The following is a 72089-nucleotide window of genomic DNA, read 5'->3' as shown; positions in this document are numbered from 1 at the left end:
TTGGGAGCAGATGTTCTCAGGGAAATATACAGCAAATGTTCAGGGGATATTTGTTGGCGTTCTGCATAGGTACGTTCTAATGAGACGTGGAAAGGATGGTAGGGTACAGGAACCATAGTGTACAAAGGCTGCTGTAAATCTAGTCAAGAAGAAAAGAAAAGCTTATGGAAGGTTCAAAAAACTGGGTAATGATAGAGATCTGGAAGATTATAAGGCTAGCAGGAAGGAACATAAGAATGAAATTAGGAGAGACAAAAGGAGCCATGAGAAGGCCTTGGCTGGCAAGGTTAAGAAAAGCCCCAAGGCATTCTACAAGTATGTGCAGAGCAAGAGGATAAGATGTGAGAGAATAGGACCAATCAAATGTGACAGTGGAAAAGTGTGTATGGAACCGGAGGGAATAGCAGAGGCACTTAATGAGTACTTTGCTTCAGTATTCACTATGGAAAAGGATCTTGGCGATTGTAAGGATGATTTGCAGTGGACTGAAAAGCTTTAGAATGTAGATATTAAGAAAGAGGATGTGCTGGAGCTTTCCGAAAGCATCAAGTTGGATAAGTCACCGGGGCTGGATGAGATGTACCCCAGGCTACTGTGGGAGGTGAGGGAGGAGATTGCTGAGCCTCTGGCGATGATCTTTGCATCATCAATGGGGAAAGGAGAGGTTCTGGAGGATTAGAGGGTTGAAGGTGTTATTCCCTTATTCAAGAGAGGGAGTAAAGATAGCCCAGGGAATTATAGACCAATGAGTCTTACTTCAGTGGTTGGTAAGATTGATGGAAAAGATCCTGAGAGGCAGGATTTATGAACATTTGGAGAGGCATAATATGACTATGAATAGTCAGCATGGCTTTGTGAAAGGCAAGTCATGCCTTATGATTGAACTTTTTGAGGATATGACTAAACACATTGATAAAAGTAGAGCAGTAGATCTATGGATTTCAGCAAGGCATTTGATAAGGGACCCCATGCAAGGCTCATTGAGAAAGTAAGGAGGCATGGGATCCAAGGGGACATCGCTTTGTGAATCCAGAATTGGTTTACCCGCAGAAGGCAAAGTGTGGTTGTAGACAGGTCATTTTGTGCATGGAGGTTGGTGACCAGTGGTGTGCTTTAGGGATCTGTTCTGGGACCCTTACTCTTCGTGATTTTTATAAATGACCTGGATGAGGAAGTGGAGAGATGGGTTAGTAAGTTTGCTGATGACACAAAGGTTGAAGGTGTTGTGGATAGTGTGGAGGGCTGTCAGAGGTTACAGTGGGACATTGATAGGATGCAAAACTGGGCTGAGAAGTGGCAGATGGAGTTCAACACAGATAAGTGAGAGGGGGTTCATTTTGGTAGGTCAAATATGATGGCAGAAGGTAGTATTAATGGTAGGACTCCTGGCAGTGTGGAGGATCAGAGAGATCTTGGGGTCCGAGTCCATAGTACGTTCAAAGCAGCTGTGCAGGTTGACGCTGTGACTAAGAAGGCATACAGTGTATTGGCCTTCATTAACCGTGGGATTGAATTTAGGAGCCGAGAGGTAATGTTGCAGCTATATAAAATCCTGGTCAGACCCCATTTGGAGTACTGTGCTCAGTTCTGGTCGCCTCACTACAGGAAGGATGTGGAAACCATAGAAAGGGTGCAGAGGAGATTTACAAGGATGTTGCCTGGATTGGGGAGCATGCCTTATGAAAACAGGTTGAGTGAACTTGGCCTTTTCTCCTTGGAGCGATGGAGAATGAGAGGTGACCTGATAGAGGTGTATAAGATAATGAGAGGCATTGATCGTGTGGATAGTCAGAGGATTTTTCCCAAGGCTGAAATGGCTAGCACAAGAGGGCACAGTTTTAAGGTGCTTGGAAGTAGGTACAGAGGAGACGTCAGGGGTAAGTTTTTTACGCAGAGAGTGGTGAGTGTGTGGAATAGGCTGCCAGCAACGGTGGTGGAGGCAGATACGATAGGGTCTTTTATGAGACTCCTGGACAGGTACATGGAGCTTAGAAAAATAGAGGGCTATGGGTAACCCTAGGTAATTTCTAAGGCAAGGATGTGTTAGGCACAGCTCTGTGGGCCAAAGAGCCTGTATTGCGCTGTAGGTTTTCTGTGTTTCCATGTTTCTAAAACTGGATTAAGTTTGTATTCACGGTAAATTATAGTTTATTTTATAAGTTTGCATTTTAAAGCAAGATTTTGGTGAATGATGTTTGCCACTTGATTCGGCCTAATCAGTGGCTATTTTTCATTAGGATTTTGAGATTTTGCTTTGTCACAGCAAATTTCTACAGATGTACCATGGAAGGCATTCTCATTGGTTGCATCAATATCTGGTATGGAGAATCCTCTGCACAGGATTGGGAAAATCTGCAGAGAATTGTGAACTCAGCCAAGTCTCTCATGGGCATAGTCTCTCCAGCGTGGAGGACACCTTCGAAATGGCAAAGCCTCCAAAAGGACCCCTGTCACCCAGGACATGCCCTCTTCTCAACAGGGAGAGGTACAGGAGCCTGACGCCACACACTCAACATTTCAGGAATGGCTTTTCCCCTCCACCATCAGATTTCTGAATGGACAGTGAACCCTTGAACACTACCTCACTATAATTTTTCTCTCTCTTTTTGCACTAATTATTTAATTTCATTTACATGTACAAATGTTTGTATATCCGACTGTAAATTATACATTTTTATTATGCACTGTACTGCTGTCACAGATCATCCCATCTCATGACACATGCCAGTGATTCGGAGTCAGGGTGGGGGGAAGACAACTTTGCTTGTGAATGTTGTTGGATTATCACTTCACAAGGTGGATACCATGAGAATGTCATAGAGTCATAGAACACGAGAGCACAGAAACATGATCTTTGGCCCATCTAGTTTGTGCTCACTTGTTATTCTCCCTAGTGTCATCGACCTGAACCCGGACCATAGCCCTCCATACCCTTCCCATCCATATACCTCTTAAGTGTTGAAATCAAACCACAACTACTGCTTGTGCTGGCAGCTCATTTGACACTCTCATCACCCTCTGAATGACGAAGTTCCTCGTCATGTAACCCTTAGAGGAATAAACAGTCGATGTTTCAGGGTGAAACCCTTCATCAGGACTGGCATCTGCAGATTTTCTCATGATTGTGATTCCACTTCAAAGTTTGATGAGTTGTGTGTTCAGAGATGCTCTCCAACCTACCACTGTTGCAGCACGTGGTTATCTGAGTTACTGTCACCTTCCTGTCAGCTTGAACAAGTCCGGCCATTTTCCCCTGACGTCTCTCATTAATGAGGTGTTTTGTCCAAAGAATTGCTGCTCACTGGATTTTTTTTTTGTTTTTTTTTGCATTATTCTCTGTAATGTCTAGAGACTGTTGTGTGTGAAAATTCCAGGAGATCAGCAGTTTTTCAGATACTCAAACCACCTCATCTGGCACCACCAATCATTCCACAGTCAGTCACTTAGACCACAGTCTGATGTTTGGCCTGAACAACAACTGAACCTCGTGACCATGTCTACATGCTTGTATGCATTGAGTTACTGCCACGTGATTGGCAGATTAGATATTTGCACTAACGAGCCGGTGGACAGGTGTAACACTGAGTGCAGAATAATTTGGGAAAAAAAGCATTAAACCTGACCTTTTACCACATGGGGGCAGCCTTTTAAATTATTGTCATGTAGTTTTCCTGTTACAAATATGAAAAAGAAGATTATTAAATATAACTAAGATGCACTTCAAATGCACCAGTGATAATTCAATCAATTATGCAAATTGTGCTACATTCCAAATTATAATTTATGTTTCTAAAGATAATAATAGTTATTAATGCTCTTCTCAGGTAAGATCCCACCTACCCTGCTCATGGATTGTTTGTCCCACTCCCATCAGGGAGGAGGCTACGTAGCATCCACACCAGGACCATCAGACTCAAAAACAGATACTTTCCCCAAGCAGTGAGACTGATCAACACCTCCACCCACTAACTCACCCCTCCACACCCCCAACCACCACTACTTTATCATTCCCTGTCCGAGTCACCTTCTGTACAGACATGCCTAGCATCATTTTATGGACATAGAATCAATATATTTAAGCTTTCTTATGTATTTATATGTTTTGTATTTTTTAAATGATTATTGTGTTCTTTATTTTATTGTGTTTTTTTGTGCTGCATTAGATCTGGAGTAACAATTATTTTTTTCTTTACACTGGTAAACCGGAAATGACATTAAACAATATTGATTACTTTCCTGTTGATAGTAATGAGAAGGAAAGCCTGAAGACCCTTATTCAACATTTTAAGAAGTTTTTTTCCCTTCTGAAAGAAGCTGCAGAGGGTTCTAAATTTTGCCAGCTCCATCTTGGGTACCAGCCAACAAAGTACCCAGGACATCTTCAGGGAGCGGTGTCTCAGAAAGGCAGCGTCAAATATTAATGACCTCCAGTACCCAGGGCATGTCCTTTTCTCACTGTTACCATCAGGTAGGAGATACAGAAGCCTGAAGGCACACATTCAGTGATTCAGGAACAGCTTCTTCCCCTCTGCCATCAGATTCCTAAATGGATATTGAACCCTTGAACAATCCCTCACTTTTTAAAATATATTTTTGCTATTTTTTGCACAATTTTAAATCTATTCAATATACATATAAATTAACTTATTTATTTATTATTATTATTTTATTTTGTGTATTTTCTCTTCTATATTATGTATTGCATTGAACTGCCGCTGCTAAGTTAACAAATTTCATGTCACATGTCGGTGATAATAAACGGGATTCTGATTCTGACTCTGATGTCAGTACATCCTTTCTTAGATAAGTGGCCCAAAAATGCTTACAATACTCCAAGTGAGGTCTTAGCTGTGCCTTACAAAGTCTCAGCATTATGTCTTTGCTTTTATATTCTAATCCTCTGGAAATAAATGCTGACGTTGCATTTACCCTGCCTTACCTCTTGCTTGACCTGCAAGTTAAGCTTAAGGGAATGCTGCATTAATTCTCCCAAGTCCCTTTGTAACTCAGATTTTTGAATTTTTCACCTGTTAGAAAGTAGTCAACCTTTCATTTCTTCTTCTAAAATGCATGACCATACCCTTCCCAACAGTATCATGCATTGATAGTACAGGGTTTTCACTCACCGGAGTTTATAAGAATGAGGGGGGATTTTCAACGAAACATCACATCTTGAAAGACTTAGATAAAGTGGATGTGGAGAGGATGTTTCCAATAGTGGGGCTGTCTAGGACTAGAGGGATTTTGCTTTATATTATGGGTCCAATATCCTGGCAGGCAGATTGGCTAGAGTTGTTCGAGTGGGTTTAGTTCAGCAGGGGGATGGGAACCGAAGTGATAGTGTAGTTGGTTTAGTGATGAGGTAGCTGGTTTATGAGCAGAGACAATGTGTAGTGAGACTCCTCGCATGATGGGCGAAATTGCAGTCGACAGGAAGTGTTGTGATGTAAAAGGTGGACAAAATTCGAAAGGGCAAATACAGGGCTGAAGGTGTTATATTTGAATGTGCGCAGTATATGGAATAAGGTAGATGAACTTGTAGTACAGTTGCAGATTAGCGGGTGTGATGTTGTGGGCATCACTGAATCATGGCTGAAAGAAGATTATAGCTGGGAGCTTTACGTCCAGGTATACACATTGTATGAAAAGGACGGGCTGGAAGCCAGAGGGGCAGCATTGCTCTGTTGGTAAGAAATGAAATCAGATCATTAGAAGGAGGTGACGTATGGGCAGAAGGTGTTGAATCATTTTGGATAGAGCTAAGGAACTGCAAGGGTAAAAAGACTCTGACGGGAGTTGTATACAGACCCCCCAAACAGTAGTAAGGATGTGGCCTACAAATTACAAAGGGAGATAGAAAATACATGCCAAAAGGGCAATGTTACAATAGTCATAGGGGATTTCAATATGCAGATTGGGATAATCAGGTTGGTGCTGCATTCCAAAAGGGGACATTTCTAGAATGTCTATGAGATGGTTTTTTAGAGCAACTCGAGATTGAGCCCACTAGGAAATCAGTTATTCTGGACTGGGTGTTGTATAATGACCTGGAATTGATTAGAGAGCTTAAGGTAAAAGACCATTAGAGGAGAACGATCATACTATGATAGAATTCACTCTGAAATTTGAGAAGGAGAAGCTAAAATTGGATGTATCAGTATTACAGTACAGTAAAAGGAATTACAGAAGCATGAGAGAGGAGATGGCCAAAATTAATTGGAAGAGAACACTGGCAGGGATGACGGCAGAGCTGAAATGGCTGGAATTTCTGGATACAATTTGGAAGGCATAGGGTATATGCATCCCAAAGAAGAAGAAGTATTCTAAAGGGAAGATGACACAACCGTGGCTAACAAAGATGAAGGCATATAAGAGAGAAAATATTAATGGGAACTTAGAGGATTGGGAAGCTTTTAAAAATCAACAGAATGTAACTAAAAAAGTCACTAAAAAGGTAAAGATGGAATACAAAAGTAAGCTTGCCAATAGTATTAAGTATTAAAGAGGATACCAAAAGTTTCTTCAGGTACATAAAGTGCAAAAAAGAAGTGAGAGTGGATATCGGACTAATAAGAGAAATCGAAGCCAACATAAAAGCCAAAGAGAGGGCATATAATAGAGCAAAAATTAGTGGGAAGTTCAAGGATTGGGAAGCTTTTAAAAGCCAACTGTTGGCAATTGGAAATGTCGTTAAGAAGGTAAAGATAGAATATAAAACTAAGCTAACCAGTAATAGTAAAGAAAATACCAAAAGTTTCTTCAGATACAGTACATAAAGTGTAAAAGAGAGGTGAGAGCGGATATCAGATCGTAGGAAAATGATGCTGGAGAGGTAGTAATGGAAGACAAGGAAATGGCAGACGAACTGAATAAGTATTTTGCATCAGTCTTCAGGATGGGAGACAGCAGAAGTATGGTGGAAGTTCTGGGTGACACGGGGTCATGAAGTGTGTGAAGTTACCATAACTAGAGAGAAGGTTCTTGGGAAACTGAAAGGTCTGAAGGTAGATAAGTCACCTGGACCTGAGGGTGTACACCCCAGAGTTCTGAAAGAGGTGGCTGAAGAGATCATGGAGGTATTAGTAATGATCTTTCAAGAATCATTAGATTCTGGAATGTTTCGGGAAGAATGGACAATTACAAATGTTACTTCACTCTTCAAGAGAAGTGGAAGAAAGGAAACTATAGGCCAGTTAGTCTGACCTCAGTGGTTGGGAAGGCATTGGAGTCGATTGTTAAGGATGAGGTTTCAGGGTACTTGGAGGCACATGATAAAATAAGCTATAGTCAGAATGGTTTCCTCAAGGGAAAATCTTGCCTGACAAATCTGTTGTAATTCTTTGAAGAAATAGTAAGCACCATAGACAAAGAAGAATCGTTTGATGTTGCACTTGGATTTTCAGAAGGACTTTGACAAAGAGCCACACATGAGGCTGCTTAACAAGCATTTGCAGGTTGAGTCTGTGGTGAAGAAGGCAAATGGAATGTTAGCATTCATTTGAAGAGGACTAGAAGCAAGGAGGTTGAGACTTTATAAAGCACTGGTAAGGCCTCACTTGGAGCGTTGTGAGCAGTTTTGAGCCCCTTAGCTTAGAAAGGATGTGTTGAAACTGTAGAGGGCTCTGAGGAGGTTCACGAAAAGGATTCCTGGATCCAACGGCTTGTCAAATGAAGAGTGTTTGATGGCTCTGGGATCTGGAATTCAGAAGAATGAGGAATGACCTAATTGAAACCTATTGAATGGTGAAAAGCTTTATTAAAGTGGATGTGGAGAGGTTGTTTCTTATTAGAACATAGAACATAGAATAGTACAACACAGTACAGGCCCTTCGGCCCACAATGTTGTGCCAACCCTCAAACCCTGCCTCCCATATAAGCCCCCACCTTAAATTCCTCCATATACCCATCTAGTAGTCTCTTAAACTTCACTAGTGTATCTGCCTCCACCACTGACTCAGGCAGTGTACTCCACGCACCAACCACTCTCTGAGTAAAAAACCTTCCTCTAATATCCCCCTTGAACTTCCCACCCCTTACCTTAAAGCTATGTCCTCTTGTATTGAGCAGTGGTGCCCTGGGGAAGAGACGCTGACTATCCACTCTATCTATTCCTCTTATTATCTTGTATACCTCTATCATGTCTCCTCTCATCCTCCTTCTCTCCAAAGAGTAAAGTCCTAGCTCCCTTAATCTCTGATCATAATGCGTACTCTCTAAACCAGGCAGCATCCTGGTAAATCTCCTCTGTACCCTTTCCAATGCTTCCACATCCTTCTTATAGTGAGGCGACCAGAACTGGACACAGTACTCCAAGTGTGGCCTAACCAGAGTTTTATAGAGCCACATCATTACATCGCAACTCTTAAACTCTATCCCTCGACTTATGAAAGCTAACGCCCCATAAGTTTTCCTAACTACCCTATCTACCTGTGATTAGATTAGATTCAACTTTATTGTCATTGTGCTGAGTACAGATACAAAGCCAATGAAATGCAATTAGCATCTGACCAGAAGTGAAAAATAATACTATTATTTACAAAATAACTGCGAATAAAAAGTAAGTGCTACAGCACACAAATATAAAAGTACTGAGACAGTACAATATGGGTGCAATACTGCTTAGCGCTGTGGTGTGAGGTTCAGCAGGGTCACAGCCTCAGGGAAGAAGCTCTTCCTGTGTCTGCTGGTGCGGGAGCGGAGGCTCCTGTAGCGCCTACCGGATGGGAGGAGAGTAAAAAGTCCATGGTTAGGGTGAGATGCATCCTTGATAATGCTTTTCACCCTGCCCAGGCAGCGTTTATGGTAGATGTTCTCAATGGTGGGCAATTGGGTGCCGATAATCCGCTGGGCAGTTTTCACCACACGCTGGAGTGCTTTGTGGTCCGATACGGGACAATTGCCATACCACACTGAGATGCAGTTGGTGAGTTTGCTGTCAATGGTACAGCGGTAAAAGTCCATCAGTCTCCTGGGACAGAGGAGAGCTTTCTTGATGTTCCGCAGGAAATAAAGGCACTGTTGTGCCTTTTTGATCAGGATGGAGGAGTTCAGGGACCAGGTGAGATTCTCAGAAATGTGGACACCAAGGAATTTGAAGCTTGATACACGCTCCACTACGGCTCTGTTGATGTAGATGGGTACGTGAGTGTGGCTCCTAGCATGCCTGAAGTCCACAATAATCTCCTTGGTCTTCTGGTGTTAAGGGCCAGGTTGTTGTCGGCACACCACGTGGCCAGGTGCTGGGCCTCATCCCTGTAGGCCGTCTCATCATCCCCTCTGATCAGGCCAACCACCGTGGTGTCGTCTGCGAACTTGATTATGGAGTTAGAACCATGTACAGGAACACAGTCATAGGTGAAAAGAGAGTACAGAAGAGGGCTCAGCACACAGCCTTGAGGCACATCGGTGTTCAGGGTGAGAGTGGAGGAGAAGAGGTTGTCTAATTTAACTGATTGGGGTCTGTTAGTCAGAAAGTCCAAGGTCCAATTGCAGAGGGATACGCTGATACCAAGCTGGCGAAGTTTGGCGATCAGCTTGGAGGGGATCACAGTATTGAATGCCGAACTAAAGTCATTGAACAGCATTCTGACGTAAGAGTTGGGGCTGTCCAGGTGGGTCAGGGCAGAGTGAAGTGCCGTGGAGATGGCGTCCTCTGTTGAGCTGTTGGTGTGATCGGCAAATTGTTGGGGGTCCAGGGTAGTGGGCAGACAGGATTTCAGATGCAATGGAACCAGTCTCTCAAAGCATTTTGCAATAATGGGGGTGAGTGCAACTGGGCGGAAGTCATTCAGGCCCGTGGCAGTGGAATGCTTCGTTACTGGCACGATGGTGGCAATCTTGAAGCTTGTGGGGACAACTGCCTGGGCCAGGGACAGATTAAAAATGTCCGTGAAGACCCCGGCCAACTGCCCTGCACAGACTCTGAGCACACGGCCAGGTATTCCATCCAAACCAGCTGTCTTCCGTACATTCACCCTCCTCAGGGTGGCGCAAACATCAGAGGTGGAAAGTGAGCGAGACAGTTCAGCAGGTGGGAGATCCGCTTTGAGGGTGACCTCCTTGTTCTCTCGGTCAAAGCGAGTGTAGAAGTAATTGAGCTCATCAGGGAGGGAAGCAGAGCTGGAAGGGGGCATAGTACTAGGTGGTTTGAAGTCTGTAAATATCTGTATGCCATGCCACACGCGTCGGGGGTCCGAGGAGTTGAAATGCTCCTCGATTCTCTGTTTGTATGTGTGTTTAGCCTGAGAGATTCCCCTCCTCAGGTTGGCCCTGGCTGAGCTGTAAGCCTCCTGAAGTCTGAATCTCTGGCTTTGAGCAGGAGGCGAACTTCTCTGTTCATCCATGGTTTCTGATTGGAGAAAACTTTTATGTGTTTTTGTGATGTCACTCTATCTACACACTTGTTGATGTGCTCAAGGACAGAGTTGGCATATATTCTTATGGTGGGAGAGTCTAAGACCAGAGGACGCAGACTCAGAATAAACAGGCACCCATTTAGAATGGAGATGAGGAGGGATTCCTTTAGCCAGAGAGTGGTGAATGGGTGTAATTCATTGCTAAAGGCCATTGTGGAGGACAAACCTGTATGTATATTTTAGGCAGAAGTTGATAGATTTTTGATTGGTCAGATCATGAAGGGATATGGAGGGAAGGCAGGAGATTGGGGCTGAGAGGAAAACTGGATGAGCCATGATGAAATGGCGGAGCAGATGGCCTAATTCTGCTCCTATGTCTTATATTTACCTTAAAAATAAGATGTACAAGATTTACAATCAAAGATTACAAGATCACTTCCCTGGCTATAGGTTGACTGATGAGCCTACTAGCTGAAGGTAAGAATGTCCTTAAACAGCACTCTTTAGAGCAGGGCAGTTGTCTTTGTCTATTACTAAAAGTGTTCCTCTGTTCAGCCCAGGTGGCATGCAGAGTGTGAGAAACATTGTCTAGAATTACATATATTTTCTGTATGATTCTTTGTTCTACCACAGCCTCCAGTGTGTCCAGTTTGTCTCCTATAACAGAGCCAGCCTTTCTAATCAGTTTATTGAGCCTGTTGGCATCACCCGTGTTGATGCCATTGCCCCAGCACACCACCGCATAGAAGATTGTACTGGCGACAACAGACTGGCAGAACATGTGAAGGAGAGTATTCTAGTCCTCTTGCATATGTACCAATGTAAGTAAGTTAAGTTAGGAGTTTATGGATCAATGCCAGGTTAGTAATCATAAACACAAGAAATTCTGCAGATGCTGGAAATTCAAAATAACACACACAAAATGCTGGAGGAACTCAGCATGTCAGGCAGCATCTGTGAAAATGAATAAACAGTCGACAATTTGGGCCAGGACTGGAGAGGAAAGTGGGAGGACACCAGAATGAGACGGCAGGGGAGGGGTAGGGAAAGGAGTACACACTGACAGGTGATAGCTGAATCCAGGTGAGGAGGAAATGGGGGGATGTATGTAGATAATGTCAGAATCAGTAACGTCTGTTGGATATCAGATGCAATGGAAATATTAGAAGCATCACTGAATAAGAAGTTGGAAAAGGAAGGAAGTTTACCACAGTCGTGTACTACTTTGAAGCCGTCCAGAAGAGAATCGGTGCTGAGGGGGATGTCGCACAGCATCCATGCTGGAATTGTTGCTGCCCTCCAGTGTTTGCTCAGTGAAAAACTAGGCTTTAAACTGCAGTGTTATCTGTTTGCCGCCACCCAGAAGAGAGGCGTTAGAGTCAGCATGGCATGGCATCCATGCTGGAGTCAGTGCTGCCCTCCAGTGCTTGCTCAGCAGAAGACAAGCTGTATTGTGTTCAGCTGCAGACTGCTGCAACTTTCATGCACTCAGGGGCTTGGACTACCCATTTCTGTGTTGCTGTAAGTTTACTTGCTATCTTGTATGTGATATATGTGCCCTGCACTGTGTATGACTATTGATTATGTGTTTTGTACCTTAGTCCCAAAGAAACACTGTTTCATTTGACTGTATTCATGGGCATTCATGTTTGATTAAATTACAATTAAATTTTAACTTGAAATGTGTAACCAACAAGGCAATGATCCAATGAGATATTAAACTGGGCAGTTCCAGCTCCTTCACACAGCCACAACCTAGGAAGATCAGAAATGCACACCACATGTCCTGAGCAAATTTTACGTTATTCAGGCATTTTACAGTCCAGCATTAGTTGGTATATTTCCAATAACAGTGACTACACGTCGAACATTTGTGAAGACTTTCCTAATCCCTTCCTCAACATGTGAGGTGGAGGAATTTCTTTAGCCAGATGGCGCTGAATCTGTGAGATTCATTGTCACAAACAGCTGTCGAGGTCAAGTCAATGCCTGTACAGTCATTAAAGTGGAGGTTGATAGGTTCTTGATTAGTCAGGGTGTCAAATATTATGGGGAGAAGGATGGAAAATTGGGTTGGGAGGGATAATAGATCATCCATGATGGAGTGGTAGGGTAGAATTGATGGGCTGAATGGCTTAAAATCTGCTCCTGTGTCATATGGTGTTATGCCCTTCCACTTTCACGGATTAATGCTAATATTTACCCCATTCTCTCTATCTCTGCACACCATTCTGGAGTTTGTAATTTAGTTGAAATTGCCTCCTGTTGCCTCTGGCAATGTGCATTTTTTCACCCTCCTCTGTGCTGTCTCAGTGCCATCCGTCTGCATATTCAGCCCATCTCTGTCCTCCTGCAGTCCATTGCTCGCTTACTAAGCTCTAAAAATGGAATGTTGAACAAATAGGCTACCAATCCAAGTAAGTAAGCTCATGCCAAAAATGTGACTCGGACTTGGTTTTGAAAACAAAAATTAATCTTGTATAGAGCCATCACATCCCCCTGGTGCCCCTCCTCCTCCCCTTTCTCCAATGGCAAGTTCTGTGCCCTCCCTCTTCTCTCTTTTTCCATTTCCCATTCTGGCTCTCCCTTACTCCTTCTCTTCTCCTCACCGGCACATTTCCTCCCTCTGCTGCCCCCTCACCTTTCCTTTCTCCCTTGAACCTCTGTCCTCTTCTATCCATTTCCTACTTCAGCCCTTTGTCTTTTCTACCCATTACCTCCCAGATTCTCACTGCATCCCTTCCCTCTCACCTGGTCTCACCTATCACCTGCCAACTTGCATGCCTTCCCCTCCCCCCACCTTCTGTCCCCTCCCTTTCCAGTTCCAATGAAGGGTCTTGGCCCAAAATGTCAACTGTTCATTCACTTCCATAGATGCTGCCTGCTGGCTGGTGGTATTTTAACATCCGCACCAGACTTCAAGGTAAATGGACCCAGGTTCAAATACAGCCGGCTCCTTGTACTCATCTGGGTTGAACGTGGAGCTAGCAATTCTGTTTTGTAAAAAACAGACAACAATGCTAAGGAAGTGGCAAGGTTGCTACGCCAAGCACCACAAGCCAGAGAAGGAACGGTAACGATGGATGCTGCCTGACCTGCTGAGAGAAGTAGAAACCTGGTTAATTTATTATCAAACTACATAAATTTCACCATATGCCACCCTGACATCCATTTTCTTGTGGGCATTCACAGGAGACATAGAGTCATGGAAAAGTACATCACCAAAACAGGCCCTTTGGCCCATCTAGTCTGTGCTGAACTATTTAAACTGCCTACTCCCATCAACCTGCACTGGGACCATACCCCTCCATACCCCTCCCATCCAGGTACCCTCTCCAACTTCACTTAAATGTTGAAACCAAGTTTGCATGAACCACTTGTGCTGGCAGCTCATTCCACACTCTCATAATCCTCTGAATGGAGAGTTTAGTGCTCATGATGGAGCTGACTAAGTTTACAACTCTCTGCAGCTTACTTCAACCCTGTACAGTAGTCACCAACCCCCCCCCCCCCCCCCAGAACAGATGGAGAATGCCAGTTCGAATGCTCTCCACACTACATTTGTAGAAGCTTTCAAGTGTTTTGGATGAAAAACCAGATCGCCTCAGACTCCTAATGAAATGTAGCTGCTAAGGAAAAATATCATCTGATTAATCTAATCCCAAAACTGACAGCAAGTAGGGGCATTCATTTGTACCAACTTCACCTGACTGACTGCATGTCAAAGTCAAAGTCAAGGTAATTATTAACAAAGTATGTATATGTCACCGTATACTATCTTCAGATTCATTTTCTTGCCAGCTTTTCAAAGTTCAAAGCTCCAAGTACATTTATTATTAAAAGTATGTATGCAATATACAACCTTGAGACTTGTCTCCTTACAGGCAGACAGAAATCAATGAAACAGAACAGGAAAATAAAGGAATACAGTAGAAATAAAGAAAAACAATAGAATTCATGAAAAACTATAAATAAACAGACACCGACAAACAACCAATGAGCAAAAGAAGTCAAATCAGGCAAATAAATAAATAATACTGAGAACATGGGTTGCAGACTCTGTGAAAGTGAGTCTGTATGTTGTGGAATCAGATCAGAGTAGAGGTGAGTGAATTATCCACACTGCTTCAAGAAGCTGATGGTTGAGGGGTAATAACTGTTCCTGAACCTGGTGGTGTGGGACCTGCTGGTTGAGGGGTAATAACTGTTCCTGAACCTGGTGGTGTGGGACCTGATGGTTGAGGGGTAATAACTGTTCCTGAACCTGGTGGTGTGGGACCTGATGGTTGAGGGGTAATAACTGTTCCTGAACCTGGTGATGTGGGTCCTGAGACTTCTGTACCTTCCTCCTGATGGTAGAATAATAAATAATACTGAGAACAGGAGTTTTTTCAAAAGTACAAAGTAAATTTGTTATCAACATATGTACACATCACCATATACAATCTTGAGATTAATTTTCTTGCAGGCATTCACGGTAGAACAAAGAAATACAAAAGAATCAATGAAAAATCTGCACACAATGAGAGACAAACAATCAATGTGCAAAACAGACAAACTGTATATACGGCCTGTTCCACACTGGATCTCATTAAATAAATAAACAGATAAAATATGTTAGTGATAATAAACCTGATTCTCATTCTGAAAATCATCATCTCACGAGCCAAAAATTGTTTAAAAAGGTACATTTATTATCAAAGTGTGTATGCAGTATACAACCCTGAGATTTGTCTCCCCACCAGAAACCAACATCATGGAACCCTTTCAAAGAAAACATCAAACACCCAGTGAGGGAAACAACAAGTCACACAAATGACAAAAAACATGTGAGAAGCAGTAATCGAACCTTAACTTAGATTTCACTCAAGCCATTGATAACATCTTTGCACAAAAAAAAAATTGATTACATTCAAAACATAGTTTCTGGGCTTAAATAGTGGATCATGACCAGCCAAATAAAAACTGTAGCTACAGGGGAGTGTGCTGAATTGGGAGCTGTATTTGGAGATGTAGTTAGTGGGACTATGGTCACTGTTTTCTTTGCCAATCCTCGGTAATGACTGCCACCACCTGAGTAGATGATCTACAGGGCAGTTCCAACGGAGATAAAACCATTTACATCAATGTCAATTAGCTCCAAGGAGGTCAAAGGGCATCCAAGCAGCAGGGCCTAATAGTAGCAAAAACTAACTGTCAATCAATTACAAACGCCCTTTGGTGGCACTTGCTCCCAAATTCTCGAAGAATTTAAAGAATCCAAGACACAGAAAGAAAAAGAATTGTATCCTTTGCATGATTTATGTTTTGCACTCAAGAGATTATGGAGGGGAGACCTCACATGACAATCATTAAATTGCTTGAGAAAGTCTTTTTCAGCAATTAATAGCAACATTCTAATATTAAGAAGACTTTAAAAATGATTATAGTACCAAGGAGACAAGATCACACGCACACTTCCCACTGAGTTGCATACTGATTCAATTTAACTCTTTATTGAGACCATAAGACCATACGACATGGGAGCAGAATGAGGCCATTCAGCCCATCAAGTCCGCTCTGCTAATCATTCATAGCTGATTTATTATCCCTCTCAACCCCATTCTCCTGCCTCTCCCCATAACTTTTAATGCCCTGATTAATAAAAAACCTACTTCAAGGTTTATTAATCAAAAAGACTTTACTTATTTATTTTTTTAGCGATACTACCTGGAACAGGCCCTTACAGCCATTCGAGCTGCGCTACTCAGCACCGGGTGTATGGGGTGTCAGGGAGGGGTAGCACCTCTGCTGGGGGGACATGTCGCATCCTTTTCGAGGTGGTTAGTCCACCTTTGGTCCCCACCTCGCACTCAGCTCTCACCTGTGGCTCCCCGTAACTGTTTGCATGCGACAGCGGCCACACCCCGGGCAACGGCTTCGACAAGCTGGCTAAACCAGGTGAGGGTAGCCGACGGGTCTCAAACCCTCAGTGAGATAGGGAGTTGTCTATCCCAGCATGTGAAGACAGACTCCGGCGGATTGAGCGGACGAGACCAGTGGAAGGTCCAACGGTCAAGAAGGCGGTCTCTGCAAGAGTCGTGGAACGTGTAGAGCGGGACAAGATACAGAAGACGTCCTGGTCATCCACTGCGCCTAGTCCCATCTCCAGCCGTCTAGACTCTGTCTTGCCACTGGATCCAGATGGGAATTGGGAAGAGAGAGTGAGGCTGACGCTGCGCAACTCTCCCTCACTTAAATCCAAATCACGCGCTAGTCTCGACACCATCATAATGGTGTCGAGGTCCTCATCGACGTCGATGGTGGAGGAACACACTCAGCACCCCATGGATTTAAAGCTAGCCTAATCACAGGACAATTTATAATGACCTGTGAACAAGTAGGCCTTTGGAATGTGGGAGGACACCAGAGCACTCAGAGGAAACCCACACAGTTCATGGGAAGAATGCATAAACTTTCTTACAGAGGACGCCTGGATTGAACTCTGAATTCCAGCTCTCTGAGCTGTAATAGTGTCGCGCTAACCACTACATTACCATGGCGCCCAGAAGAGTATTTCAAACAGTCATGAAAAACACAAATGACTTACAGTGATTCTAGCAACGATGGTGGCAACAACAACTAAAATACTGTACACACGACAGGCTTTGATCAGTATTATTACAAATCTACATTCAGTGGTTACTTTATTAGTTACCGCCTGTGTGTGATAAAATGGCCACTGAAAGTACATTTGTGGTCTTCTGTTGCTGTAGCCCATCCACTCTAAGGTTCAACGACATGTTGTGCGTTCAGAGATGCTCTACTGCACACCACGGTTGTGACACATGGTTACTTGAGTTACTGTCACCTTCCTCTCACCTTGAGCCATTTGGCCATTCTCCTCTGAGCTCTCTCATTAGCAAGGCATTTTTGCCCACAGAACTGTCAGTCACTTGAATTTTTTTTGTTTTTCACACCAACTCTAGAGACTGCTGTGCATGAAAACCCCAGATCAGCAGTTTCTGAGATACTCAAACCACCCCATCTGGCACCAACAATCATTACACAGACAAAGTCACTTAGATAACATTCTGATGTTTGGCCTGAACCTGTTGACCCTGATGGAGTGAAGGTGCTGGAGAAAGCGGTCCCCCAGCCTATGCCGGGTCTCACCAGTATAGAGGAGGCCGCTCCTGGAGCACCAGACACAATAGCTGACCCCAAAAGATTTGCAGGTGAAATTTACCTCAACGAGAAGGACTGGAGGTGAGGGAGGAGGTGAATGGGCAGGTGGAGTGCCTCTGCTGCTTGCAGGGACAGGACAAAGACTAGACAGAAGGGAGGAATAGTCAAGGGAATCACAGACAGGGTGATCCCCACGGAAAGTAGTGCATGCGGGGGGGGGAGGGAAGAGTGGAGATAGAGCTATGTTTGGTGATAGGATCCCTTTGAAGATGGTGGAGGTTGCTGAGATAGAGGGCCCACTTTATTGATCATATTCGCAGAGGTCATCCATTTCAATTCTGATCACCCGTTTCCATTCCAACATGTTGGTCCATGGCCTCATCTACAGCCATGATGAATGAGGTCACTCTTAGGTTAGAAGAGCAACCTTTCATATTCCACCTTGGTATTCCACCTTCAGAATGGCAGACAGTGACTAGTGGGGTACCGCAAGGCTCAGTGCTGGGACCCCAGTTGTTTACAATATATATTAATGACTTGGATGAGGGAATTAAATGCAGCATCTCAAAGTTTGCGGATGACACGAAGCTGGGCGGCAGTGTTAGCTGTGAGGAGGGTGCTAAGAGGATGCAGAGTGACTTGGATAGGTTGGGTGAGTGGGCAAATTCATGGCAGATGCAATTTAATGTGGATAAATGTGAAGTTATCCACTTTGGTGGCAAAAATAGGAAACCAGATTATTATCTGAATGGTGGCCGATTAGGAAAAGGGGAAGTGCAATGAGACCTGGGTGTCATTATACACCAGTCATTGAAAGTGGGCATGCAGGTACAGCAGGTGGTGAAAAAGGCAAATGGTATGCTGGCATTTATAGCGAGAGGATTCGAGTACAGGAGCAGGGAGGTAGTACTGCAGTTGTACAAGGCCTTGGTGAGACAACACCTGGAGTATTGTGTGCAGGTTTGGTCCCCTAATCTGAGGAAAGACATCCTTGCCATAGAGGGAGTACAAAGAAGGTTCACCAGATTGATTCCTGGGATGGCAGGACTTTCATATGAAGAAAGACTGGATGAACTGGGCTTGTACTCGTTGGAATTTAGAAGATTGAGGGGGGATCTGATTGAAACATATAAAATCCTAAAGGGATTGGACAGGCTAGATGCAGGAAGATTGTTCCCGATGTTGGGGAAGTCCAGAACAAGGGGTCACAGTTTGTGGATAAAGGGGAAGCCTTTTAGGACCGAGATGAGGAAAAACTTCTTCACACAGAGAGTGGTGAATCTGTGGAATTCTCTGCCACAGGAAACAGTTGAGGCCAGTTCATTGGCTATATTTAAGAGGGAGTTAGATATGGCCCTTGTGGCTAAAGGGATCAGGGGGTATGGAGGGAAGGCTGGTACAGGGTTCTGAGTTGGATGATCAGCCATGATCATACTGAATGGCGGTGCAGGCTCGAAGGGCCGAATGGCCTACTCCTGCATCTATTTTCTATGTTTCTATGTTTCTATGTTTGGTAACCTCTAACCTAATGGCATAAAATCGATTTCTCCCAGTTCTCATACATTTTTCCTCTCCCCACTCTGGCTCCACTCTCCTCACCTGCTCAGCACCTCCCCCGATGCTTCTTCTCCTTCCCTTTCTCTCATGGTCCACCTATCATATTCCTTCTTTTTCAGCCCTTTACCTTTTCCACCTATCACCTTCCAGCATGTATTCCCCATCTCCCTATCTTCTTATTTGTGACCTCTTCTCTGTTCCTGTTTGGTCCTGATGAAAACCATCCACTGTTCATCCCTCCCCATGGATGCTGCCTGACCTGCTGAATTCCTCCAGCATTTCGTGTGTGTTGCTCTGGATTTCCAGCACCTGTAGAATTTCCTGTGTTTATGAAGGTAACAGTATTGCAGATTTGCCTTAAGTGGTGCGAAGCAGCGGATTTTCATTGAGGATCAGTGGAATATGTGCTCTGTCTTTGAAACGGAGAAGTACTGAACTCATTTTGAGTGCTGAGGTCCTTGGGAAGTAAATTGCCAACTTCAGTGATCGATTAAGTTGCTTGCTTGTCCGTCATTTCGACGATGACAGGAAACCTGCGCGGGAGAGTTTTTAAAGTGGAGAAGCCACTGCACTGGGACAGTTCCATTGTCTCGACCTCGGAGGTCTGGGTCCAGTGGTACGAGTAGTCATCACAAACTGGGGTCTCCCTTGGTTGTAATGGATGACCATGACTCCCTCTGAGCCTCATCATGTACTTCACTCTCCATAAAGCTTTGCAGAACCATCTTCCTGGCCATTGGATCTCACCGTAGATCTCATCTGCCCAGTCCACTGGATGTGGCGTTGCATGCAAGGACAGACATGTCCCTGCCTCTCTGGGGTATGAGGCCCACCAGCTGCCCTCACCTGGTTTAGCCCACCTGTCAAAGTGGTGTACCAGGGTGTGGTCGCTGTCACATGCAGACAGCTGCTTGGAGCCACAGGTGAGAGCTGAGGGCCCGGTGGGGATCAAAGGTGAGTGAGCGGCCCCGGAATTGACACAACCCCCCTTCACCAGAGGGGCTGCTCCTTCCCGGACACCCCTTACACCCTTTTCCACTGATGTAGTTACTTATCATATAAGTGCACTCAAATAAAAGTCAACTAGCTGAGAATGTGTGGGCACGTGGCCAAGTGGTTAAGGCATTGGACTAGCTACCTGAAGGTCGTGAGTTCGGGCCCCAGCCGAGGGAATGTGTTGTTTCCTTGAGCAAGGCACTTAATCACACATTGCTCTGCGACGACACTGGTGCCAAGCTGTATGGGTCCTAATGTCCTTCCCTTGGACAACATCGGTGTCGTGGAGAGGGGAGACTTGCAGCATGGGCAACTGCTGGGCTTCCATACAACCTTGCCCAGGCCTGCGCCCTGGAGAGTGAAGACTTTCCAGGCACAGATCCATGGTCTTGCAAGACTAACGGATGCCTAAAAAAAAAGCTGAGAGTGGTTTATGGGCAAAGATTTCATCATCGTTTAAGCAGGTCCCAGTATAAAACAGCAATCCCCAGATTAAAACATGGAGACGAAGGCAGAGGGTGAGTGTGGGTTCAGCGCTGACTACCTGCCTTTTGATTGCTGATGAGATCCCTCTGCTGCCAGAGGAGAAGTATTGCTGCGTATGCAGGCTGACCTCTGCGTTTCAATGGTATCTCTCTCTTTTGATGATGGATTTTACCGAAGATCTGTATCTGTAGACTATGGACTTTTTCAGTCTTATGGTTTTTATATTCTACGTTGTCGCCCATTCTTTCTCGTTGCTGTTTTTGTGTAGGGGAGGGGAATTTTGGGGTCGATGTTCTTGTTGCAGTTTTGTGCAGGGAGATGGGGTTCGGTGGGGGTTGATGATTGTGTTACCATTCCTTTTTGCAGGGGCTGGGTTTGCTGTTTTGTTCTGAAGTGCCTTTCATGGTTTTCTTTGCTTCGTGGCTATCGGGAGAAGATGAATCTCAGAGTTGTACACTGCATACACACTTTAATAGTAAATGAGCCTTTGAGACTGAACAGTTTTCAAGATTCAAGATAGTTTATTGTCATTCTTCAGTGCACAAGCGTAAAGGAGAATGAAATGACTATTACTCCAGCTTCAAAGCAGTATAAAAAACACACTATTAGCACAAAGACAATAAAAAACACAAAAAATATAAAAGCAATCCTATAAAAATGATCCCAAGCCCGGCTGTGAAAGGAGGAGGGTTGGTCATGGGGCTAGCAACCCCATCCCGTAAAAACCCAGAGCTACAGAAACACCACCGGAAGCTCTATAGGAGGCCAAATCATCATCTCTGCACAACTCCACCATGGATGGTCCCCGAGGTCTGCAAAAGGAGGAGGGTCTGGCATGGGACTCACAACCTCATCCCGTAAAGACCCAGAGCTACAGAAACACCGACAGAAACTCCAAAGAGCTCATCCTTGGGAGAAGAAAGACACACCAGGATGGGCTACAGTTGGGGGTGGGATAGTTCAACACGGACTAGAGGGACCAAAAGGCCTGCTCCTGTGCTGTAGTGCTGTACAATTCTGTGTCGTGAAAGACTGGCCTGGGACAGAGGACTCTGGCCAGTTACTGTTGCTAGCCAATGCCCCAGTAAGCGTGATGGGTTGGAGAAGAATATAATAGAATATAATCCAGCAAGCCGCAGACACTGAGCCATCTTCGGGATTCAAGATTGTTTATTGTCGTTCTTCAGTACAGAAGTGCAAAGGAGATTGTTACTCTGGATTCAATTTGCATAAAAATAACAGAATAAGTACAAAGAACATAATAAAAAACACAATAAATATATATATGAAAGCAATCCAATGAAACACAATCCCCGTTGCATCTTATTATAAATCCCAAAATGTTGGCTAATTTCTCTGAATTCTATTTAATATAATGACACATCTGGACCCATTCTCACGTGAGGCTTTCTTTAGGAATCGTGTTAACTTACTAATTACAAAATCAGTTGAAAATTTGTATTAAAAATTAAGTAATCTTATTCCCCTGATCATAATAAAAATAAATGAGGCGCAGTTCATGGTTTTGTGGTAGGCAGTCCAGAGTATAACAGTCTAACTTTTCACCGAATGGAAGATGGTCTTGATTAGTCAGCAGTGGGTGAACTGCAAGCAGAGATTGGGCCGGACCGAGGAGCAGGCAGCAGGCTAAGGGCAGCTGGAGCGGATAGAAAGCACACCAGTCCTTAAAGGCAGTCTTTAAAATAGTGAAGTCAGAATCAGGTTTAATATCTGGCATATGTTGTGAAATTTGTTGTTTTGCAGCAACAGTACATTGCAATACATAGGAATAAAAAAGCTGTAAATTACAACTTGTAATATATATATTCATTTATACAGTATCCACTTATATATATATGATGACGTCACTCTTGTAGGCCAAATCAAAAAGTAGTGATGAATTAGCATACGAAAGGGAGATGGAAAATCTGGCTGGGTGGAGTCGTACAACAACCTCTCACTCAATATCAGTAAGACCAAGGAACTAATTATAGACTTCAGGAGAGAGAAACGAGAACCAGTCCTCATCAGAGGATCAGAGGTGGAGAGAGTTACCAACTTTAAATTCCTGTGCGTTACTATTTGATGTCCTGGACCCAGCACACAAGTGCAATTGCGAAGAAAGCACAGGAGCACCTCTGCAGAGATTTGGCATGATATCTAAAACTCTGACAAACTTCTATAGATGTGTAGTGGAGAGTATATTGACTGGCTGCATCACAGCTTGGTATAGAAACACTAATGCCCTTGAACAAAAAGTCCTACAAAAGGTAGTGGATTTGACATAGTACATCTGCAGAATTCCTGCTGTAAAGCCATCCCAACCACTGAGCACATCTACATGAGGGGGGAACGTCGACTCAGACCATGAGAGGCCTGCGTCGGGCATTTTCATGCCTTACAAGGTGCAGATTGGAAGTCTGTGTGGGGCGCCACTCCTCGCACAGACCAGAGCAATGTGTGGTTAAGTGCAAACAGCAGGAATTCTGCAGATGCTGGAAATTCAAGCAACACACATCAAAGTTGCTGGTGAACGCAGCAGGCCAGGCAGCATCTGTAGGAAGAGGTACAGTCGACGTTTCAGGCCGAGACCTGAAACGTCGACTGTACCTCTTCCTAGAGATGCTGCCTGGCCTGCTGCGTTCACCAGCAACTTTGATGTGTGTGATTAAGTGCCTTGCTCAAGGACACAAACACGCTGCCACAGCTGAGGCTCGAACTAGTGACCTTCAAATCGCTAGACGCACGCCTTACACTGGCTATATGCCCAACACCTACATGAAGTGCAGTCTTAGGAAAGCAGCATCCATCATCAGGGATCCCCACAATCCAGGCCATGCTGTCTTCACCAGCAGCTTTGATGTGTGTTGAGTGAATTTCCAGCATCTGCAGAATTCCTCGTGTTTACATGCTGTCTTCTCACTGCTGTCATCAGGTAGAAGGTGAAAAAGTCTTAGGACTCGCACCATCAGCTTCAAGAACAGTTACCACCCCTCAACCATCAGGCTCTTGAACTAGAGAGGATAACGGTAGTCACTTGCCCATCCATTGAGATGTTCTCACAATCAATGATCTCACTTTCAGGACTCTGGTTATTTATTGCTATTTACTTATATTTATATTTACTGTTTATTGTTTTCTGCACTCTGGGTGATCTTTTGTTGATCCTGTAATAGTGACTATTTTATAGATTTGCTGAGTATACCCACAGGAAAATTAATCTCACGGTTGTGTATGATGATATATATGTATTTTGATAATAAAATTTACTTTATGCTTTGAACTTTGAACAAAATCAGTGCAGACACCGAGGTGCAGATTGTGGACTGCCTTTAAACAATGCTTTTGACGATTGTTCCATTCAAGATGATTGTTGATACCTTCAAATTTTTCATAGTTCCAAACTTGCAGAAGTTGTGGAATTGTTTCATTTTCACTCCTGTCCATTTCTGGAATCTCCAAGCCTGAATGCTTGAAACCACAGTGAGAAAAACAGTTTCAAATTGTCTTATGGCTTATTTCCCGACAACGATCAGTGACAAAAATCACTGTTTTTTGAATCACATGCAAGTGTTACTAGTTGCAAAGTTGATCTTTAACACATCTTCCCCTCCTGCCACTTTCCACTTTCTGCAGGGATCGTTCCCTATGTGACTCCCTTGTCCCCTCACCCCTCCCCACTGATCTCCCTGCTGGCACTTATCCTTGCAAGTAGAATAAATGCCACAACTGCCCTTACAACTCCTCCCTCACTACCATTCAAGCCCCAGAGAGTCCTTCCAGGTGAGGCATAAATTGGGAACAGACATTCTCAGGGAAATGTACGGCAGAAATGTGGCAAATGTTCAGGGGATACTTGTGTGGCATTCTGCATAAGTACGTTCCAATGAGACAGGGAAAGGATGGTAGGGTACAGGAACAATGGTGTAAAAAATCCAGTCAAGAAGAAAAGGAAAGCTTATGAAAGGTTCAAAAAACTAGGTACTGATAAAGATCTAGAAAATTATAAGGCTAGCAGGAAGGCACTTAAGAATGAAATTAGGACAGCCAGAAGGGGTCGTGAGAAGGCCTTGGTGGACAGGATTAAGGAAAACTCCAGGGCATTCTGCAAGTATGTGAAGAGCAAGGGGATAAGACGTGAGAGAACAGGACCAATCAAATGTGACAGTGGAAAAGTGTGTATGGAATAGGAGGAGATAGCAGAGGTACTTAAAGAATACTTTGCTTCAGTATTCACTACGGAAAAGGATCTTGGCGATTGTAGGGATGACTTACAGCAGATTGAAAAGCATGAGCATATGGACATTACACAAGAGGATGTGCTGGAGCTTTTGGAAAGCATCAGGTTGGATAAGCCGTCGGGACTGGATGGGATGTACCCCAGGCTACTGTGGGAGGGGAGGGAGGAGATTGCTGAGCCTCTGGCGATGATTTTTGCGTCATCAATGGGGATGAGAGAGGTTCCAGAGGATTGGAGGGTTACAGATGTTTTTCCCTTGTTCAAGAAAGGGAGTAGAGATAGCCCAGGAAATTACAGACCAGTGAGTTTTACGTCAGTGGTTGGAAAGCTGATAGAAAAGATCTTGAGAGGCAGGATTTATGAACATTTGGAGAAGCATAATATGATTAGGAATAGTCAGCATGACTTTGTCAAAGGCAGGTCATGCCTTACGAACCTGATTGAATTTTTTGAGGATATAACTAAACACATTCATGAAGGTAGAGCTGTAGATGTAGTGTATATGGATTTCAGCAAGGCATTTGATAAGGTACCCCATACAAGGCTTATTGAGAAAGTAAGGAGGCATGGGATCCAAGGGGACCTTGCTTTGTGGATCCAGAATTGGCTTGCCCACAGAAGGTAAAGCGTGGTTGTAGACGGGTCATATTCTGCATGGAGGTCGGTGACCAGTGGTGTGCCTCAGGGATCTGTTCTGGGACCCCTGCTCTTTGTGGTTTTTATAAATGACTTGGATGAGGAAGTGGAGGGATGGGTTAGTAAATTTTCTGATGACACAAAGGTTGGGGGTGTTGTGGATAGTGTGGAGGGCTGTCAGAAGTTACAGCAGGATATCAATAGGATGCAAAACTGGGCTGAGAAGTGGCAGATGGAGTTCAACACAGATAAGTGTGAGGTGGTTTATTTTGGTAGGTCAAGGTTAAGAAGGCATAGGTGCATTAGCCTTCATCAACTGTGTGATTGAGTTTAAGAGCCAAGAGGTAATGTTACAGCTGTATAGGACCCTGGTCAGAACCCACTTGGAGCACTGTGCTCAGTTCTGGTCATCTCACTATAGGAAGGATGTGGAAACCATAGAAAGGGTGCAGAGGAGATTTACAAGGATGTTGCCTGGATTGGGGAGCATGTCGTATGAGAAAAGGTTGAGTGAACTCGGCCTTTTCTCCTTGGGGCTGGAGGATGAGAGGTGACCTGATAGAGGTGTATAAGATGATGAGAGGCATTGATCATGTGGATAGTCAGAGGCTTTTTCCCAGGGCTGATATGGCTAACATGAGAGGACACAGTTTTAAGGTGCTTGGAAGTAGGTACAGAGGAGATGTCGGGTAAGGTTTTTACACAGAGAGTGGTGAGTGCATGGAATGGGCTGCCGGCGGCAGTGGTGGAGGCGGATACGATAGGGGCTTTTAAGAGACTACTGGATAGGTACATGGAGCTTAGAAAAATAGAGGGCTATGGGTAACCCTTGGTAATTTCTAAAGTAAGTACATGTTCGACACAGTATTGTGGGCCAAAGGGCCTGTATCGTGCTGTAGGTTTTCTATGTTCTATGTCTCTATGACACTTCACCTGTGAGTCTGTCGGGGTCATATATTGTGTCTGGTGCTCCCGGTGTGGCCTCCTGTATATCAGTGAGACCTGACGTAGATTGGGAGACCACTTTGCCGAGCACCTACACTCCATCAACCAGAAAAAGTGGGATCTTCCAATGGTCACGTATTTTAATTCCACTTCCCATTCCCATTCTGACATATCAGTCCATGGTCTCCTCTGCTGCCACGATCAGACCACACTCAGGTTGGAGGAGCAACAACTTGTCTCCCCCTTTGGGTGGCCTCCAACCTGATGGCATGAACATTGATTTCACAAACCTCTGGCAATTGACCCCCCCACCCCCTGCTTCACCATTCCCCATTCCTGTTACCCTTTTGATTCTATCTTCTTACCTTCCCATCACCGCGCTCTGGTTCTCCTCGCCCTTCCCTTTCTTCCACGACCTACTGCCCTCTCCGATCAGATTCCCCCTTCTCCTTCACCAATCAACTTCCCAGTTCTTTACTTCACCCGTCCCCCTTGCCCGGTTTTACCCGCCAACTTGTACTCCTTCCTCCCCTCCCCCCACCTTCTTAGACTGACTCTGCCCTTCCTTTCCAGTCCTGATGAAGGGTCTCGGCCTGAAACATCAGCAGGTTACTCTTTTCCATAGGTGCTGCCTGGTCTGCTGAGATCCTCCAGAATTTTGTGTGTGTTGCTTTTGATATTCGATGTGTTGTTCGCTCCCATTTTGCCGTTTGGCCAATTTATTCTTTTTCTTCGCACGCTGGTTGTTTGATGTTTTCTTGAACAGGTCCCATGGTGCTTTGTTTCGGGGATGCCTGTGGGAGGCTGAATCTCAGAGTTACATTCTGTATACATACCTTGGTAATAAATGTACTTTCAATGTTTGAATCTTTGTATTTTGATAGTAAATTTACTTTGACTTGACTTCGACTTTGAACGGATTAGTCATAGTCATAGTCATACTTTATTGATCCCAGGGGAAATTGGTTTTCGTTACAGTTGCACCATAAATAATTAAATAGTAATAAAGCCATAAATAGTTAAATAGTAATATGTAAATTATGCTTGGAAATAAGTCCAGGATCAGCCTATTGGCTCAGGGTGTCAGACCCTCCAAGGGAGGAGTTGTAAAGTTTGATGGCCACAGACAGGAATGACTTCCTATGACGCTCTGTGTTGCATCTCGGTGGAATGAGTCTCTGGCTGAATGTACTCCTGTGCCCAACCAGTACATTATGTAGTGGATGGGAGACATTGTCCAAGATGGCATGCAACTTAGACAGCATCCTCTTTTCAGACACCACCGTCAGAGAGTCCAGTTCCATCCCCACAACATCACTGGCCTTACAAATGAGTTTGTTGATTCTGTTGGTGTCTGCTACCCTCAGCCTGCTGCCCCAGCACACAACAGCAACTTTATTTAAAATGTCAAAAGTTGACATCAAAAACATAAATCTGATGGTATTATGCTGTTAATGTGAGGGGAAAACTTTTACAATTTAATATGAAGTTACTTTATGTCAGAGAGACAGCAACAATGGCCCCTCCCGTTGGGCCATGACACCCGAGGACTTAGGTTTGATTTGTTTTTTGTAAGTGTATCTCTTCCTGCTATCGTGTGCTGTGTGAGGAGGTTGGTTCTGTGCTTTGCACCGTGGTCCCAGAGGAACACTGTTTTGTTTGTCTGTATTCCTGTGTATGGTTGAATGACAATTAAACTTCAACTTGATACTGAGGTGGCTTTACACTGAATCACTGCAGCACCAACATTGAGAGACAAAAGCACTTGTTTTTGCCCAGGGTACAGGGAGTGTGTGGTGAGGTGGAGAATCATATCTACCAAAGAGGTGTACGGCACTCCTTCCTTTCGCTAACCTGCAGGTCATCCCCTCGGGCGAGGTGTAGCACCTGCTTTGTCCCCCAATCAGGGTCTCGTAAAGCCTTGGGAGCCGGTGGTGGGTGGTCGTATGAGCAGCTGGTGCAGATCACAAGTTCTGGTTATGCGACCACTGACGCCAGGCAGACAATGTCAGAAGAGTATTGATAAGGGCTGGGGTCACCCGTCTTGTAGAGACACTGCCCAGAAGAAGACAATAGCAAACCACTTCTGTAGAAAAATCTGCCAAGAACAATCATGGTCATGGAAAAACCATGATTGCCAATGTCATATGACATGGCACAAAATGATGATGATGAAAAGGGCGAAAGTGTTAAAGATAAGAACATTCGGTGGCTCTTGACTTGTACTTGCTGGAGTTTAGAAGAATGAGGGGGAACCTCATTGAAACCTATCGAATGTTAAAAAGTCTAGAGTGTGGAGAAGATGTTTTCTATGCAACACACACTAAACGGTGCAGGATCTCGGCAGGCCAGGCAGCATCTATGTAATAGAGTAAACGGTCGACGTTTCAGGCCAAGACCCTTCATCCAGACCTTTTGCTTTGGATTTCCAGCATCTGAAGATTTTCTCATTTTTAAGACGATTGCTATAGTGGGGAGTCTAGGACCAGAGGGCATAGCCTCAGAATAGAGGGGCATTCTTTTAGGACACAGATGAGCAGGAATTTCTGTAGCCAGTGTGTAGTGAATCTGTGGAATTTATTGCCGCAGTCAGCTGTGGAGGCTAACTGATTGGATATATTTAAAGCAGAGGTTTTTGATTAGTAAGTGCATGAGTCCATAAAGCCATAAGACATAGGAGCAGAATTAGGCCATTTGGCCCATCAAATCCGATCCACCATTTCATCAGGTCTGATTTAATATCCTTCTCAATCTCATTCACCTGCCTTCTCCCCATTAATCAAAAACCTATTAACCTCCATCTTCCCAATCACTGAAGTCAAATCAGCTGGCCTAGAAGTTCCTTTCTTCTGTCTCAAAGGTCTGGAGGAATGTGGTTTTGTTTGATTGTATAGATGTACAGTCAGGTGACAATAAACTTGAACTTCTTGTTGTCAAGATTCAGATTCGGATTTATTTCAGCCTCCAACCTCCAGCAGACTTGTGGAGCCACAGACATAGGATCTTCAACTTCCAAGTTCAAAGTAAATTTATTGTCAAAGTGCATATAAGTCAATATGCAACCCTGAGACTTGTTTTTTTTGCAGGCATACTCAGTAAATCCAAGAAGCATGATGGAATCATTGAAAGACAACATCCAACAGGGCGGATGGTAGCATGATAGAAGCATGATGGAATCATTGAAAGATAGAATCAGGGCAGATGAACAACCATTGTGCAAAAGGCACCAGACTGTGCAAATACAAAATTTAAAAAAACTCCAAGAACATGAGATGAAGTGTCATTGAAAGTGAATCCATAGGTTCTGGAATCAATTCAGTGATAATGATGAGTGAACTTATCCCTCTTGTACAAGAGCCTGATGTTTGAGAGGTAATAATTGTTCCTAAACCTGCTGGTGTGAGTCCTGAGGCTCCTTCCTGATGACAGCAGCGAGAGGGAGAGCAGTTCCTGGATGGTGGATGCTGCTTTCCTGAGACAGCGCTCCATGTAGATGTGCTCAATGGTGGGGGAGGCTTTACCTGTGATGGACTGGTAGCATTTTCCATTCAATGGCATCGGTATTTCCATAGCAGACTGTGATTAATATACTCTCCACCACTCATCCATAGAAGATTGTAAAGGTTTGGATGTTGTGCCAAATCTTCTGAAACCATTGAGCATCCCCAGTGGATTCATGGAACTCGGGGCTCCTGCTATTGGACCAACTTCTGACCGATGGTCGAGCTCTGATCTAGACCTCTGAACGACGATAGAGAATAAGAAGGTAGCTGTATTTCTCCGATTGAACACTTGAGATTATTGTCTGTATTTGTAATTCATCCTCAGTGTTAGATCTGTTTGAGTTTTGGTTCCAGCACTGACAAAATTTCATACATTTGGCTGCACAAGCGATAAATTATCCTCTAGTGTCTTAGAGAGCGTCCTTGTGGTTGGCTGAAGTTATTAGATATTTGGCATACATTTTATAGACAGTTTCTCATTAGTGTGAAGGGAGTGTGTTATTATCCTCTACTATGTCACATTGCACCATCTGGCACATGTGGAAGTGAGAGGCTTTGAGTCTAGAGGAAGGTGAAATGATCTATCTGAGAAAAATGTAAAAACTGCAATCACTGGGAGCCCAGATGTTTCAGAAAAGTACAGAACTATGTCAGAGAGGCACTGAGTATAGAGTGTAAGGTGCTTTGGAGTAGGTGAATGATACTGACATGTTGTCAAGTTATTTAACCACCTACCTGGTTTCTGGAGCTTGAGAAGATTTGGTACATCACCAGAAACACTTGCAAATTTCTACAGATGCACGTGGACAGCAATCTAACAGACATTGTTACCACTTGGCACGGAGAGGCCACTGCACAGGACTGGAAAAAGCTGCACAGAGTTGTAAACTCAGTCAGCTCCATCATGGGCACCAGTCTCCCTGCTATTGAACATATCTTCAAAAGGTGATGCCTCAAAAAGGCAGCATCACCCAGGACCTGCCCTCTTCTCATTGCTGCCATCAGGGAGGAGGTACAGGAGCCTGAAGACACACACTCAACGTTTCAGGAACAGCTTTTTCTCCTCTGCTATCACATTTCTGAATGGACAACAAACCCGTAAACACTACCTCACAATTTTTTGCTCTTCTTTTTGGACTACTTATTTAATTTAATTTTGTTATATATATTTCTTTTTGTAATTTATAATTTTTATTATTATATATTGCAATGTGCTGCGTCAACTATACAACAAATTTCACAGCATGCACCACTGATATTAAACCTCATTCTGATTCTGGTTTGAGTTCTACCCCAAGAAGGTTTGGATTATAATTCCGAAAGAGTTTCTCCCTACAGACCCAATTAAATGTCAGCGGTTTATCATCATGTTGACAACAACTGTCCAGATGTTCGTCATGCTGAGGACAGCTGCCCAGATGTTTATCGTTAGGTGGGTGACAACTGGCCAGATGTTTGTCATCATGTTGGGGACAACTGTGTGGATGTTTGTCATTATGTTGAGGACAGCTGCCCAGATGTTTATCATTATAGAAACATAAAAACATAGAAAATAGGTGCAGGAGTAGGCCATTCTGCTCTTCGAGCCTGCACCGCCATTTATTATGATCATGGCTGATCATCCAACTCAGAACCCCGCCCCAGCCTTCCCTCCATAACCCCTGATCCCTGTAGCCACAAGGGCCATATCTAACTCCCTCTTAAATATAGCCAATGAACTTTCTCTGCCAACTGTTTCCTGTGGCAGAGAATTCCACAGATTCACCACTCTCTGTGTGAAGAAGTTTTTCCTAATCTCGGTCCTAAAAGGCTTCCCCTTTATCCTCAAACTGTGACCCCTCGTTCTGGACTTCCCCAACATCGGGAACAATCTTCCTGCATCTAGCCTGTCCAATCCCTTTAGGATTTTATACGTTTCAATCAGATCCCCCCTCAATCTTCTAAATTCCAACGAGTACAAGCCCAGTTCATCCAGTCTTTCTTCATATGAAAGTCCTGCCATCCCAGGAATCCATCTGGTGAATCTTCTTTGTACTCCCTCTATGGCAAGGATGTCTTTCCTCAGATTATGGGACCAAAACTGCACACAATACTCCAGGTGTGGTCTCACCAAGGCCTTGTACAACTGCAGTAGTACCTCCCTGCTCCTGTACGCGAATCCTCTCGCTATAAATGCCAGCATACCATTCGCCTTTTTCACTGCCTGCTGTACCTGCATGCCCACTTTCAATGACTGGTGTATAATGACACCCAGGTCTCGTTGCACCTCCCCTTTTCCTAATCGGCCACCATTCAGATAATAATCTGTTTTCCTATTTTTGCCACCAAAGTGGATAACTTCACATTTATCCACATTAAATTGCATCTGCCATGAATTTGCCCACTCACCCAACCTATCCAAGTCACTCTGCATCCTCTTAGCATCCTCCTCACAGCTAACACTGCCACCCAGCTTCGTGTCATCCGCAAACTTTGAGATGCTGCATTTAATTCCCTCATCCAAATCATTAATATATATTGTAAACAACTGGGGTCCCAGCACTGAGCCTTGCGGTACCCCACTAGTCACCGCCTGCCATTCTGAAAAGGTCCCGTTTATTCCCACTCTTTGCTTCCTGTCTGCTAACCAATTCTCCATCCACATCAATACCTTACTCCCAATACCGTGTGCTTTAAGTTTGCACACTAATCTCCTGTGTGGGACTTTGTCAAAAGCCTTTTGAAAATCCAAATATACCACATCCACTGGTTCTCCCCTATCCACTCTACTAGTTACATCCTCAAAAAACTCTATGAGATTCGTCAGACATGATTTTCTTTTCACAAATCCATGCTGACTTTGTCCGATGATTTCACCGCTTTCCAAAGGTGCTGTTATCACATCTTTGATAACTGACTCCAGCAGTTTCCCCACCACCAACGTTAGGCTAACCGGTCTATAATTCCCCGGTTTCTCTGTCCCTCCTTTTTTTAAAAAGTTGGGTTACATTAGTCACCCTCCAATCCTCAGGAACTAGTCCAGAATCTAACGAGTTTTGAAAAATTATCACTAATGCATCCATTATTTCTTGGGCTACTTCCTTAAGCACTCTAGGATGCAGACCATCTGGCCCTGGGGATTTATCTGCCTTCAATCCCTTCAATTTACCTAACACCACTTCCCTACTAACAAGTATTTCGCTCAGTTCCTCCATCTCACTGGACCCTCTGTCCCCTACTATTTCTGGAAGATTATTTATGTCCTCCTTAGTGAAGACAGAACTAAAGTAATTATTCAATTGGTCTGCCATGTCCTTGCTCCCCATAATCAATTCACCTGTTTCTGTCTGTAGGGGACCTACATTTGTCTTTACCAGTCTTTTCCTTTTTACATATCTATAAAAGCTTTTACAGTCAGTTTTTATGTTCCCTGCCAGTTTTCTCTCATAATCTTTTTTCCCCTTCCTAATTAGGCCCTTTGTCCTCCTCTGCTGAACTCTGAATTTCTCCCAGTCCTCAGATGAGCCACTTTCTCTGGCTAATTTGTATGCTTCTTCTTTGGAATTGATACTATCCCTAATTTCTCTTGTCAGCCACGGGTGCACTACCTTCCTTGATTTATTCTTTTGCCAAACTGGGATGAACAATTGTTGTAGTTCATCCATGCAACCTTTAAATGCTTGCCATTGCATATCCACCGTCAATCCTTTAAGTGTCATTTGCCAGTCTATCTTAGCTAATTCACGTCTCATACCTTTAAAGTTACCCCTCTTTAAGTTTAGAACCTTTGTTTCTGAATTAACTATGTCACTCTCCATCTTAATGAAGAATTCCACCGTATTATGGTCACTCTTACCCAAGGGGCCTCTCATGACAAGATTGCTAATTAACCCTTCCTCATTGCTCAAAACCCAGTCCAGAATAGCCTGCTCTCTAGTTGGTTCCTCGACATGTTGGTTCAAAAAACCATCCAGCATACATTCCAAGAAATCCTCTTCCTCAGCACCTTTACCAATTTGGTTCACCCAATCTACATGTAGATTGAAGTCACCCATTGTAACTGCTGTTCCTTTATTGCACACATTTCTAATTTCCTGTTTAATACCATCTCCGACCTCACTACTACTGTTAGGTGGCCTGTACACAACTCCCACCAGCGTCTGCTGCCCCTTAGTGTTACGCAGCTCTACCCATATCGATTCCACATCTTCCCGGCTTATGTCCTTCCTTTCTATTGCGTTAATCTCTTTTTTAACCAGCAACGCCACCCCACCTCCCCTTTTTTCATGTCTATCCCTCCTGAATATTGAATATCCCTGAACGTTGAGCTTCCATCCTTGGTCACCCTGGAGCCATGTCTCTGTGATCCCAACTATATCATAATCATTAATAACAATCTACACTTTCAATTCACCTTATTACGAATGCTCCTTGCATTGACACACAAAGCCTTCAGGCGCTCTTTTACAACTCTCTTAGCCCTTATACAATTATGTTGAAAAGTGGCCCTTTTTCATGCTTGCCCTGGATTTGTCGGCCTGCCACTTTTACTCTTCTCCTTAGTACTTTTTGCTTCTACCCTCACTTTACACCCCTCTGTCTCTCTGCACTGGTTCCCATTCCACAACTAACCTCCTCACGCCTAGCCTCTTTAATTTGATTCCCACCTCCCAACCATTCTAGTTTAAAGTCACCTCAGCAGCCCTCGCCAATCTCCCTGCCAGGATATTGGTCCCCCTAGGACTCAAGTGTAACCCGTCCTTTTTGTACAGGTCACACCTGCGCCAAAAGAGGTCCCAATGATCCAAAAATTTGAATCCCTGCCCCCTGCTCCAATCCCTCAGCCACGCATTTATCCTCCACCTCATCACATTCCTACTCTCACTGTCGCGTGGCACAGGCAGTAATCCCGAGATTACTACCTTTGCGGTCCTTTTTCTCAACTCCCTTCCTAGCTCCCTATATTCTCCTTTCAGGACCTCATCCCTTTTCCTACCGATGTCATTGGTACCTATATGTACCACGACCTCTGGCTCCTCACCCTCCCACTTCAGGATATCTTGGACACGATCAGAAATATCCCGGACCCTGGCACCAGAGAGGCAAACTACCATCCGGGTCTCTGGACTGCGTCCACAGAATCGCCTATCTGACCCCCTTACTATCGAGTCCCCTATCACAACTGCCCTCCTCTTCCTTGCCCTACCCTTCTGAGCTACAGGGCCGGACTCTGTGCCGGAGGCACGGCCGCTGTCGCTTCCCCCAGGTAAGCTGTCCCCCCCAACAGTACTCAAACAGGAGTACCTATTGTTAAGGGGCACAGCCACCGGGGTACTCCCTATTACCTGACTCTTCCCCTTCCCCCTCCTAACCGTGACCCACTTGTCTGCCTCCCGTGGCCCCGGTGTGACCACCTGCCTGCAACTCCTCTCTATCAACTCCTCACTCTCCCTGACCAGACGAAGGTCATCGAGCTGCAGCTCCAGTTCCCTAACGCGGTCCCTCAGGAGCTGCATCTCGATGCACTTGGCGCAGATGTAGACGTCCGGGAGGCTTGGAGACTCCAGGGCCTCCCACGTCCGACACCGAGAACAGCAAACTGCCCTCACACTCATACTGCCCCTCTCGCCAAACCTTCCTCGCCTCGCCCGTTTCCGCCTAAGCCCGTTGAGCCGAAGCCCTTAAGTCTTCACTCTGCTCCTGGCTCACTCCGCTGCCCGCAAACTACGCTGCCCGCTCTATGAGGCTCTGTTCCTTTTAAATCTGCCGCGCTGCACTGCCCGACGTTATGTTGGGGACAACTGTCCAGTTGTTTATCATGTTAGGGACAACTGTCCAGATGCTTATTATTATGCGGGGGACAACTGTCCAGATGTTTATCATTATAAAGGAAGGCGCTTAAGGATGAAATGAGGAGAGCCAGAAGAGGCCATGAGAAGGCCTTGGCGGACAGGATTAGGGAAAGCCCCAAGGCATTCTACAAGGATGTGAAGAGCAAGAGGATAAGACGTGAGAGAACAGGACCAATCAAGTGTGACAGTGGAAAAGTGTGTATGGAACCGGAGGAGTTAGCAGAGATACTTAATGAATACTTTGCTTCAGTATTCACTACGGAAAAGGATCTTGGCGATTGTAGGGATGATGTGCAGTGGACTAAAAAGCTTGAGTATGTAGATATTAAGAAAGAGGATGTGCTAGAGCTTTTGGAAAGCATCAAGTTGGATAAGTCACTGGGACTGGACGAGATGCACCCCAGGCTACGCTGGGAAGCGAGGAAGGAGACTGCTGAGCCTCTGGCGATGATCTTTGCATCATCAATGAGGACAGTAGAGGTTCTGGAGGATTGGAGGGTTGTGGATGTTGTTCCCTTATTCAAGAAAGGGAGTAGAGACAGCTCAGGAAATTATAGAACAGTGAGTCTTACTTCAGTGGTTGGTAAGTTGACGGAGAGGATCCTGAGAGGCAGGATTTATGAACATTTGGAGAGGTATAATATGATTAGGAATAGTCAGTATGGCTTTGTCAAAGGCAGGTCATGCCTTATGAGCCTGATTGAATTTTTTGAGGATGTGACTAAACACATTGATGAGGGTAGAGCTGTAGATGCAGTGTATATGGATTTCAGCAAGGCATTTGATAAGGTACCCCCTGCAAGGCTTATTGAGAAAGTGAGGCGGCATGGGATCCAAGGGGACATTGCTTTGTGGATCCAGAACTGGCTTGCCCAACAGAAGGCAAAGAGAGGTTGTAGATGGGTCAAATTCTGCATGGAGACCGGTGACCAGTGGAGTGCCACAGGGATCTGTTCTGGGACCCTTACTCTACATGATTTTTATAAATGACCTGGATGAGGAAGTGGAGGGATGGGTTAGTAAATTTGCTGATGACACAAAGGTTGATGGTGTTGTGGATAGTGTGGAGGGCTGTCAGAGGTTACAACGGGACATTGATAGGATGCAAAACTGGGCTGAGAAGTGGCAGATGGAGTTCAACCCAGATAAGTGTGAGGTGGTTCATTTTGGTAGGTCAAATTTGATAGCAGAATATACCATTAATGGTAAGACTCTTGGCAGTGTTGAGGATCAGAGGGATCTTGGGGTCTGAGTCCATAGGACACTCAAAGCAGCTGCGCAGGTTGACTCTGTGGTTAAGAAGGCATACGGTGCATTGGCCTTCACTAATAACGGGATTGAGTTTAAGAGCCGAGAGGTAATGTTGCAGCTATATAGGACCCTGGTCATATCCCACTTGGAGTACTGTGCTCAATTCTGGTCACCTCACCTACAGGAAGGATGTGGAAACCATGGAAAGGATGCAGAGGAGATCTACAAGGATGTTGCCTGGATTGGGAAGCATGCCTTATGAGAATAGGCTGAGTGAACTCGGCCTTTTCTCCTTGGAGCGACGGAGGATGAGAGGTGACCCGATAGAGGTGTACAAGATGATGAGAGGCATTGATCGTGTGGATAGTCAGAGGCTTTTTCCCAAGGCTGAAATGGCTAACACGAGAGGGTACAGTTTTAAAGTGCTTGGAAGTAGGTTCAGAGGAGATGTCAGGGGTTTTGCACACAGAGTGGTGAGTGCGTGGAATGGGCTACCTGCGGCGGTGGTGGAGGCAGAAATTATAGGGTCTTTAAAGAGATTCCTGGATAGATACATGGAGCTTAGAAAAATAGAGGGCTATGGGTAACCCAGGGTAATTTCTAAGGTAAGGACATGTTCGGCACAGCTTTGTGGGCTGAAGGGCCTGTATTGTGCTGTAGGTTTTCTATGTTTCTATTATGCTGAGGACAACTGTCTAACTGTTCCTACCTCCAGGGTATGAATTTTGGACATGGCAAGACTGACTTTCCCTCTAAATTTCTCTGTGGCTGCCGCAGTATCCAACTGTGCAATCAGAATTTCTGAATCTTAAGAACTTGCACTGTAATACTGCAGGGCCTGACAGGAGATGTTTACTTAGAGATTTTGAGCAATCAAGGTCTCTTTTGCAAGAGACTGGCTGTTGCAGACTTCTGAGAGTGAAAGTGCTTGAGCCATTCCTCTTGTCATGAGTCTGGGGTCTTGAGGTTTGAGGGCATTATAGCCAAGTGGAATGTGAATTGGAATCGGAATCCAAACATTAATCTGAATTGATTGACTGGAGGGTGCAGACTCTTGGGACCGGATTTGGTGGGGGGGGGGTGTTATTATTGGAGATTCTGTCTTTGGCAGGGAGTTGGTGAGTGGGGAGAGAGGTGCGGAAGAGGAGCTTGAAGAAAATTGGGAAGAATATTTCTGTACCAAAGGGTGGCGGAATCACAGGGCATTGGGGGACATGGAGATGAGGGACTGTAGCCTGTTGTGGAGGTAATGTTAGTGTGGGGGAAGAAAGCCCAAGAATTTATACAGTGACTTTCCACTTTCCCCGAGCAGCAAGGCTGATCAACACCTTCACAAACTAACCCACCCTCCACACCCCCACCCTCCACTCCACACACTAACCCACCCCTCCACACCCCCACCCTCCACTCCACACACTAACCCACCCCTCCACATCCCCACCCTCCACTCCACACACCTCCACACACTAACTCACCCCTCCACACCTCCACCCCACCCACTAACTGACCCCTCCACACCCCCACCCTCCACTCCACACACTAACTCACCCCTCCACACCTCCACACACTAACTCACCCCTCCTCCCCTCCACACACTAACCCACCCCTCCACACCCCCACCCTCCACTCCACACACTAACCCACCCCTCCATATCCCCACCCTCCACTCCACCCACTAACCCACCCCTCCACACCCCCACCCTCCACTCCACACACTAACCCACCCCTCCACACCCCCACCCTCCACTCCACCCACTAACCCACCCCTCCACACCTCCACCCTCCACTCCACACACCTCCACACACTAACCCACCCCTCCACACCCCCCCCACCACAACTTTATCAGAACCACCTTATGTACCTAGCATTACCTGTCGGACATGCCATCTATGTATATAAACTTTTTTATGTATTTATATTTACTGTGTTTTTTTATTATTGTGTTCTTTATGTTATTGTGGTTTTTTTGGGCTGCATCAGATCCAGAGTAACAATTATTTTGTTTTCCTTTACATTTGGGTACTGGAAATGACTTTAAACAATCTTGAATCTCCAACCTTGAATCTTATTGTCTTGTGCATTTCTCAGTTGAGCACCAGAGATAAGAGCCCCTCGGGGGAATTAAAGATCTGAGATGATTTTGGATCATAAAGCAGACTCATGCAGGATATGCCAAGACAGACTTTCCAAGTGTCCCAAATTAATCTGGAAATAATCATTATTTCTCACTCAAGTTCAAGTTTACTGTCATCTGACTGTATACGTATACAAGCAAACAAAACAACATTCCTCCGGACCATGGTCAAGTTTGTTCTTATCTGACTGTACAGATATACAACCAAACGAAACAACGTCCCTCCAGACCACGGTTCCACCCACACAACATAGATCACACACAGCACATAAACCAAAATATTACCATAAATAAGTTAATAAACTATAATTCAAAATGCATGTAGTGCACATTCCAGAAAAAAATATCGTCAATAGTGCAATACAAAAAAAAGCTGTGTTACATAACTTAATTTGCAAGCAGTGTGTTCTGTTTATGAGATGCCCTGATGGTAAAATTACTCATGATTTTGCTAATCAAAAATAGTAAAAGTGAACTATGCAGATGTGTTCTCCTAAGTCAGTGCAGTTCAGACTAACAAGTAGGACATCATGTAGCGTGCTCTGATGTTCCCATTCAAAATCCCGGGCAATATTCATGTTGTCAGAAGCTGGAGCTGGGGTGTAGAGTAACTGAATTCACCTATTCATTACAATACAACATATTCCTCAGAACATGTCAACAGAACACTTATTCCTGCACTTACTTACAATATTAATTCATTATTTTACTATTTGTTAATTTCTGTATTGACGTCCTACAGCCTTGAGTGATGTGATTTTTTTCTGTAAGTCAGCTATTTGCTGCTAATTAATTAACTAAGTCCATAACGATCAGGCACAGCTGTGCAGGTTTATCTGCCACAGGACTATTTTCTGGGAGGTGATAAATGTGCTTTTGGCATCTAGCTTTTTCCCAGAAGGCTTTAACACCTTTCAGTAAGTATTACCACCAAATGTGTTAATAACCAATTAAACCAATAATTATGGCGCAGGATGTCTTAAATTCCTCCTCATCCCTCAAGTTACTAAAGCAGCCTTGAATGCTGTTGTTATATATGCTGATGCCGGGGCCATTATGAAGGTGTCTACTGACAAGTTGCTCATTTAGTAGGAGTTGACAGGGCTATCAGTGCAGAGTAAATACCAGTTGTAAGATTTTCAGGTGCAGTCTCAAGGCACTGTCTCACACCACAACATACTTTGCCCGTCACCCTTACTGGGGCATAGGCTGCCAACAGCAGCTCAGCACAGTTCTCTGTCCTGCCCAGTCACTCAAGCTGTGCCCAGGTGTAGCCCATCTTACAATCCGAGGTGAAGACCCTTCCTCTCCCAGCGATGAGGCCCTTGCAGCTTCTGTTGGTGATTCTGTAGCTCTGGGCTACAGGTTGGAGTTGCAAGACCCTTGCTCGATTCGCTTCCTTTCACAACCAGGCTTGGGACTGTCCATGGTGGAATTCTGATGTCTTTCCCGATGTGCAATCAATCACACAAACCACATAAAATCTAATTGCCTCCATAAGATTTGTAAAGCTGTTTGGGATTACTGTAGTTTAAATGGATCCAGGAAACAGTCTGTGCCAAACCATTAAACTACCCTGTCCCATCACTGTCCCCAGGTGTAGGCCATCTCCTTGGTGGGTCCTTCATCTCCCAGTGAGTAGGCCTTTGGAGCTTTAGTGAGCATTTCCGTAGCCCTGGGGTTTTACAGGACGGGGTTGCAAGCCCCACGCCCAACCATCCTCCATTTGCAGCCGAGATTGGGACCATCTATGGCGGAGTTACACCAGAAGATGAACGTGGTTGGAAGGAAGCAAGAGTAGCCCATTATCCTGAGGTCAGGCCAAGCCTCATTACAATCCTCTCATTTTCCTTGTAATCATTAACCAATCTACATCATAGAAACATAGAAAATCTACAGCACAATACAGGCCCTTCGGCCCTCAAAGCTGTGCTGAACATGTCCCTATCTTAGAAATTACTGGGCTTACCCATAGCCCTCTATTTTCCTAAGCTCCATGTACCTATCCAGGAGTCTTTTAGAAGACCCTATCGTATCCACCTCCACCACCGTTGCCGGCAGCCCATTCCACACACTCACCACTCTCTGCTTAAAAAACTTACCCCTGATATCGCCTCTGTACCTACTCCCCAGCACCTTAAACCTGTGTCCTCTTGTGGCAACCATTTCAATCCTAGGAAAAAGCCTCTGACTATCCACACGATCAATGCCTCTCATCATCTTATACACCTCTATCAGGTCACCTCTCATCCTCCGTCGCTCCAAGGAGAAAAGGCCGAGTTCACTCAACCTTTTCTCATAAGGCATGCTCCCCAATCCAGGCAACATCCTTGTAAATCTCCTCTGCACCCTTTCTATGGCTTCCGCATTGTTCCTGTAGTGAGGCGACTAGAACTGAGCACAGTACTCCAAGTGGGGTCTGACCAGGGTCCTATATAGCTGCAACATTACCTCTCAGCTCCTAAATTCAATTCCACGATTAATGAAGGCCAATACACTGTACGTCTTCTTAACCACTGATCCTCCACACTGCCCTCTGATTCTCCACACTGCCAAGAGTCTTACCATTAATACTATATTCTGCCATCATATTTGACCTACCAAAATGAACCACTTCACACTTATCTGGGTTGAACTCCAACTGCCACTTCTCAGCCCAGTTTTGCATCCTATCAATGTCCCTCTGTAACCTCTGACAGCCCTCCACACTATCCACAACACCCCCAACCTTTGTGTCATCAGCAAATTTACTAACCCATCCCTCATCTTCTTCATCCAGGTCATTTATAAAAATCATGAAGAGTAGGGGTCCCAGAACAGATCCCTGAGGCACACCACTGGTGACTGAACTCCATGCAGAATATGACCCGTCTACAACCACTCTTTGCCTTCTGTGGGCAAGCCAATTCTGGATCCACAAAGCAATGTCCCCTTGGATCCCATGCCTCCTTACTTTCTCAATAAGCCTGGCATGGCGTACCTTACCAAATGCCTTGCTGAAATCCATATACACAACATCTACTGCTCTTCCTTCATCAATGCGTTTAGACACATCCTCAAAAAACATCGGCTGGGTAAAAGCAAAAGCAATGTATATGTATATGTTCTATGAAAAGATTAAAGATGATCTCTCTCTCGGCAATAGTGAGATTTCTTTGGGCTCACCAAATGGGCCTAATGTTACTGTACAAAAATATTGCACAGTTACAGTACATCATTTACCAGCACCCACCTAATGGATGTTATACTGTATACATTCCTTAAGGGTGCTATAGCCGGGGATGGTAATGGGGACAAGCTCCTGCTACCTATTAAATGCTCCCAATGGTGTGCACCTCAAATAACCTCTGACAACCAAGTCCAACTCCTGGATTTCACATGTGGCTTCGCTACTAAACCCAGTGGAACCATTTCTACTGACAGGAGAAGGGGCAAAGGTGGGTTACTGGCACCTGAAAACCAGTTGGTTTGGGCAGATGGAGCTTGTCAGCCTGGAACGGCGGCTCTTCTAGGAGAAGGAAAATTCTGATCTCTAACCTCTGCTGCCTTGCAGCTAAACCCACTCACGGGGAAGGCTACGGGAATAAACCCTGAGGGAAAAATCCAGAGCTGGAGTCCCTAAGGCAGTCTTGCATTGAGTTCAACACTGACTGGCAACTCATACGATGCTGCTGGTGCCAATTTGTATCGGTCTCTGCCATACCTTTCGGTTCATCATCTGTGTGGAGAGGGGGAGCCTGCTACTTGGGCAACAGCATGCTCTCCATATTGTACTGCCCAGGCTAGGATACAACATCCAGGGCCAACCCTGACCAACAGAGGGCCTCAATGTAAATTTATTATCCGAGTACATGTGTCACTATGTACTACCTGAGAACTTTCTGCAGGGGCACAACTGAGAGCATCCTGACTGGCTACATCACTGCCTGGTATGGGAACTGTACTTCCCTCAATCGCAGGACTCTGCAGAGAGTGGTGCGGACAGCCCAGTGCATCTGTAGATGTGAACTTCCCACTATTCAGGACATTTAGAAGGACAGGTGTGTAAAAAGAGCCCGTAGGATCATTGGGGACCCGAGTCGCCCCAACCATAAACTGTTCCAGCTGCTACCATCCAGGAAACGGTACCGCAGCATAAAAGCCAGGACCAACAGGCTTCAGGACAGCTTCTTCCACCAGGCCATCAGACTGATTAATTCATGCTGATACAATTGTATTTCTATGTTATATTGACTGTCCTGTTGTACATACTATTTACTATAAATTACTATAAATTGCACATTGCACATTTAGGCGGAGACGTAACATAACAATTTTTACTCCTCGTGTATATGAAGGATGTAAGTAATAAAGACAATTTAATTCAACTCAAATTCCAAAGGTCACAAATTGTGCAAATAATACAAAAATAATACGTAAATAATGCTAAGACCATCCTTGTAAGTTCTTGCAAGTCCAGTTATGGACTCACTTCCAGTCAAGTTATGAAATCAGTTCAATATTGAGGTGAGTGTAGTTTTCTGTGCCAGTTCAAGAGCCTGATTGTTGAGGGGTAATAACTGTCCCTGAACCTGGTGGGCTGGGATGTCAGGCTCCCACATCTCCAGCCTGAGGGCAGTAGCGAGAAGAGAGCATGAAGTAGATGGTTAGGATCTTTTCTGATTCTGATTCTGATCTTTGATGACGGATGCAGTTTTCCTGTGGCAGTGTTCCTTGTAAACGTGCTCAATAGGATTATGAGAGGCATAGATTGAGTGGGGAGCCAGCATCATTTTCATAGGGTGGAAATGGCTAATATGAAAGGGCATATTTATAAAATTAGCAGAGATGTCAGAGGTATGTGTTCAGTTCTGATCACCTCATGGAAGCTTTAGAGAGGGCACAGTGGAAATTGACCAGGATGCTGCCTGGATTAGAGAGCGTGTTTTATGAGGATAGCTTGAGTGAGCGAGGGATTTTCTCTTTGGAGTGAAGGAGGAAGAGAGGTGTAAAAGAGAATAAGAGGCATAGATTTGCCAACCAGTACTTGTTTCCCTGTGGGAACAGCTAATACAAGAGGACATACTTTTAAATTGATTGGGGGAAATTATAGGCGGATGTCAGAGAGAGTTTTTTTTTGCAGAGAACCACCCCAGCCAAGACAGAGTGTAAAGCTAAGAGCAGTGTACATCTCCCTTTGCATGCGCCCGCCAGTGTGGCACAGATGGCAACTGTTTATGTTGGTTCATGGACAGTATGCCTCTTTAATGGTGACCCTGTGATAAGACAATTACATATTCACGAGTGTGATAAGCTGGAACCTTGACCTCACAATTAAAATCAGAATCAGGTTTAATATTACTGGGATATGTTGTCAAATTTGTTGTTCTGCAGTTGCAGTACATTGCAATACATAATGATAAAAACTGTAAATGACAATATGAAGAATATATATATATTAAAATTTAAATTAAATAAGTACTGCAAAGAAAGAAAGAAAAGTAGTGTTCATGGGTTCAATGTCCATTCAGAAATCAGATGGCGGAGGGGAAGAAGCTGTTCCTGAATCACTGAGTGTGTGTCTTCAGGCTCCTGTACCTCCTCCCTGATGGTAGCAATGGGAAGAGGGTGTGTCCTGGGTGATGGTGACCCTTAATGATAGATATTGCCTTTTTGAGGCATCGTTCCTTGAAGATGACCTGGAGACTGGGCTGGATAGTGCCCTGATGGAGCTGGCTAACGTTACAACTTCCTGGATCTACTTTGTTGTGATCTTGTACCTTATTATTTTATTGTCTACCTACACTGTAGTTGTTACACTTGATTCCGTTATTGTTTTACCTTGTACTACCTCAGTGCACTGAGTAATGGTTTGATTTGTATGAATGGAGTGCAGACCAGCGTTTCACTGTACCTCAGTACATGAAACAATAATAAACCAATTTAATTTACTAATTAATATGCTAACCCACGTCTTTGGTTGGTAGGAGGAAACTGGAACACCAGAGGTCACAGAGTGAACATGCAGACACCACACAGAAAACACACAAGGTCAGGTCCGATCCCATTCCTGGGGCACTGCGAGGGAGTGGCTCTGTAAGCCTGACCCAATGGCACATGCCCCTTTCTCCATCCAGTAATAGTGTCAGTGTCCCACGAACTTCTCCCACATCAGTCACTGGGCCACACATTTAGCTTTGAAAGTGTGAAGTCTCATTGCCTCACGTCACACGTGAACGTACAATGTGCCAGGTAGAAGGTAGAATGTAGACCCTGTATCTTAACTGTTTAGCTGCACTGCACTTTCTCTGAAGCTGTAACACTTTTAATTCTGCATAGTTATTGTCCCAGGAGATAGGCCAGTTAGGCTACGTCCACACTAGACGAGATAAATTTGAAAACGCCAGTTTCACGTAAAAACGATAGGCATCCACACCAGGCGTTTTTGAAAATACCTCCATCCACATTAAAACGGGTATTTGGGCAAATCTTCTCCTACTGGGCATGTGCAGGACACATCTACAGAATTCACCCGCTTGGACGAGTACGCCCGACTCCGACAGTTTGGACCGAGCAACAGGTGATGGCTGCGACATGTTTGGTGTCGAATCTCACCGTGAAAGACTTGGTGCGTGTTTGTCCAGTTACAGACTAGAAAAACTTAAAAGGAAATTGCCAAACAACGGACAGCTGTTGGCTCTCGCACAGGAGGACTTAAAACTAAAAAAACAAATGCTGGAGCGTATGGAGGCAACCGACAGGGAGTTCATGGATAGTATGACCCGGCTGACGACGAACATTGAAAAACTGACTAACTCTGTTGCAGAGGGATTTGCAATGATGAGGAATATGATGGCTCCCCCCCAGTACTTTTCACCGCCACAATACCAGCCTCACAGCCACTACAACAGCGACACATACTGACACACAGACCCCCGGGTGGCCCGACCAACATCTTCCCCACTTCCACAGAGGGATCACCCTGGAAACATTTCCAACAGCCATAGTCTCTTCACTGATGAAAGGGCGACAGCTACAACTAAATGCAATAAGGCTTGTTACTGGGCAAAAGTGAAATTTGCTGTTACCTCATTTGTTTGCCTTTACTTTTGCCATGTCTTTGTGTATTATTTCGCTGTATTTAACATGTGCAATAAAACGAGTTACTGGGCAAAAGTGATTTTATTTTCACCTGAGTAAAAGTGAAACTTACAATTTTCCTTTTTTATCCTTAACATTTTCACGTCTATGCCAAACATAAGCTACTACTTAAAAATGACATTTTGGAAGTAGTGACAATTACATCTATTGAATGTTTGCACAAGCAATACATTAATAAAGCACCTTGTTAAATGTATAAAACCTGTCTGCATCGGTGTTATCTTGTATTTCCATACAATGTTACATCAGGCTGTTACACATCTATTGTCAGAGAAGTACTTGCATAAATAGGTAAACCACCTTCATACAAGGACAGAAAACAGGGCAAAGTGAGTATACTTACATCAAAGTTGCTGGTGAACGCAGCAGGTCAGGCAGCATCTCTAGGAAGAGGTACAGTCGGCGTTTCGGGCCGAGACCCTTCGTCAGGACTAACTGAAAGAAGAGCTAGTAAGAGATTTCAAAGTGGGAGGGGGAGGGGGAGATCCAAAATGATAGGAGAAGACAGGAGGGGGAGGGATGGAGCCAAGAGCTGGACAGGTGATTGGCAAAAGGGATATGAGAGGATCATGGGACAGGAGGTCCGGGGAGAAAGACAAGGGGGAGGGGAACCCAGAGGATGGGCAAGGAGTATAGTGAGAGGGACAGAGGGAGAAAAAGGAGAGAGAGAGAAAGAATGTGTGTATAAAAATAAATAACAGATGGAGTACGGGGGGAAGTGGGGCATTAGCGGAAGTTTGAGAAGTCAATGTTACCCCATCCGTTATTTATTTATATACACACATTCTTTCTCTCTCTCTCCTTTTTCTCCCTCTGTCCCTCTGAATATACCCCTTGCCCATCCTCTGGGTTTTTTCCCCCATCCCCCTTTTCCACAGTCAGTATGGTTTACTCAAGGGAAAATCTTGCCTGGGAATCTGTTGGCATTCTTTGAAGAAATAATAAGCAGGATAGACAAAGGAGAAATGGTTGATGTTATGTATTTGGATTTTCAGAAGGCTTTTGACAAGGAGCCATGCATGAGGCTGCTTAACACGCGACGAGCCCATGGTATTACAGGGAAGATTCTAGCATGGATAAAGCAGTGGCTGATTGGCAGGAGGCAATGAGTGGGAATAAAGGGAACCTTTTCTGGCTGGCTGCCAGTGACTACTGGTGTCCCACAGGGGTCTGTGGGAACAATTCTTTTTACATTATATGTCAATGATTTGGATGATGGAATTGATGGCTTTGTTGCAAAGTTTGTGGACAATACAAAGACAGGTAGAGGGGCAGGTAGTTTTGAGGAAGTAGGAGAGGCTACAGAAGGACTTAGACAGATTAGGAGAAAGGGCAACGAAGTGGCAGATTGAATTCAGTGTCAGGAAGTGTATGGTCATGAACTTTGAGAGAAAAAATTTAAAAATGGACTATTTTCTGAATAGAGAGAAAAATTTCAAAAACTGATGTGCAAAGGGACTTGGGAGTCTTTTAGCAGGATTCCCTGGAGGTTAATTAGCAGATTGAGTCTGTGTTTTTTTTAGTGTGTCGCACCAGACAGTCAGCTATTCTTGTCTGGCGTGGTGTCAGGATTGGTCTCCTTTCCGATTAACTGGGTCACAATATGAACGTTCCTGACTCGACCCTTTTTTTTACAAGGCCAAGTGGCTAGCTCGACGCTCAACCCGGCACGAATGAAAAGCGTGCTCGGGGGGTGGCCCGACTTGTATTCGAACTCAGGACCCTTTGCTCCGACGTCCAGCACTGATGCCATTGCGCCACCAGTCTGTGGTGAGGAAGGCAAATGCAATGTTAGCATTCATTTCAAGAGGACTAGAATATAAAAACAAGGATGTAAAGTTGAGACTTTATAAAGCACTGGTAAGGCCCGACTTGGAGTATTGTCAGCAGTTTCGGGCTGCTTACCTTAAAAAGGATGTGCTTACATTGGAGAGGGTTCAAAGGAGGCTCACAAAAATGATTCCAGGATTGAATGGCTTGTTGTATGACAAGCATTTGATGGCTCTGTGCCTGTATTCACCAGGATTCAGAAAAATGAAGGTGACCTCATTGAAACCTATCGAACGGTGAAAGGCCTTGATAGAGTGGATGTGGAGAGGATGTTTCCTGTGGTGGGAGAGTCTGAAACCAGAGGGTACAGTCTCAGAATAGAGGGGTGTCCTTTTAGAATGGAGATGTGGAGGAATTTCTTTAGCCAGAGAGTGGTCAATCTGTGGATTTCTTTGCCACAGGCAGCTGTTTTGGCCAAATCTTTATGTGTATTTAAGGCAGACATTGATAGATTCTTGATTGATCAGAGCATGAACAGATACAAAGGTAAGGGAGGAGATTGGGGCTGCGAGGAAAAACAGATCAGCCATGATAAAATGGTGAAGCAGACTCGATGGGCTAAATCTGCTCCTATATCTTATGGTCATATCGTCTTAATTGAGGCTACCCTCAGGGTGGAGCAGCAACACGTTATATTCCATCTGGGTAACCTTCAGCCTGATGGCATGAATATCAATTTCTTCTTCCAGTAAAAAGATTTCCTTCCCCCTACCCCCTTCTTCTATTCCCCACTCTGGCCTTTTACCTCCTCTCACCTTCCCTGATTCCACTCCTCCTCCCCTTTCTCCTATGGTTCACTTTCTCTCCTATCCGATTACTTCCTGTCCAGCCCTTTATCTTTTCCGAGATGTTGCCTGACCTGTTGAGTTTCTCCAGCATTTTGTGGGTGTTACCTTTCTCTTTCCTACCTACCTGGATTTACCTATCACCTCCTAGCTATCCTCCTTCCCCTCCCCCCACCTTTTTATTCTGGCATCTTCCCCCTTCCCTCTCAGTCCTGAAGAGGGGTCTCGGCCTGAAGCACCTACCGTTCCGAAGCGTCAAAGGAGCGTTGTACGTGAACGCCATCTTCACTGGAAACATCATCTGGTCAAGATGGTGCCTGCATACAATACTCCTTCTGGATAGATCATGAAACCTCTTTTATGTCTTCTGCATTTGTTTTTCACCTTGCTTGTGATTCTGGAACTGTTGGAGCCTGTGATTTGCAGTTTGGAGATAGTTTGGGTGTTTCAGTGCTCTGCAGTCTCTGAATGATTCTGGAGGGCAGAGGCAGCGTGAGCAATCCTTGTGGTGAGAAAGTTGTGGGACGGGGCATGAGCGACGTTCAACTGCATTTTGCCAATTAAAGCTCCATTATTCAATGATTAAAGCGATGAGGGAGATTGAATCATCGAGGCAAATGCGGAAGGTGACTACCGGCTCAATGACTTTTCATTACTGGTGGGATCACTCTGTGATGGAAGGGAAAGACTGACTTCTGATTTCTGGTGGGATCACTCTGCTATTGGAGAGTAGAGAATGCCTTTTGATTTCTGGTGGGATTGCTCTGCTATTGGAGAGTAGAGATTGCCTTTTGATTTCTGGTGGGATCACTCTGCTATTGGAGAGTAGAGACTGCCTTTTGATTTCTGGTGGGATCACTCTGCTATTGGAGAGTAGAGATTGCCTTTTGATTTCTGGTGGGATTGCTCTGCTATTGGAGAGTAGAGATTGCCTTTTGATTTCTGGTGGGATTGCTCTGCTATTGGAGAGTAGAGATTGCCTTTTGATTTCTGGTGGGATCGCTCTGCTATTGGAGAGTAGAGATTGCCTTTTGATTTCTGGTGGGATCGCTCTGCTATTGGAGAGTAGAGATTGCCTTTTGATTTCTGGTGGGATTGCTCTGCTATTGGAGAGTAGAGATTGCCTTTTGATTTCTGGTGGGATCGCTCTGCTATTGGAGAGTAGAGATTGCCTTTTGATTTCTGGTGGGATCGCTCTGCTATTGGAGAGTAGAGATTGCCTTTTGATTTCTGGTGGGATCGCTCTGCTATTGGAGAGTAGAGATTGCCTTTTGATTTCTGGTGGGATCGCTCTGCTATTGGAGAGTAGAGATTGCCTTTTGATTTCTGGTGGGATCGCTCTGCTATTGGAGAGTAGAGATTGCCTTTTGATTTCTGGTGGGATCGCTCTGCTATTGGAGAGTAGAGATTGCCTTTTGATTTCTGGTGGGATCACTCTGCTATTGGAGAGTAGAGACTGCCTTTTGATTTCTGGTGGGATCACTCTGCTATTGGAGAGTAGAGATTGCCTTTTGATTTCTGGTGGGATCACTCTGCTATTGGAGAAGGAGACTGCCTTTTGATTTCTGGTGGGATTGCTCTGCTATTGGAGAGTAGAGATTGCCTTTTGATTTCTGGTGGGATTGCTCTGCTATTGGAGAGTAGAGATTGCCTTTTGATTTCTGGTGGGATTGCTCTGCTATTGGAGAGTAGAGATTGCCTTTTGATTTCTGGTGGGATCGCTCTGCTGCATGACAGAGAAAGGTCTGCCTTTGTGCCTGGAGAATGTTATCCAGGTTTTCTATCCAGCTTGTACCATAGACATTTTTTCAGTCTGTGTTTTTCAGCCGATGTTTCTCATTTTTTGCTGTGCGTGGGAGGGGGATTTGGGGGTTGATATGCCTGTTCTGTTTTTGTTCATTTTTTGTGGGGAGGGGGATTTGGCGGTTGATGATCCTGCTGCCATTCTTTTCTTTCTTGGTTTTGTGGCTATCTGGAGAAGAAGAATTTCAGAGTTGTATCTGAGGGGTGATTGATAAGTTCGTGGCCCAAGGAAGAAAGAGTCAATTTTGCAAAACTTAGCACATTTATTTTTCAACATAGTCCCCTCCTATGTGTACAGACTTAGTCCAGCGGTCGTGGAGCATACGGATCCCTTCTTTGTAGAAATGGTCCATAGCAGGGGTGATTGATAAGTTCGTGGCCTAAGGTAGAAGGAGATGAGTTATTAACTTCAAACTTTCTGCATTATCACTCAAAGAGTTGAACTGCACATGCATGTAACGAGAGCATCTTGGACCTCCAGGTGGTCCACAGCAGGGGTGATTGATATTTTCGTGGCCTAAGGTAGAAGGAGATGAATTCTACAGCTCTCATTACATGCACGTGCCATTCAACTCTTTGAGTGATAATGCAGAAAGTTTGAAGTTAATAACTCATCTCCTTCTACCTTAGGCCACAAACTTATCAATCACCCCTCGTACTTTGACAATAAATGAACCTTTGAACCTTTGTTTATTCATTTCCATTGATGCTGCCTGACCTGCTGAGTTTCACCAGTGCTTTGTGTTGTGTTCCTCTAGTTATTCTTTTCCTGAGTTCTGTTTCAATGCACTCTATAACTTATTTTATTTTTGTGGATTTATTTTACAATACATTGTGGAGTAGGGCCATCTGGCCCCTGGAGCCAGGCCGCTCCAGCAGCACCTGACGAAGCCCATTAACCCTAACCCAATCCCAATCATGGGCCGGCTTTAGATCGGGGAAGGAAAGTGCAGCACCCACACATTCCACGGGGAGGACATACAAACCCCTTACTGAATGGCGCTGGAATTGAACTCTGAACTCGAGAACACCAGAATGCCCAAAGCTGTGACATTGAACACTACCTTTTTAAAAATATACAGTATTTCTGTTTTTTTAATCCCTTTTTTAAATCTATTCAATATATGTATACTGCCATTTATTTATTTATTTATTTATTATTATTTTTATTTTATTTTTCTCTTCTAGATTATGTATTGCATTGAACTGCTGCTGCTAAGTTAATAAATTTCACGTCACAGGCCGGTGATAATAAACCTGATTTTGATTCTGATTCTGACACCGTCTCGCTAGCGTGGCGCTATAGGAACAAAACACGAGGAGTTTTTCACTGTCCAGCTATGGGGTCCAGAAATATACAATGGTTCTTAAAGTGTTTTTGACTGGTCTTAAACCCAAATATGCATACAAATATCAGAATGGATATGCAACTTTAATATAGAACATAGAACACAGTACAGGCCCTTTGGCCCACAATGTTGTGCTGACCTTTTAACCTGTTCTAAGTTCAATCTAACCCTTTCCTCCCACACAGCCCTCCATTTTTCTACCGACCATGTGCTTAGCTAAGAGTTCGTTAAATGTCCTTGATGTGTCTGTCTCTACCACCAGCCCTGGCTGGGTGTTCCACGCACCCTCTACTCTCCCTCTGAGATCCCCCGAATATGTACTTGCTGGTGGAATGTGAATTTCAGGGTGTATCTCAGCATTTACAAACTGATCACACCTGACCCCCCTCCTGATGCAGCTTGCAGAGTTGGTGTCAGGATGCTTCATTTTTATGGGGTTGTGAATACAAATAATTCTCCAATGACTGTCACCTTTTCATGATGGAGCTGTGAGTTCCGGAGATCCTGAGAGACGCTGCCTGGGTCACCCAGGGTCACCCAAAGTCAAGGGCGAGTTTCCAGACAAAGACCTCAACAAGGGAGCTGGGAGAAGGTGACGGTACATCACAATGGCAGTGAAGTCGACTTGCATTTGATGCCACAGGACCCTGACCCCGATCTGTCAAAGACTGTGTGATGGCTGTCCACTTTCAACAGGCGTTCTCCACCTGAGGACCCACCAATAGACAACCATCTGGGAGAACACCATACTCAGCTCGAGTGATTCCACTTTTACTGCTGTTACAAGTAATTCTCTGGTAGCTAAATGTACTCTGCTGATCAAAACATGCCAAAGACAAGGTAAGAGCCTATGGACCTACAGGAACGATACCAGCGTGGATAGAAGATCGGCTGACTGGCAGGAAACAAAGAGTAAAAATAAAGGCCGTCTGTTCTGGTTGGCTGCCGGGAATGAAAGAGTTAACATAAGGAAAGAGTTTGATGACTCTGGGGGTGTACTCACTGAAGAATACGGTGGGGGGGAGGTGGAATCTCATTAAAACCTATTGAATATTGAAAGGCCTAGATAGAGTGGATGTGGAGAGGATGTTTTCTCTACGTAGTGGGAGAGTCTAGGACCAGTGGGCACAGCCTCAGAATTGAGGGATGTCCATTTAGAACAGAGATGAGGATGAATTTCTTTAGCCAGAGGGTGGTGAAGTTGTAGAATTCATTGCCATCGATGACTGCGGAGGCTGTCATTGGGTATATTTTAGGTGGAGGTTGATAGGTTCTTAATTAATAAGGGCATCAAAGGTTATGGAGAGAAGGCAGGTGAATGGTGCTAAGAGGGATAATAAATCAGCCATGGTGGAATGATGGATCAGAGACAATGGGCCAGATGGCTTAATTCTACTCCTATGTCTTATGGTCTTGTGGACTTATAAGACCATAAGACATAGGAGTAGAGTTAGGCCATTTGGCCCATCAAGTCTGCTCTGCCATGGCTGATCCTTTTTTTATGGTCATACAATTTCCCTCCACACAGATTTGCCAAAGCAGAACTTTCAAATCATATCATGGCCTAGCAAATCTGTAGATGGCCTGAAGGTTGGTGGAGCTGTGGATAGTGTAAGAGGTCGGCGTAGTTTACAATAACACATTGAAAGAAGGCTGATCTGGGCTGAGCAGTGGCAGATGCAGTTCAACCCAGAAAAATGTGAACTGATTCACCTCGGAGGGTTGAATTTGAAGGCACAAAATAGGGTTAACATCAGAAATCTTAGCAGTGTGGAGGAACAGAGGGATCTTGCAGTCCACCTCATACATCGCTCAAAGTTGCTGTGCAATAGGGTGATTGAGAAGGAATGTTGGCCTTCATCAGTCAGGGGATTGAGTTCAAGAGTCATGAGGTAATGTTGCAATTCTATAAAACCCTGGTTGGACCAACCTGGAATATTGTGTTCAGTTCTGGTCACCTCATTATAGGAAAGATGTGGAAGCTTTAGAGAGGGTGCAGAGGAGATTTCCCAGGATGCTGCCTGGATTAGAATCAGCCATGATGGAATAGTGGAGCAGATTCGATGTCTTATGAGGATAGGTTGAGTGAAATGGAGTTTTTCTCTTAGATAGGCACATTGATGACAGAAGAATGGAGGGCTCGATGGGAAGAAAGGTTAGATTAATTTTAGAGTAGGTTAACAAGTTGGCATGACGTGATGGGCTGAAGGTCCTGTACTGTGTTGTAATGTTCCGTGTTTTATGTTCTAAATCCACGTACCTCTTGAGATGTTTGGAACATTTTTTAAAATGATACCTTCCTTCAGAAATACATTTTTTTCTGTCTGCTATCGGTGATCAGTCCTCACTTACAAGATGTGTTGTAAACCATGAAAGGAGGCAGGGGCCCTGTAAGATATATAGGGACCTAGAATAATGAGATTTCCACTCTTTTCTGGACATTGAACCAGCCATCTACCAGAGTTACATAAATTGAGTTCTTACCAAATGGAGAGGGCGTTCTCTGTTGTGGGGAGCCTAGGACCAGAGGGCACAGCCGTAGAATAGAGGGGCATCCATGTAGATCAGAGATGAGGAGGAATATCTTTAACCAGATGGTGGTGAATTTGTGGAATTCATTGCCATGGGCAGCTATTGAGGCCAAGTCACTGAGTGTACTTAAAGTGGAGGTTGATTGTTTCTTGATTAGTCAGGGCGTCAAAGGTTACAGGGAGAAGGTAGGAGAATGGGGTTCAGATGGATAATAAATCATCCATGATGGAATAGTGGAGCAGATTCAATGGGCCAAATCACTGAAATCTGTTCCTATGTCTTATGATCTTAATTTCATGAAGCTGCAGAAGGTTATAAATCTAGTCAGCTCCATCTTGGGCACTAGCTTACAAAGTACCCAGGACATCTTTAGGGAGCAGTGTCTCAGAAAGGCAGCATCCATTATTAATGACCTCCAGCACCCAGGGCATGTCTTTTTCTCACTGTTACCACCAGGTAGGAGGTACAGAAGCCTGAAGGCACACACTCAGCAATTCAGGAAGAGCTTCTTCCCCTCTGCCGTCCGTTTTCTAAATGGACATTGAACCCTTGGACACTACCTCACTTTTTTTAGTATATAGTATTTCTGATTTTTGCACATTTTAAAAAATATATTCAATACATGTATTCTGTAATTGATTTACTTGTTTATTTATTATTATTATTGTATTTAGTACTGCTTTTTTCTTTTCTAGATGATGTATTGCATTGAGCTGCTGCTGCTAAGTTAACAAATTTCATGTCACACGCCTGTGATAATAAACCTGATTCTGATTCTGTTTAAAGGCGTGATTGATAGTCTGTATATGCCTCCAGCATTTAACTATGTGACCTTTTTAACACTTTTAGAAATATGGCACGGTACAGACCATTATGGCCAACCAGCCCGCATCGCCCAATTATACCCACGTGACCAATTAACGTACTAACCTGTATGGCTTTAGAATGTGGGGGCAAACCAGAGAGCCCAGAGGAAATCCATACGGTTACTGGGAAAAAGTACAAAAGTGTGGTCCTGTGACGTGGGGATTAGAACGGTGATCCTTTACTCCCTGACAAATGTGAGAAATAATAATACTTTCCTCTCCTTCTCTTTAGAACTATCAGAGCAGAATCGGCCACTAACTCTGAACCCTGCCCTGTGCTCTTTATGTCTTATTCTGCTTTCACTTTTGGGGAAAACTGCTGGCAGAATTGCCTTTTGATAAAATCAAGCAAAACTGAAAACAATTTAACTTAAACACATGAACAAAATTAAACTTGAAACACACATGTTGAAATACAGCAGAGACAAAGAGACGTAGGAAAATTGCAATGTATCATTAATTAAATTTATGTTTTGGATCTCAAACACTTCTATAGCAAGACCTTCTTATAGTCATAATGTGAAGCATGGAACATAGAAAATCACTGCACAGTACAGGCCCTAGGCCCAGTGTCGTGCCAACCTTTTAACCTACTCTCAGATCCCTTTCCAGTCAACCTTGGCCAGTTCCCCTCTCATGCCATTGTAATTTGCATTATTCCACTGAAATAAAGGAAATTACAGTCACAGAGACAGGTTTAGCCATGAGGTGAGTACTGATAGTTGGCAGGCGGCAGCTGCAAAGCCAGATCCTGCGCTGATGTGAGTCTCAATGGCTGCAGGCCACAGACACTGAGCCAGGTTCAGCCATGAGGTGAGTACCGATAGTTGGCAGGCCGCATTTGCAGAGCCAGATCAGTGCTGAGGTAAGTAAAGTCTTATGAATTAGTGAGCTGAACTATGGTTCGCTCTTCACTCTCAGCCTCGACGCTTTAATCTTCTCAATCTGTCTCGGTGCTTAAACCAGCTAAACATCGGTTTGTTTTCTGCTCTCGGGACCAGATCCCACCGCTTCAATCCTGCCCAAAGGTTTAACATGACCCCACGTTCACTCCAACAATGGTCACTGTGGCTGTGCTGGCCTTCTTGACAGTCCAGTTCAGGAAATACTTCAGGATTACACAAACGTGCTGGGCTGCACAGACGGTTCGAAAGCACAAATCCTATAGACGCTCTTCTTCTATTCCCCACTCAGGCTTCCCTCCACCTCCTCTCCTCACCTACCTACCACCTCTCATCAGCTTCGTCAGGACTGGAAAGGAAGGGGGGAAGCTGCTAGAATAAAATGGTGAGGGGGGAGGGGAAGGAGGATAGCTAGAATGTGATAGGTGAGGCCAGGTGGGTGGGAAAGGTCAAAGGCTGGAGAGAAGGAATCTGATAGGAGAGGAGAGTGGACTGTAGGAGAAAGGGGACCCCAGGGGAGGTGGTAGGCAGGTGAGAAGAGGTACGAGGCCAGAGTGGGGAATAGAAGAAGAGAGGAGGGGAGGGATAGATTTGTTTTTACAGAAAGGAGAAATAGATATTCATGCCATCAGGTTGGAAGCTACCCAGCCAGAATATAAGCGGTTGCTCATCCATGCTGAGTGTCTCCTTGTCATGGCACAAGACCAACATGTCAGAATGGGAATGGGAATTGGATTTAAAATGTTCGGACACCAGGTAGTTCTGCTTTTGGTGGAACTGATGCTGAGGCTTTATAAGGCACTGGTGAGGCCTCACCTTGAGTATTGTGAACAGTTTTGGGCCCCTCATCTTAGACAAGACGTGCTGGCATTGGAGAGGGTCCAGAGGCGGTTCACAATGATGATTCCAGGAATGAAAGGTTTATCATACGAAGAACATTTGATGGCTCTGGGTCTGTACTAGCTGGAATTCAGAAGGATGAGGGGGGAATCTCATTGAAACTTCTCAAATGTTGAAAGGCCTAGACAGAGTAGATGAAAGGATGTTTCCCATGGTGGGAGAGTCTAGGACAACAGGGCACAGCCTCAGGATAGAGGGGTGCCCTTTTAAATCAGACATGTGGAGAAATATCTTTAGCCAAAGGCTGGTGAACTTGTAGAATTTGTTGCCACAAGTAGCTGTGGAGGCCAGGTCATTGGGTGTATTTAAGGAAGAGATTGATAGGTTCTTGATTGGACATGGCATCAAAGTTTATGGGGAGAAGGCCGGGAACTGGGGTTGAGGAGGAGATAGTAAAAAAGGATCAGCCATGTTTGAATGGAGGAGCAGACTCAATGGGCCAGATGGCCTAATTCTGTTCCCATGTCTTATGGTCTTATGGAGTGAAAGTGCTTGACGAGATGGACCCCCCCACCCCTCAACTTGCAATGGGTCTCTCCAATGTAGAGAAGGCTTCATTGGGAGCATTGGATACAATAGACAACCCCAGCTGATCTGCAGGTGAAGTGATGCCTCATCTGGAAGGACTGCTTGGGGCCCTGAATGGAGGTGAGGGAGGAGGTGAATGGGCAGGGTTAACTGCCAGGATGGAGATTAATAGGGAGGGATGAATAGACAAGGGAATTGTGGAGGGAGAAATCATTGCAGAAAATGGAGAGTGAGGGGGTGGAAGGTAAAGATGTGTTTGGTGGTAGGGTCCCTTTGGAGATGGCAGACGTTGCAGAGGAAGTGGAGCTTCATGGGGTGGTAGGTAAGGACAAGAGGAGCTCTATCCCTGTTAAGGCGGAGGAGATGCGCCTCACTGTTGGAGGAAGGGAAACCCATTCTTTGAAGAAAGAGGACATCTCTAATGTCCTGCAGAGGAAAGCCTCATCTTGGGAACAGATGCAGTGGTGATGAAGGAACTGAGAAAAGGGAATAGCATTTTCGTAGGAGACAACGTGAAAAGATATTTAGTCAAGGTAGCCATGAAAATCAAGAGGTTTATAAAAGATGTTGGTTGAAGTGGAGCCAGAGATCGAGAAAGAAGAGGGAGTTGTCAGAAATGAACTAAGTGAATGTAGGGGCAGGGTGGACACTGGTGGCAAAGTCGATGAAATTGACAAGCAGCATGGGTGCATGAAGCTGTTGTCAATGTAGTGGAGGAAAAGTTGGGGAGCGATATCAGGAAAGGCTTAGAACATGGACTGTTCTACGTAGCTATTGAAAAGGCAGGCATAGCTGGGGCTGACATGATTGCCCATGGCAACCTGTTGAGTCTGGAGAAAGTGGGAGGAGCGGAAGGAGAAATTGTTGAGGGTGAGGACCAGTTCTGCTGGACAGAGGAGGGTGGTGGTGGTAGGGAACTGGTTGGCTCTTTTATTGAGAAGGAAGCAAAGAGCTTTAAGGCTTATGTTGGCCCTCAAGGACGAGGCTATGAAATACCTTGAGGTGTATGACAAGATAGGCCCAAGCCAACATGGTTTCATGAGGGGAAGATCCTGCCTATTGGAATTTTTTGAGGTAATCTCAAATAAGATTGACAAGGGAGGGGCTGTGGATGTTGTGTATTTGGATTTTCAAAAGGCCTTCGATAAGATGTTGCATAAGAGGCTGCTTAATAAGATGAGAACCCATGGAATTACAGGAAAGACATTAGAATGGGTGGAGCATTGGCTGATAGGCAGAAAGCAAAGGGTGGGAATAAAGGGATCCTATTCTGATTAGTTGCCGGCTACTAGTGTTGTTCTGCAGGGGTCGGTGTTGGGGCCACTTCTTTTTACAATGTATATCGATGATTTAGATTATGGATTAAATGGTCTTGTGGCTAAGTTTGCGGATGACACCAAGATAGGTGGAGGAGCAGGAAGTGTTGAAGAAATGGAAAGGTTGCAGAGAGACTTGGTCAGTTTAGGAGAGTGGGCAAAGAAATGGCAGATGAGATACAACGTTGACAAATGTACGGTTGTACATTTCGGAAGAAGAAATAATCGGGAAGATTATTATTTGGATGGGGAGAAAATTCAAAAATCGGAAGTGCAAAGGGATAAGTATATGGACAGGAAAGGAATGGAGGGTTATGGGCTGAGTGCAGGTCGGTGGGACTAGGTGAGAGTAAGCGTTCGGCACGGACTAGAAGGGCCGAGATGGCCTGTTTCTGTGCTGTGATTGTTATATGGTTATATGGACTTGGGGGTCCTCGTGCAGGATACCCTAAAGGTTAACCACTAGGTTGGATTGGCGGTGAGGAAAGCGAATGCTATGTTGGCATTCATTTCAAGAGGAATAGTGTTTAAGAGTAAAGAGGTGTTGATGAGGCCGACAAATCCAGGGCAAGCATTAAAAAGGGCTAAGAGAGTTGTAAAAGAGCGCCTGAAGGCTTTATGTGTCAATGCAAGGAGCATTCGTAATAAGGTGGATGAATTGAAAGTGCAGATTGTTATTAATGATTATGATATAGTTGGGATCACAGAGACATGGCTCCAGGGTGACCAGGGATGGGAGCTCAACGTTCAGGGATATTCAATATTCAGGAGGGATAGACATGAAGGAAGGGGAGGTGGGGTGGCGTTGCTGGTTAAAAAGAGATTAACGCAATAGAAAGGAAGGACATAAGCCGGGAAGATGTGGAATCGATATGGGTAGAGCTGCGTAACACTAAGGGGCAGAAGACGCTGGTGGGAGTTGTGTACAGGCCACCTAACAGTAGTAGTGAGGTCGGAGATGGTATTAAACAGGAAATTAGAAATGTGTGCAATAAAGGAACAGCAGTTATAATGGGTGACTTCAATCTACATGTAGATTGGGTGAACCAAATTGGTAAAGGTGCTGAGGAAGAGGATTTCTTGGAATGTATGCGGGATGGTTTTTTGAACCAACATGTCGAGGAACCGACCAGAGAGCAGGCTATTCTGGACTGGGTTTTGAGCAATGAGGAAGGGTTAATTAGCGATCTTGTCGTGAGAGGCCCCTTGGGTAAGAGTGACCATAATATGGTGGAATTCTTCATTAACATGGAGAGTGACGTAGTTAATTCAGAAACAAAGGTTCTGAACTTAAAGAGGGGTAACTTTGAAGGTATGAGTCGTGAATTAGCTAAGATAGACTGGCAAATGACACTTAAAGGATTGACGGTGGATATGCAATGGCAAGCATTTAAAGGTTGCATGGATGAACTACAACAATTGTTCATCCCAGTTTGGCAAAAGAATAAATCAAGGAAGGTAGTGCACCCGTGGCTGACAAGAGAAATTAGGGATAGTATCAATTCCAAAGAAGTAGCATACAAATTAGCCAGAGAAAGTGGCTCACCTGAGGACTGGGAGAAATTCAGAGTTCAGCAGAGGAGGACAAAGGGCTTAATTAGGAAGGGGAAAAAAGATTATGAGAGAAAACTGGCAGAGAACATAAAAACGGACTGTAAAAGCTTTTATAGATATGTAAAAAGGAAAAGACTGATAAAGACAATTGTAGGTCCCCTGCAAACAGAAACAGGTGAATTGATTATGGGGAGCAAGGACATGGCAGACCAATTGAATAATTACTTTGGTTCTGTCTTCACTAAGGAGGACATAAATAATCTTCCAGAAATAGTAAGGGACAGAGGGTCCAGTGAGATGGAGGAACTGAGCGAAATACATGTTAGTAGGGAAGTGGTGTTAGGTAAATTGAAGGGATTGAAGGCAGATAAATCCCCAGGGCCAGATGATCTGCATCCTAGAGTGCTTAAGGAAGTAGCCCAAGAAATAGTGGATGCATTAGTGATAATTTTTCAAAACTCGTTAGATTCTGGACTAGTTCCTGAGGATTGGAGGGTGGCTAATGTAACCCCACTTTTTAAAAAAGGAGGGAGAGAGAAACCGGGGAATTATAGGCCGGTTAGCCTAACGTCGGTGGTGGGGAAACTGCTGGAGTCAGTTATCAAGGATGTGATAACAGCACATTTGGAAAGCGGTGAAATGATCGGACAAAGTCAGCATGGATTTGTGAAAGGAAAATCATGTCTGACGAATCTCATAGAATTTTTTGAGGATGTAACTAGTAGAGTGGATAGGGGAGAACCAGTGGATGTGGTATATTTGGATTTTCAAAAGGCTTTTGACAAGGTCGCACACAGGAGATTAGTGTGCAAGCTTAAAGCACACGGTATTGGGGGTAAGGTATTGGTGTGGGTGGAGAATTGGTTAGCAGACAGGAAGCAAAGAGTGGGAATAAACGGGACCTTTTCAGAATGGCAGGCGGTGACTAGTGGGGTACCGCAAGGCTCAGTGCTGGGACCCCAGTTGTTTACAATATATATTAATGACTTGGATGAGGGAATTAAATGCAGCATCTCCAAGTTTGCGGATGACACGAAGCTGGGTGGCAGTGTTAGCAGTGAGTAGGATGCTAAGAGGATGCAGGGTGACTTGGATAGGTTGGGTGAGTGGGCAAACTCATGGCAGATGCAATTTAATGTGGATAAATGTGAAGTTAATCCACTTTGGTGGCAAAAATAGGAAAACAGATTATTATCTGAATGGTGGCCGATTAGGAAAAGGGGAGGTGCAACGAGACCTGGGTGTCATTATACACCAGTCATTGAAAGTGGGCATGCAGGTACAGCAGGCGGTGAAAAAGGCGAACGGTATGCTGGCATTTATAGCGAGAGGATTCGAGTACAGGAGCAGGGAGGTACTACTGCAGTTGTACAAGGCCTTGGTGAGACCACACCTGGAGTATTGTGTGCAGTTTTGGTCCCCTAATCTGAGGAAAGACATCTTTGCCATAGAGGGAGTACAAAGAAGGTTCACCAGATTGATTCCTGGGATGGCAGGTCTTTCATATGAAGAAAGACTGGATGAACTGGGCTTGTACTCGTTGGAATTTAGAAGATTGAGGGGGGATCTGATTGAAACGTATAAGATCCTAAAGGGATTGGACAGGCTAGATGCGGGAAGATTGTTCCCGATGTTGGGGAGGTCCAGAACGAGGGGTCACAGTTTGAGGATAGAGGGGAAGCCTTTTAGGACCGAGATTAGGAAAAACTTCTTCACACAGAGAGTGGTGAATCTGTGGAATTCTCTGCCACAGCAAACTGTTGAGGCCAGTTCATTAGCTATGTTTAAAAGGAAGTTAGATATGGCCCTTGTGGCTACAGGGGTCAGGGGGTATGGAGGGAAGGCTGGGTTCTGAGTTGGATGATCAGCCATGATCATAATAAATGGCAGTGCAGGCTCGAAGGGCCGAATGGCCTACTCCTGCACCTATTTTCTATGTTTCTATGTTTCTATGGGGCATTGGTGAGACCTCATTTGGAATACTGTGTGCAGTTTTGGGCCCCCTATCTTAGAAGGGATGCACTGATGTTGGAGAGAGTTCAGAGAAGATTTACGAGGATGATTCCTGGAATGCAGGGGCTAACATATGAGGAGTGTTTGTCGGCTCTTGGATTGTATTCATTAGAGTATAGAAGAATGATAAGGGATCTGATAGAAACATTTTGAATGTTGAAAGGGTTGGACAGAGTAGATGTGGAAAGGTTGTTTCCCTTGGTGGGTGAGTCCAGGACAAGAGGCCATAGTCTTAGAATTAGAGGGTACCCAGTTAAAACAGAGATGAGGAGAAATTTTTTTAGCCAGAGGGTCGTGGATTTGTGGAATTTGTTGCCACATACAGCTGTGGAGGCCCAATCATTGAGGTTTTAAGGAGGAGATTGACAGGTATCTAATTAGTCAGGGTATCAAGGGATATGGGGAAAAAGCCGGAAATTGGAACTAGATGGGTGAATAGTTTAGCTCATGGGGGAGCTGCGGAACAGACTCGATGGGCCGAATGGCCTACTCCTGCTCCTTTGTCTTGTGATCTTGTGATGAAGCTTGTTTTGTGGCAGCATTACAGTGCAATATGTAATAATTTAAAAAATCTATAAATTACTATCTATGTGTATATATTATTTATATATATATATATATATATACACACACACTCACATACACATTAAGTAGTGTAAAAAGAAAGGATGAAATATTGATTAGTGTACATGGGTTTGGTGCCCATTCGGAAATCTGATGGCAGAGAGGAAAAGTGTGTCTTCAGGCTCCTGTACCTCCCCCCTGATGGTGGTAACGAGAAGAGGGCATGTCCCGGGTGATGAGGATCCACAACGAAGGGATGCCACTTTTTCGAAACATCGCCTTTGGAAAACGTCCTCAATGCTGGGGAAGCGTGTGCCCATGATGGAGATGAGTGACATAAACTCAAACTCTGCTTTATTTGAAAATTATTCCATAAATTTTCAATTCTGTTTTACATTGATGTCTGCCTTGTTTCTGGATAGAGAGGATACTTCCAATAGTGGAAGAGTCTAGGACTAAAGGGCACAGCCTCAGAGTAGAGGGACATCCATTTAAAATGGAGATGAGGAGGAATTTCTTTATCCAGAGGGTGATGAATCTGTGGAATTCGTTACCACAGATGGCTGTGGAGGACAAATCATTGGGTATACTTAAAGTGGAGTTTAATAGATTCTTGGTTAGTCATAGTGTCAAAGGTTACAGGGAGAAGGCAGGAAAATGCGGTTGAAAGGGATAATAAATCAGCCATGATGGAATAGTGGAGCAGACGCGATGTGCTGAATGTCCTAATTCTGCTCCTATGTCTTATGGTCAAACAAATGACATATAATATCATTAATAGTGAAAATTCACTGTCCCCTTAAGCTGTTAAAATGTCTACAAATGTATCATCATAATGAATATTGTTGCTTTACAAATGAGGCTTTACAATGATCAAGACTGAAATTGATGTATCTCCGGTACATCAAAACATGCGTTGTTTGCATGAAAACCAGTGCACTCGAGGATTAGCTGGGGACCACACATTCCAGCGCCAAAGTATGCCCACAAGGTTCAGCAGAACAACAACAGAACAAGCACTAAAACGGCAACGGCACAACATCCCCGTTCCTCTCCTCCCAGGACAGGCTATCATCAGCCTTCAGCCTCCAGTGAACTTGCACACTCAGGCTCTGGGCCTTCATTCATTCATTGATCTGTTTACATGCTCACTTATTTATCCATCTATCTATTTATTTATCCCTCTCAACCTTATTTATTTATTTTTATTTAGTAAATCAGCATGGAGTAGGCCCTTCTGGGCCTTCAAGCCACACTGCCCCAGCAACCCCATGACCCAGATTAACCATAACCAAATCACAGGATAGTTTACAATGCTCAAGTAATCTAGCCAGTGCTTATTTGAACCGTGGGAGGAAACCAGAGCATCTGGGGAAAAGCCAAGCATTCACCTGCAGCGACTCGTTACAGAATGGCACCAGGATGGAGCTCCGAACTCCAGAGTGCCCCAGGCTTTGTAGAGTCTCACTAACTGCAAGGTTACCATGGCAACCACAAAACTGACCAGAATTCTGTTAAGTTGCATGATAGTTTTATAATTCCAAAGAAACAATATCCACTTATATAATCAATGAAATAATTATAGATAAAACAGAATCTGAGTTTATGTCACCCCTTTCTAACCTGTTGCAATTCTTGGAAAATAAGACCATAAGACATAGGAACAGAATTAGGCCCTTTGGCCCATCGGGTCTGCTCTGCCATTTCATCCTGGCTGATTTATTATCTCCCTCAACTCCATTCTCCAACATTCTCCTGGCTTCTACTATTAATACCCTGATGAATCAAGAACCTATCAACATCCATTTTAACTCCCTGTATACTCTTTGACCTGGCCTCCACAGCCATCTGTGGCAAAGAATTCCATTTATTTTTACCTAATTTTAACTTTATTGTACTTCCAGTGAATTACAATAAAGTAGATATGCTGGGAAGATTTCTTGGCTGCGTAGACCATGAGAGGTTGCGCAAGATGTAGAGTGCCAGGAGTTTGAAACTGCTCACAGTTTCCACTGCTGTGTCGCCAATCTGAAGACCGGTGTGAGTGGGACACATTTTCCTCAAGTCGATAGACATCTCAATGTAAGCAGGAAGTTGCCGGAAAGTGGTTCACGCAGACTATATCAGCAAAGTTACCTACCAGAACCTTCTGGTATCTGCTCACTTGAGAGATCGCAAGACTGCTCTTGTTCAGAGATTAAGGGAGCTAGGGCTTTATTCTTTGGAGAGAAGGAGGATGAGAAGAGACATGATAGAGGTGTACAAGATAATAAGAGGAACAGATAGAGTGGATAGTCAGCGCCTCTTCCCCAGGGCACCACTGCTCAATACAAGAGGACATGGCTTTAAGGTAAGGGGTGGGAAGTTCAAGGGGGATATTAGAGGAAGGTTTTTTACTCAGAGAGTGGTTGGTGCGTGGAATGCACTGCCTGAGTCAGTGGTGGAGACAGATACACTAGTGAAGTTTAAGAGACTACTAGACAGGTATATGGAGGAATCTAAGGTGGGGGCTTATATGGGAGGCAGGGTCTGAGGGTCGGCACAACATTGTGGGCCGAAGGGCCTGTACTGTGCTGTACTATTCTATGTTCTATGTTCTATGTTGTTAATTTTCTGACAGGAATTAGTGACTGCCCTTCTGGGAGAACTGTTATGTTTTGTAACTCCAAAACATAAAAACCTAATGGAAAGGAAAGGTCCAAAACATGAGCTCGTTTTTAAGTGAGGTGCAGACATATATGACGTGGTAACATAATAACGTATGCTATTTACATACTTTTACATATAACCTGGAATGCATGAGGTAAACAACAAAAAATGCTTCATCAAACAGTACATATGTACAATATTAAACAAATATTACTGATGTATTAAACACATAACAGGCAGAACTTACAATGGTGGAGGCTTGGTGAGTAGGGGTGGAGAATAAGTGGAGCCCCTTTGAGGTTCGCCCCAGGCTGATACAGTTGATGATTGAGGCTGAGAATTAATGCTAACAGCTGGCGGACTTGGTAAACCAATACCTGAACCTTAAGAGATTTGCAGTAACTTTATGCACTGTTAATGACTGCCCCTTTAACCTAGTTCAGCACTGTATCTTGAAGAGACAGACCTGCCACAGTTGAGTGAGATTTCCTTTCAAAGATCATTGACAAACCAAAAACCCATTGGTAAATGTGGTCCTGGCTGGATGGCAGGGAGGAGTGATCTGTGTTCAATGCACAAGAATGAAAACTCCAGCAAGCTGTGGAAAACAAGTTTAAAGTTCAAAGTAAATTTGTTTTCAAAGTACGTATGTGTATGTGTACTATCCCGAGATTTATCTTCTTGCAGCCGTTCACAGTATATACAAGGAAACACAATAGAATCGATGTGCAAGAGACAACAAATTGTTCAAATAGAAAAGAAAAACAAGATAATAATAATAATTAATAAGCAATAAATATTACTGAGAACATGAGTTGTAGAGTCCTTGAGAATGAGTCCATGGGTTGTGGAATCAGTTCAGTGATGAGGTGAGTGAAGTTATCTACACCAGTTCAAGAACCTGATAGTTGAATGGCCCCGAGTCCTGAGGCTCCTGTACCTTCTTCCTGATGGCTACACTGAGAAGAGAGCATGGCCTGGGTGGTGGGGAGTCCCTGATGATAGACGCTATTTTCCTGCGACATCGCTCCCTGTAGATGTGCTCAATGGTGGGGTGGGCTTTATCCCTGATGGACTGAGCCACAGATCCGGTGTAATATTTCCCTGTGAAAAATGAGCCTAGAAGTGGTGCACTATATCACTTCCTTGTTCTGATAAGAAATGAATTTTGTTCCAGTATTTTGTTCATTGTCACTTAAGTTAACTATCATAGACAATAATCTTTGGAAAGACTTATTGTATGAACTAATGATTGGACACATGTTTAAACAACTCTCATAACTCTAAATTATCACGTAATTCCATATGAAAAAACAAAGCCATTCAGCCCATCAAGTCTATTCTAGTTTGTAAAACATTCTACAATGAGGCCACCCTCAGGTCGGAGGAACAACACCTCATATTCCGTCTGGGTAGCCTCCAGCCCGATAGCATGAACATCATTTTCTCTTTCTGGTAATTTTTCTCTCCTCTTCCCTTTTCTTCTATTTCCCACTCTGGCCTCTTACCTCGGCTCCTCACTTGCCTGTCACCTCCCCCTGGGGCTCCTCCTTCTTCCCTCCTTCCCATGGTCCACTCCGGCACTTCTTCCCCAGCACTTTAGCTTTCCCGCCCAACCAGCACTCATTACCTTCAAGAGTAGCATGTCTTCCTTTCTCTCCTCCCGGCTTTTTATTCTGGCATCTTCCCCCTTCCTTTCCAATCATGATGAAAGGTCTCAGCCCAAAATTCCAACTGTTTATTCCTTTCCACAGATGCTGCCTGACCTACTGAGTTCCTCCGGCATTTTCTGTGTGCTTCCGATTTAACTGTTATTTGTTAAGTTCTACTAGATTCAGGGCTCCCTCCCTCGAGGTAACAATTATTCCAGGAAATATTTCCCCATCAAGCTCTTTAGTTGAGTTTAATTTTAAAATGGTTGGAGGAAAATATAGGGAGGGGGATATCAGAGGGTAGATTTTTTTTTTACGTAAAGTGTGTTGGGTGTGTGAAGCACCTGCCGGGGTGGTGGTGGAGGCAGATACTGTGTGTGGAGCAGAGAAGGTTATTGGGGTCTCCCTACCTTCTGTCCAAGACCTCTTTCAGAGTCAATGCCTCCAGAAGACACGGTACATCATTAAAGACCCCTCACACCCTCTCCATGAACTGTTTGTTCTTCTGCCATCAGGCAAACGTTACAGGAGCATCAAAACTAAAACCACAAGGCTACTAAACAGCTTCCTCCCACAGGCAGTCAGACTGCTAAATAGCTGCCCTACCTGACTCTGCTTTGGACACTTTTAACTTGCACTGGACACTTATAACTTGATTTTAACTGACATGTGGCTGTTGTGTTTTACTATTTATTGTTATGTTTATTATTTAGTGTTGCGTTTGTTATGTTATGATTGCACTGCTCCTGGGAAACACTGTCTCATTCTGTCCTGCAGAGCTGATGTATGGTTAGAATGACAATAAAGTTTTTTGAATCTTGAATTAGAGAGATTTAAGATTGGATGATAGAAAAATGGAGGACTATGTAGGAGGGAAGGGTTAGATTGATCCTAGAGTGGGTTAAAAGTTCACCATGACATCATTCGATGGAGAGCCTGCACTGTGCTGTGATGTCATATGTTTTATGTTCTAGGGAATCACAAATTAGTGATGGAAAGTATGAAAAATTTGTCAAAAACTTTAAGGTGAAAAGCTTTTGCTCGTCCTAAACAGTTTACCTAAGTAATTCATATGAGGTCTTGCTCTGTAAACGGTTCAAATCTCTCATTGGTATCCTCATGCTCCACATGTTGTCAAAACAATAATCTGTCAGGGCACTGGAGCAGGGATCCAATCGCAGACCCAGTACTTAACACACAGTGATGTTAATTGAGTAACAATTCCCAAGGTGCAAACAAGTTCAGGCAGAGATCAAAACATCCAGAGAAATCCAAAAACCAGAATCGGGAAACAGGCAGAGTCAATATTCAGACAGACAGAGTTCAAATACACATACTGGAAAGGCTGAGGAAAATTCACTGACACAATCTGGCAACAAACAGGTGAAAACACAGGACTGAAATACACTGACAATAAACAGAGAGGCAGACGATAGGTGGAGCACAATGAGACACAGGTAGCAGCAATACAGGTAATAATGAGAAACAGGTGAGAGACAGAGTACTCAGTAATACAGGGGCTGGAGTAGAGCAGGAGCAGGGACAGGAGCACATGGCAATACAGACTGATGGCTGGGGGAAAAACACACAAGAAGACAAAGTTCAACTGGAGGTACTAACATAATCAGCTAAATTACTGTAACCACTTGCCAATGTGTTTATATCAGTTAAAATTCAATGACAATTAATATTTAAGCATAAACTTTGTATGGTCACTTGTACTTGTTTCTCTAGATCAGAAAGTTTCAACTCCAGAACAGAATTAAACAATATCATTTGGTCAATGTCTCATTTATGGAGTCTGCTGACTTACTGAATTTACAAGTGTAGAATTAAACAGAATAATCTCATCAATCCCTCCGTTACGGTGTCTGCTGAATTACTGTTGGGTGCTGAGGTGGAGATACATCTCTACCAAAGGAGTGTAAGATGCTCCTTCCCTTCGCTATCCTGCAGGTCACCCTTGGGCAAGGCATAGCACTTGCTTAACCCTAACCACACCCCCCCCCCCACCGGGTCAGGGTCATGCGAAACCATGGGAGCAGACGGTGGATGGTCATATGAACAGCTGGTGCATTTCACAAATACTGCTTATGTGACCACGGACACCAGGCAGACAATCTCTGAAGAGTATTGATAATTGCTGGGGTCACCAGTCTTGTAAAGACACTGCCCAAAAGAAGGCAATGGCAAACCACTTCTGTCGAAAAATTTGTCAAGGAGAACCATGGTCAAAGTCGATGATTGCCCACATCATGTGGCACGGCACGTAATGATGATGACGACTGTGTTACTGAAGTTCCAACGCAAGTTGATCTAACAGATTCAATGGTGAAGTTTAACAATTACAGGAAAGTTTCTGATCATCCTATATTAATGTCAACAAACCAAAAACCATTAGGTTATTTGCTTGATGCTGCAAGATCTTATGCTCAACTTCAGGAACCATAGTTCAAAGTAAAATTTATTATTGAGTACATACATGTCATCACATACAACCTTGAGATTCTTTTTCCTGTGGACATACTCAGCAAATCTATAGAACAGTAACTGTAAACAGGATCAATGAAAGACCAAGAGCATAGCAGACAACAAACTGCGTAAATGCAAATATAAATAAGTAACAATAAATAAGGAGAGTATGAAATAACAAGATAAAGAGTTTTTAAAGTGAGATCATTGGTTGTGGGAACATCTCAGTAGATGAGAGTAGTTACCTGTTTTTTGTTCAGGAGCCTGATGGTTGAGGGTTAGTAACTGTTCTTGAAGTTTGGTGGTGCGAGTTCTGCAGCACTTGTACCTTCTATCTGATGGCAGCAGCGAGAAAAGAGCATGATCTGGGTGATGAGCATCTCTGATGATGGATGCTGCTTTCCTATGACAGTGTTTCATGTAGATATGCTCAATAGTTGGGAGGACTTTACCCGTGATATAAATGCCACTGGGCGATAGTTATTTAGACAGGTTACCATGCTCTTCTTGGGCACCAAGTCTGTTACAACTCTGGCGTAGTTGACTAAACTTCAAACATAGTTTATTGTGATGATGTGATTTGAGATTCAGTCCCATCACAAAGAAGGCACTATATCACATCTGCTTTTCTTGTTGGCATGCATAGATTCAGGTGGTCACCAAGAACGTTGACAATCTTCTATAGGTGCACAGTGGAGAGTAATCTAACTGATTGCATTGCAGCCTGGTGTGGAAACACCTGCACCCAAGAACGGAAGAGTCTACAGACACGTGTTGTGGTGTGTGGCCAAGTGGTTAAGGCGTTGGACTAGTGATCTGAAGGTCGCGGGTTCGAGCCTCAGCCAAGGTAGCGTGTTACGTCCTTGGGCAAGGCACTTAACCATACATTACTCCTGTACGTTTATAGACTAGTGGCAGCGGTTGGTCCAGTATGGACAAGGCACGAGAGAAAGTGGAGGGCACAGCCCAGTCCATCACAGGCAAAGTCCTCCCCAGCATTACACACATTACCAAGAACATTGTCACAGGAAAGCAGCATCCATGGCTAAGGATCCCCACCATCAAGGCCATGCTCTCTTCTCTCTGTTGCCATCAGGATGGAGGTACTGGAACCTTAGGTCCCACACCACCAGGTTCAGGAACAGTTATTATCCTACAACCATCAGGCTCCTGAACCAGTGTGGGTAACTTCACTTACCTCAACACTGAAATGATTCCACAACCTACAGACTCATTATCAAGGTCTCTACAGTTCACATTCTCAGCATCATATATGCTCAGTGGCCAATTTCTTCAGTACCTCTTGTACCTAATAAAGTGGCCACTGAGTGTATTTTCATGGTTTCTGCTGCTGTAGCCCATCCATTTCAAGGTTCGACACGTTGTGTGTTCAGAGATGCTCTTCTGCACATCACTGTTATTTGAGCTACGGTCACCTTCCTGTCAGCTTGAACCAGTCTGGCTATTCCAATTGGCTGATTAGATATTTACATTAATGAGTATGTGTGTTATATATCATTTATATATAGATGTGTATTATATATAATTTATACAAATCTTTGCACCTTGGTTGTTTGTTAGTCTTTCTTTATGTACAGGGTTTCATAAATTCAAGTATATTTCTTTATCTTCATGACAACACCTGCAAGAAAATGCATCTGAAGGTAGTGTACGGTAAAATATATGTACTTTGATAACAAACTTACTTGATCATAATTACTTATCCTTTACTTATAAAATAGTTTAGTTCAAGAATGCCAAACCTTTATTCATCCTGAAAAGGTTAAAGGCTAACTTGCAGGATGAGTCTGTGATGAGGAAGGAAAGTACAATGCTGGATTTCAAGAGGTCTAGAATAGTAAGATCTTCTGTAACGATAAGGCCTCACTTGGAGAATTGTGAGCTGATTTGGCCCCTTACCTAAGAAAGGATGTGCTGACATTGAAGAGGGTTCAAAGGACATTCACGAAAATGATGAGGAAGAATTTCTTTTGCCAGAGAGTGGTGAATCTGTGGAATTCTTTGATACAGGCAGCTGTGGAGGTCAAGTCATTGGATATCTTTAAGGCAGAAGTAGATAGATTTTTGATTAGTCTGGGCATGAAGTGATACAGGGAGAAAGCAGGAGATTG

The sequence above is a fragment of the Mobula hypostoma genome, chromosome 1, assembly GCF_963921235.1.
Source record: "Mobula hypostoma chromosome 1, sMobHyp1.1, whole genome shotgun sequence".
NCBI lineage: Eukaryota > Metazoa > Chordata > Chondrichthyes > Myliobatiformes > Myliobatidae > Mobula > Mobula hypostoma.
This window is presented reverse-complemented; position numbering follows the sequence as displayed.